The following is a 72089-nucleotide window of genomic DNA, read 5'->3' as shown; positions in this document are numbered from 1 at the left end:
GATCACTGTGTGAGAGGCAAGCTGAATTTGTTCTTACTTCTCTTTCTTGCATGAGAGAGAGAGAGAGAGAGAGAGAGAATAATCCCTGCAAACTGTGATGTTTGCCTTTCCTTGTCTGTGCTGCAAAACAATAAATAGCACCTCCAGGAGAGACAATGGACACCAGAAAGAAGAAACCACGGGCACAGACATGGCAGAGACCATTTCAGTGACTTCCATGCACAGATGTTCTCGCTTGGCTGATTTCAGTAGCCAAAGCTCAGCAGAGAAGCTCCATAGCCCAGAGAGAAACTTGCCATATTGAATGTTATAAAAAGATTTCTGATTTCCTGCTTGTAAATGTAAAATCAAACAATTGTTTCTGATCTGGGGAGCAGCATTTGAATCTCATACATCATACACTGTGTGTGGTATCTCTGCCCTTTTAAGTGTGTGTTGGGGATTGTGGAGGAGCGTGAGCCATCCTGTGGTCCTGTTGCAACAGTCAGTGCTGATCAGCAGCGCTGGGGCCAGGCCTGCACATCCAGCAGCATCACTGAGGGGCACAACTGTATCATAACTACTGAGGGGACAATTGTCTGATGGTGCATAATGAAAATGCTTTACAGAGGTGCTGGTATTATATAGACAACGTATTTCTTTTTAATTTGACAGAATAAGCTTTTGTATGCTGTGGTGACATGGGAAAGGCTGAAAGATTCACTCTCCCAAGGTTAATTGCAATCAGATCTTTGATGCAATTAATTTTAACAGGGGAAGAGAATCACAGGTCAGAAGAGAGAAAGGGCAGGTTAAAAAATACTTAGAAATGTTCTAGTCAGCAGGATCAGGTGAAATCTGTTTGAAGGTTGCCAAAGCAGTTGCTGAACTATTAGTGATTGTCTTCAGACACTTGTGGAGAACCAAGACGTCTCACAGCCCTAGAGAAGCCTCCAGATAGTACCTTTATTTAAAGAAAAAGAAATACAAAGTAACTCATCAGGCAGATAAATTGGATTATCACAGCAAATGTCTAAACAAATAAAGTGAAAGCACAGGTGGATCATAAAGTGGTGGAAATAATTGTGGATTTGTCAAGAGCAAATCATGTTGAATCCTCCTTTATATATTTGGCTTCTTTGCTGATCTGGTAGATGTAGAAAAACAGTAAGATGTTGTATTCTAAATGCTCACATGTCAGATGGGGTATAGCTCTGCTTCATTGCTATAAAGTGCACTGCTTTAAAAAAAACCTGCTAAAAAACATTACCTGTCCTTTGGGGTAAAAAAGAGAGGATGTTTGAAGTTAGAGCTCTGTGAGGTTTATCCTGAACACAATTCTACTCAGTATTCATGTTGTTGTTTTCAATGACATAATGAAAGAGTAAAGAGGACTTCAAGAACTGTGGGAGACAGTATAATGTTTAAAGTTGATTTTTACTGTACGGGAAATTGCCAGATATTGATGACTGAAATGCAATAACAGAAAGGGAAAAGTATTGTACATAAGAAAAAGTGACCAGCTACCCCAGAATATGTGAAAGATGAAAGAGGCTTGGAGGTTTAGGGTTAATGTCAGTGCTAAATTGCAAAAGATTTAAAGATTTTTTTTTTTTGTTTATCAAGATATTTCAGTCTGGGATATACTCATAAAGGACATGGAAGGGAGTTTCTTTTCCATTGTATAGTTGGGGTCTCAGCTGGAATAACGGGCTCTCTTCCAAGCAGTGGATACAGACAAAGTGTAGGGAATCCAAAGGTGAAACAATAAAACTGAAGAACGTCTGGCAAATATGAAAACAGCTGTGAAATAAGCTCCATTTGATCTAGACAAGACTTAGGTAAGGAAGTGTATGATGCAAGTGTGTGATGATGAAGACTAAAGACTCTTAATAATGATCAGAACTGATTATTTCCAATATCTGCTCACGATGTGGCATGAAAAAATAAAAAGTTAATTGTGAAGCCAATGGGATTTGATTTTGATACTGGAAAAAATCTAACAAAAGGGACACTTGAGCTCTAAAACAGATTTTATAGTGAATCAGTGTTATCCATCTATAATTGTTATTATTACTGTCATATTTCTGTGTTCTTCATGGAAGTATTGCCCCATTATTTGCAAAAAATTCTTCTTGTCTTATTTTAAAGGCAAGATAAGCTGAATCAGGTTCCTTACAGGCCCATGTGTCCAGTCCCATGCTGCTATGGCTTCTTTTACTGGCAGAGTACAGTGTGACAATGCTTGACAATAAGTGCGAAGCAGAACTGCACGAAAAAGATTTTGAGCCTTCTCAGCCAGCTGTTTGCTGATCTGGCTGCCTACCTGTGCATGCCTAGCATCAAGGGTGCACAATTATATTGACTTCCAGTAGCTGTGAGGAATTTGTTGATTTTCCTATCCCAGTCCTTTGCAGGTCTCATTTGTAGCTCAGGCTCCTTTGGGCCAGCTTAGCACCAAGGGCAAATCAAATAAGAGGCTGAGCTCCTGTGGCTGGTGTAAAACAGGCCAAAGGCAGCCAGGAGAATATGCCCCACATGAAATCTTGCTATAAGCATGTTAGGCTAACTTCTGCAACGCTAAGATATAAATAGCCATAGGTCTTTAAACTGCAAAAAGACTTACACCCACACACACAGAATATCACTCCAAAATAAGGAAACTAAATGTTGCAGTCCGCAACTTCAGGATCTCGTCCAGGAAGCCGCAGGATTCTGGGGACCAGCATGAAACACTGTCATGGGGTTACTTTACCTTTAAGAAAGTTAAAGTTGCTGGGGACTCCTGGGAGTCTTTTCTCCTGACCAATTATCGGTCATTGCTGAGAATTGACAGCAGTTTTAGCTATTGAAAAGTGGAATCAACTTGTGAACCCCGCCTTAAAGTGTACAACCAGAACTCTGTTGTTCTCTTTGTTGCTTGGCTGTGAAAGGTAGCATACCTCCGGCTGGCCTCCGGTTCCCTGCCCAGGCCATGCGGCCACGGGCGGGGGCCGGGCTGGGCCTGCCGTTCTCCCGGCCGGGAGATGGGGCCTGCGGGAGCTTGCTCCGAGCCAAGCTAGGCCAGGCCGGTTCCTGGCTTGGCTGCAGGTTTTGCTGTGATGGAATTTACCAGAAACTGCCGAGTAAAGAAGGAGAAGAGCTCTAAGCCTGCTGCAAGCAGAGACAGAGACCACGCTCTCCAGAGCAGCTATGAGGAACTTTCCATCGCAAACGGCTCCAGCTCCTGTTCAGCAGAGATCACCGAACCATCTACAAAAGCTTGGGCAAGATTTTAACTCTTTCTTATCCAGATGAGACTTGCAGATTAATCTTTTTATCCAGAGAGAGAAAAGGAGAGTGATCAACATGAAAAGAGACTTTATAAACTACTAGTGGCAAGAAAGAAAAGAAACTTCAAGAAAGGTAGAGAATTAAGAAGATGCTTTAATTAAGCTGAAATATCTTTCTGTTAAAACTATGGGGATGGACAATGAAGTCCTGAAAAGAACTCCTTTAATTCATGATGGAGTATGGGGAGGAATAGAGTGTTCAAAGTGTAAATTTGAGTAAAAAGTAGAGTAATTGTGGTATAGTGAAGTGCTGGGAGATTTGAAGCCTTGAGAGGCAATGAGAAAACTGTTTTCTAGTGAAGCTCACAGAAACAGATGAAGAATACTTTTTACCTTTGAATAACTTATCCTTAAAAATGCTATCCCCAAACTAATGACCCATAACACATTTCAGAGTGATGTGGAATGGGAGGGGTGGGCTTTGATAACAGCAGCTCTGGGCAGCTGATATCAAAGAAACGGAAAACTATAACAAAAATAGTTTTCTTGTGAGAAACTCCATAAATTAACAGAAAGAAACTTCTGTTTCTCTACAGAGACTGATAAAAAGACTATAGAAGGAATTAAGAATTGTTTAAACCATCAAAAATTCTAAAGTTTTTGTCTCTGTTGTCATGTAAACAAAAGAATGGTGGGCAGTAAGAAATGAAAAGGTTTTTCTAAAAGTTTATTCTGGTGTTCTTATTATTGTAGTTTGTCAATAAACTTTCTTTATTCCTTTTAAGTTTTATGCCTGGTTTGCTCTTGTTTTAATCCATATCTCACAACAAGAAATAAATAATTCTTTTTTCCGCTTTTTGTTAATTACTGGTTCAAAACCACGACAAACACCAACAAGGCAGGCTCCCAGTTCATGAAACCATTTATTCAGCATGGGAACAAACTCAAGTCCAGAACAGAGAGCCCCAAACAGAGGCCGAGCAGGGGTTTTTGAGGGACAGAACTCTTGGGGGTTTCCACCCCTGAGGGTGCAGTTCAGGGTCAGGGACCAATAGAGGCACACCAAGGGAGAAACCCCCCAGGGACTCAAACCCAATCAGAACACCTGGGCTGTCCTTCACAAGGGGTTTGGGGTGGGACAATGTTAACTCTTTGTCTCCCCTGAGGCCACTGCCACATCTGCTCCTTTTTTATTTTTATTTTTATTTTTTCCCCAAACTTTAATTAGGAGCTTAAAATATTGCCAAAACATACACCTTAAAATCTCACCTCCTCCACAGAGCACCTGCTTTGCTTTGTGGGGCACTAAAAACTCAATAACAAAACACATTAAGCAAACAAACAAACAAAAAACAAAATTAAAAACAAACACTTAAATCTCGGTAAACAGTGATGGTACTCAATAGAAATATAATGGTTTTTTAGTTCAGTCTCTTCCAGTTTAGGATTTTCTTTCAGGAAGGGTGCAGCTCTTAGACTTCCTCTCATGAGGAGCAGAGTTCTTCGATCTCCAGCTTTGGCCCTGGTCTTGTAGGTGTGGGTGTCGCCCCTTTAGATGATCTCCGTGAAATGCTGGCTTTCAGAGCTCAGGTTACAGTTTCGATCTCCCCAGAGGAGGTGTTGCCCACGATGGCAAAGCACAGCCCCCAGGGGTGGAGCACTGAACAAAGGGGTGGGAGCGAAGCTGGAGCTACTGGGGGAAGGGAAGGTTCGGGACCGGAAAAGAAGGAGCAAGGCGGGAAACAAGGGATCTCAGACCGTGTGGCCAGCGCCATCTTGGGATGGGGGGGAGGCCGGGACGGACTTCCCTGGACCGGGAACGGGGAATATGGAAAGACAGGGGGTGAAGGAGGACACGGAACGGCGGGCAGACGGCAGCAGACCTGCATCACTCTGGATGTTCTCCGTCCCTTGCCTGCCTTCAGGAAAACAGGGGATGGGATGGTGATGCGAAGGTAGAATTAGAAAGAAATTATAAATATGACTATTTAGCCAGAAAAGCTAAGGAAGAAATACAAATGCAAGCACGGTTTAATAATTCAAAGAAACCGGTCTGGTATGCCAGAACACATTCTTTCCCCCGGTAAAACTAAGCTAAGACCCCTCTCCCCAGCCTTATAAGGAAAGGTCTGAAGGACCCTGAGATAACTAAAAATATGCAAAAGCAGCGATTTCTACAGGTTGCGAACAAATGTTATTGTATTAGTATACTTAGAAAGATTGGTTAGTGAAGGAATAGAATATTCAATGCATAGGTTATATAAGTAATTGTAAAAGAGAGTTCTCTCTCTTAGCTCTCTTGACTCTCTTGGCTCTCTTGTTTCTCTTGGTCTTTCTTGTCTCTCTTGCCTTGCTCTTTTTCCTGCTCTTTCCTGCTCTTCTTAATCCTGTTTTCCAGGGTCTCTCACTTCTGTTCTGTTACCCTCTTTCTTAGCAATCTTAAGTCTTGAGCTCGTGTATTCATATTTTACCCCCTTTTGTATTGTTCCCTCCAAGCCTGCTTTGAGCTCTATCTGCTGGCTCATAGCAGGCTCTCTCTCTGTCTCCCACACCCTGAAATAAACTACTAACATCTAACTCGACTATAGAGGTCTCTGCTGTGTCCCGGACCGTCCAGCACCCCAAAAGTGTCTCTTACAGGATGGCAGAGAGACACCGGGGTGACGGGGAGATGGCAGCAGCCCCGAGCCATCTTGGCTTTTTTCACCCTTTGTCCTGCCCTTAGGAACAGAGGAAAGGGGAAGATACAGGGAGGAATACACCAAAAAAAAAAAAAAAAAAAAAAAAGAGGAACTTCACAGAAGACAAAAAACAGTCCACTGGAAGAGTCATACTGTCCATAATCGTCCATAATGTTAATATAATCATCCATAATGTTAATGTCGTCCATAACACGTCTCGTTGGGTGATGTTAGATGTTTGTCCTGGTGTCTGGTCTCGTGGCTCCCCCACCTCTGTAAGCCCTTTTCTTCCCCATGCCCGAGGCACTCTCAACCCAGTCTCCCTGCCAGGTAATCTCGAGTCCTCCTTTCCAAGGCGGGGGTCTCGCCGGCTCTCAAGCCATCAGCCGGGGACTTATGGGGTGTTCATGGAGCCGGTCCTGCTGTTCTCCTGGTGCTTCGCTGGATGCCACGCATTCTCTCACCATTTGTTGCAGTCAGCAACCTCAGGATCTCGTCCAGGGAAGCAGCAGGATTCTGGGGACCAGCATGAAAAACCAACGAGGCAGGCTCCCGTTCATGAAACCATTTATTCAGCACGGGAACAAACTCAGGTCCAGAACAGAGAGCGCGGAACAGAGGCACAGCAGGGGTTTTTGAGGGACAGAACTCTTGAAGGTCTCCACCCTTGAGGGTGGAATTCAGGGTCAGGGACCAGTAGAAGCACACCAAGGGAGAACCCCCCAGGGACTCAAACCCAATCAGAACACCTGGGCTGTCCTTCACAAGGGGTTTGGGGTGGGACAATGTAACTCTTTGTCTCCCCTGAGGCATGTCACCACAACTAAACAGTTATTGTTGGCATTTTAGAATCAAGATTAAGTCCAGGGATTGTTTGCTTCTCAGATATAAAGCTTTGCTTTGGGATCTCCATAATATTTTCTAGACTTTGATCTCTCAACAGAGAGTCTCTAGCAGATACTAGGGTGGAAACAGGCATAAAGTAATTATTATTTTAAGGTTTCTAAGTTATATTTTTGAGAGATATATAATATAATATAATATAATATAATATAATATAATATAATATAATATAATATAATATAATATAATATAATATAATATAATATAATATAATATAATATAATATAATATAATATAATATAATATAATATAATATAATATAATATAATATAATATAATATAATATAATATAAATGTAGAAATATAAGGGTAGTTCTATTGGAATTAGTTATTCAACTTAAATATTTGTTTTCTACAGCAATGTCAAAGAACCCTTGTAAATGTTTCAAGTAGAGCTTCACGACATTTATTTTTGCTGAGGATGATTCCAGCTAGCTTTATCTGATAGTTTTTGGTACTTGTATGGGAAGAGCCATAGTTCAGTTAGTTATAGAAAAGCTGGTCCTTTCCATACTGTGGGTGCTTCTCACAAATTCACAGACCTCTACTGTAACTCACCCCTCTTCCTGCTCTATTCAGGTGTTATTTCCCTGTTCCAGGACTGTATGACCCTATCACTTCTCCTCTGCTGCTGCCCTGCTCCTTTTCCCACACTACCATATATCCTCCTGCTCAGGAAGTAGGTGATGGATGGTGTCAGCTGTTGGACTCAGCCAAAAGAAGAGTCAGAGTTAATACAGGGAATGTTTTTCTTAGAAGGCTCCAGTGGGCTTCCCAGTGTCCACATGGATTGCCCTGTGCTCATCACTATATATTCTCCAAAATGGTCTTCTGGCAGCTGTTGATTAAAACATTGAAAGTAAATTACTAAGTCACTGATTGAAAAAATATCAAGCAAAGTATTTAGCATTTCCCTAAACCTATTGCTTGCATCTCTGATGCAGACAATGTCCTTTACCAACACAGAAACCTTTCCTAGGTTAAACATGGGCCATCTTAAAGTCTAAGCTATGCAGGCTATGACTGAGATCTACTTTTGCCCTGTGGTTCTACAACAGTCCTTCCTGTCTGGTCAAGTGGGAATCCAGGAATCACCCTTACTACTGAAAATTATGATTGTGGTAAGTATATATTTTTATAATATGACTCTGCAATAAAAACATAATTGTTTTTCAGCCTTACATACTTGGAGGAAATATAATTTTTAAAAACTTAAATTCTACAATTTTTTGTCACCCAGTACATGTCTCATGGTTTTCAGTAGTGTGTATTGTAAAACATGTAGATAGTAAAATAGTATCTTGAGCAGATGTGTAAGTGCTTTTTGAAACTAACAGCTAATTCCATTCATATCAGCTTTCTTGGCCTCTGAAAGGGCAGAGAAAAAGTTGCAGACATGCAAAGCAAGTGACCTTTTATAGTCTGGTCATCACAGAGCAGAAAAACTCAGTATTTATCTGATTTCCTATATGTAAAAGAAGATACAGAAAAAAAAGTAAGCTTCTGTTTCTAGGTGAAGATCAAAAAGTGTTTTATAGACCATAAAAATTGAGGTTCTCAGCATCCCTGTGAATTAGGTAATGATCTAATTTTCCATGTGGGAGAAACTAAGGCACAAAGTAATCATCAGATTTATCAACCATATCATTGCAATCCTGTGATAAAAATCAGAATTAAATCTGAAAATCTTCAGCATAGTCCTTTGCTTTAATTAAAACTGTTTTCTAAAATAAGTGGTTCTTAGCAATTTTAGTAGAGGTACAGGTTGAAATTCTGCTAATATAACTCATTGAAATGTATATTGAATATTTTAAAGCTTGGAAATTAGGTTCTTGTCTTCTGAGGATGGGTATGAACAGCCTACAGCAGAGCTCATAAAAAGAAAGTTAATTTTTGTTTGGCAGAACACTCTTCTCCTTGTACTTTACCATAAACTATAGGTCACTAGCATAATCCCCCTCTTTTTATGTGCCTTTGAAGTAAATCAAATTACATACTATAAGAGAGAGATTGTTAAGGAAAGATGAAAAAATACCCCTCTGAATTGCTTTGTATATGAAATCTCATGCTTATACCCATGAAAGAAGAGAGACTTTATTCTTTAAAATTATTTGTAATTAAAAGATTATTTTTACGGTGCATTACTGAATCATTGAAAATCAAAAGGGGAGAAATCAAACTAGCTGGTAGAGAAGTGGCAGGTGGCTGCTGTTATTGGCAGATGTGTATCTTGGAACTGAACTCTTTGCAAATGTCATGTGAAATAACTGAATTTATTAGAAGTAGGAATTGCACACACAGAAGCTGATGACCCTGAGAAAATATGCAGGCAGCTGTGGGACTGCAGGCTAGAAACTACCCTTCCTATCTGTATTCAAAGCCTGTGAAAACGCTCTAATAGATTTAGCTGCAGCAATTTCAAATGCTGCTTCTCCTGCCTGCCCTATTTTTACAACAGAGCCTGTCTCTGCTGAGCAGAAGAGGCAATATGGGACAGGTTGTGCCCACTCCTGGCCACACCTTGACTATTGACACAGTTCTCTCTTCACAGTGGATGGGGTTAAAACTCTGAAATGGGGTGTCTGAAGTGAAACATGAATCCAGTTCTTACTGCCAGAATAAAGACAGCAGTTTCTGCCAGAGGGGGGAAGTGCTTGCCTAGCAATGTCCTTACCAGCAGGAGACAACAAATCCCTGCTCCTGCCCATTTCACAGGCTACCTGCCACGCTGCTTTTGCAGTGACAGGCATGCCTGTGCTGCACTGCCCTGAATTGCAGAGGAGGTTGGATGACTTCTGGAGGTCACCTGGCCCAAGGTCTTGCTCAAAGCATGGCTAACTTCACACATGGCATGTGTGCTGGCAGATGTTAATATTTAATCTGTAAATTAATTTCATGGAGGTTTCCTTTTTCATGTGGTCTTCAGGACTAGTTCACTTTTAAAGAGTAGGAACACGGGGCACAAAAAGGGGCACAAAAAGGTGACTTTTTTTAAAGTGAGAAATGAATGGTCATAAATGAAAGCTGATGTATAGGTGCTTTTCGTTTGTTTTACTCACAAGTTTTCACAAAGTATTAAATTTCTGTTTTGCTTTTTTTTCACAAACATAACAAATAAACATTATTTACTTCAGGTGAGACTTTTGCTCTATCAGAAGAGCTATTAGAGGTGTAGTCGACTGATACTCATTTTGTCCAAGAGTAGAGAGTTTGCATATTATTACAAAAAAAATGTAGGGTGGATGAGACAAAAAGTAATCATGATCATGATCATGATCATGATGCCCTAAACTAAGACAATGATGTACATAAACAAAGAAGTAGTTCACATGTCTAGTTTCATGTTGGTATTACACAGAAATTATCAGCTCTACATTTAATGTTAGGATTTTTTGCTCATATTCTTTTATGTCTCATATTTGTTATTCTTGGATCTCAGCTTTCCAGGTGAGGCAGGTTGAATTTTGTATATTCTCTATAAGCAGAGGTAAAACAAGATGCCAACCTCTCCTGAAGATTATGTGTGGTCCTGGAGCTCCACTGCAAGCTAGAATTCTCTGGTTGTCATCCAATATGGAAAGAAATAAAAATTCCCCAAAGAAAATCAAACCATTAAGTACATAAAGGATGAATGATTCTAGAGGGTGGATCAGTAAGATACAAAAATGATGACCAATGTGACAATCAATATTTTGAAATTTTTAAATTTACATTCCTCATCCGCTCCCTTCAACTGTGAAATGAAGCAGAATGTGGTGAGCAAACTTCAGTAGAGGATGTGCTAATTATTTGAACCATATTTGTGTTCTTGCTCCAACATCCCCTTTCATTTTTGATAATGACAATGTTTCACATTCTTATTCTTTGGACAAGAAAAACAGGTAAGTATATTTTGGAGTGTCACCAAACCTCTGAGAATTGCAAGGTGAAGAATGAGAGAAAGAATGAAATTTCACAAGTATCAAGATCAAAACTAAGTTCCAGTTGGCCAGAGAACTGACAGGCCCTTGCAAAACTAGCTTTTTTTGTTTGTTTGTTTAAAACCAAATCCAACACAAGGAAAAAAATTCAGGAGCACAACAATTAGTATGAGACATAATTTATAGAAGACATTATAGGTAAAATTAAAATGAATTTCTCAATTCTTTGTTCATCTTGTGAAAGAGCATCTGTGAGGCAGAGCTGCCAGTAAGATGAAGATCTGAGAAAGGAAGCTACTGGGAATGTCCAGAGAGCTGAGTTATCAAGGAACTCGTTACCCATGTAGTTCAGAGAGCTTGGGAAGCTGCTGAGCTAGGATGTTTGGTGTTGTCTGTGGCATGTGGAGCCAGTTGGCTGCAGGATAAGGCAGCAGCTCCGGAGAGTTCATCTTTGTTGTATAATCTTGATTTCCAGCTGTCCAGGGAATTGCTAAACCTTACCAGCTCCTTTATGAGCTTGGATGGCGGCTGAGAGCTCTGCCAACCACACTGCTTATAAAAACCCCACAGAGCTCAAGAGGACAAGCAGCCAGGAGCTGGCTGGAAAAAGCAATTTAGCAGCCAAGAACCCAGGAGTAGGGCAGTGGGCAGAGTGACCACAAATGAGTAGATTTTCCTCAAGGGTTGCAACTGAATTGGCATATCCCTGCAGAGGATCAAATCAATTATTTTCTGGTGACTGTGGGCAAATTTCTGAAAAGTTCCAAATCTAAAAAAAATACCAAGTAAAAATCTTCACATATATGTTCTAATTTTTCACATAATGTAATGATGAGGAGTATAGGTAAAAATCTTTTTTGGTTGACTGAAAATGCAGACCTTCAGCTTTTATACACTCTCCCATTTAAATGGTAGGTAAAATTAATTTGTGCTGGGCTGTGAAGAGTTTTGTGTATATCTGAGTACTTGTTGTGGTGCCACAAGTCTATTCTAAAATGGTCCTTACAGCCAGGAAATGCACATTTTTTCCTACTTTGCACTGAAATAGATTAACTCTGAAAATTTTCCTGAGCTTGACAGTGGCCATAATGGTTATCTCAAAATGCAAGTGAATTCAGACTAAAGGCCTGCAACTAAATAATTTCATTACTCAACTTTAGATTTTGGTCTGAATGTTCAAAATGATAATTTTAATTTTAATTTAATTTAAATTTTATTTTAATGAAATGGTGCAAAATGTTGCAAAAGTCCATATAAAACCAACCAAATTTTCAGCTTCTTTCCTTAACAGATCAGGAGCCCCATGGAGACATTTCTCTTTTTTTTTTTTTAATGCTTACTATGACTACTTAATCTGCTTTAAACCATACATATCTACATTTTAAGATAGTCACATACTTTTTTCTCTGGAGTTTTTCAATTAAACTTTTCTTTCCACATCTAAAGGTAAAGAAAGTTTGATCACTCCCCTTTTTCCTAGTCTAGTGGTTTTCTGGACACCAAGTTAGTGACTGCTGTCCCTAAACAATAAATAAATATAATAGAAATATTTTCAGAAGGTTTTGATTGCATACAAATTCTTTGAAAGAAAATTGGGATATATTATAGGGTTTTTGATTGCTTTGCAGGCATAATTTGATTTTTGTTTCACAACCTGCATTTGAAGATAGTTCTCAATATTGCCACACTTTCATGTGCTAAAAGTATTACTTGCATTTAAGTGTAGAGACTGTGCTTATTTTGAACCAGCATCCCCTTAAAAGGCGGTGCTCACTTATATTGCTGTAAAATGCAATGTAACATATGACATTGTGTTTTCCAAACTTGCATTTAAATAGGCTATTTAAATACCACTGAAGGTATATCGTGAATTGTTTATTATATGGAGATGTAAAAATAAAATCACTGAAGAATTAGCCATTTTATACATTTAAAAATTAATCCTGAATAATGCTGGTTTTGTTATCTAGTTTGATTTGTTCTATGCATGTATATGGCAGCATGAATTGTGACACTAAGTATGATTCCTGTAGTTTGCTTTTTTACATACATAAGAATATTTATATAAAAATACTAAATTCATATTATGTAACCATGTAACAAAACAATATAATATTAAAGTGGTAAAATGGCCCTCGTGTAACATTTCTGCTCAGAATACTTTGTGTGACAGATAAGTGCCAGAATACCAATTTTGTCCAGAGAAATAAGACAGAAACAAGGTGATATAGAGACAGTAAACAGGAAGTCTATAGAAAATACAATATTTGATTCCACATCTTCAGAACCAGGTTAGCATTAGGACTTTTATTCCTTCCCCATACTCACAGATATTTAGTATCTCATGCTAGAAATGACATGGTTTTTGTAGCTGTTCCCTTCTGGTTCATGCTACCGTATGTGTCTGTGAGGCAGTGAGTAATGCTATCATTAAAAGTATTTATTTTGATTTATTGCATTTCTGTTTTCTGTGTTTCTATTTAATCATATTCTTCTTCATTGATTATAAAATAACAGTTTTTTTGTGTAAAGACATATTTTGTAAATCACTGTTCATTTACTAGTCCAAATGACACTTTTTTGATATTGTCTTTCACGTTTGGTCCTTAGAACCCTTTTCTGTGCTGTCTTATTGGAAAGGAGTAAAACTGTGGAGAAAATCTAGATAAAATAAGAAGCCCATCATGAGTGACATTCTAAATTTATGATGAAAGAGAAGGGAAAGGCATCTCCACACAATCCCCAGCTGAACTCCTTGGATCTTCACTGTCTCTGCTATTCCAGGAGGCTGGCTGCCCTCCTCAGTTCTCCATAGGCACTTCAGCATCTGTTAGAGAAAAACCCATGCAACAGGAACAGAACAGGAGAAAGGAGTGACTCATGCAGAGAAACAAAAGCCTCATATTTCAGGGAGGTCTTATCAGTTTTATAAGCTTATTTTCTGTTCACTGCAATGTGCTCTGTACCATCCACCCCAGAACATGGTGCTATTCAGGACATTTAACATGTTCAACTATTAACCTAAGGAGGTTTTAGTGTTCCCACCACCTTTGTGGGTCTGACCCTGTGTGCACAGCACATGCAAGCCACCCAGCACATCCAATCCTTGGGGCAGAGCAGGGATGGGCAGCTGGGCAGCAGGAGGCAGGAAGGCATTGTCTGGTTCCTGACTGCCTCAGCAGAACCTCGAGGGAGGGATGGGGCTGTCTGGTCCCCACCCTGGGCTTGCTGGGGTCGTAAGGGACCATCAGTGCTTGGGATGAGGGAGGGGAGAAAACCTTCACAAAACCTGCCAGTGACTGCCCTTTCCAAGCCTTTGTCCTTGACGGGTTAAGCTGTCTCTCTTGATGGGCTGCCCTGGCCCATGAGTTTATAAACTGCCTTAGTATTGCCAGGGTTTTGTCAGTGTGAATTACTGTGGACTGAAATCTGCTTGAAAATGCAGAAAGGAGAGGGAAGAGGAGGAGGTATGGAAATACTCTTCCCTACCATGGGAAGGCAAATTGCCTGCTTGAAAAGACACCTAAGTTTTATTCAGCCAAGTCGCTCCTCTGGGAAATAGTGAGGATCAAAGGGTTTTTTTCTTTCTTGAATACAGTAATTAATTTGTCACCCTGCAAAGCTTTTCAGAGCTGATCTTAGAACTTCCTGCTCTCATGTGGGGTGATGTAACAGAGTTCAGCTGTTCCTGCTCTGAGAAGACAACAACAGGGCTGTCAGTAGCAGCAAGATAAAACTGTGATTTTTTTCACCAGTGAGAGTAATGGTGCTCACATCAGGCAGTGAATTTGAGCAGGAGCTTTTAGGATTTTTATCCTGAAATTCTGTGCAAATAATGAATAATCTTCCCAAATGTACAGACAGCTCTGTTAGGTCTCTGTTTTGTCAAGCAAGTCAAAACAGTAAGATTTATTCAGTTTTACTGTTGCTCTGAAGAACCTCAGAGTACAGCAAAAATAGTCAAGAGCTTTATAATCTTCAGGCATGCTTTGCTGCTACTGCCTTAGGGAAACTGGAGCAACGAAAACATCCAGTGGCCTTTTTTCCTTTTTTTTTTTGAGCAGTGGTAGACCTAATGGACTAGTGCAAAACAGAATTCAGTAATTTGAATTCAAACTCTGAATAACAAATAAGCCACATTTATGTGCAGTCAATCACTTCCCTGTGAAACTAAGGAATTCCTTTTTTCATGAACAAGATTAACTAGCTGGCAGATCTCCACTTGAGTAAAATTATTTTAACTAGTTTAGATATCCAGCATGAGCTGCTGCTTAGCTCAATGGAAGATTGCACAGAAATGTTGATCAGATTTCACTGAAAAAGAATACTGCACAAATAAAGTCTGGCATATATATGATGGTGCTTGTCTTCTGTTATATTATACACATAATATCTCCATGGATCAGCCTCTTCTGACAGGAAAACCTTTTTCAAAAACCATATTTTAATTGACCATTTACAGAAGTCTCTTCTGGAACGGAATAAATCCAGCCATGAAACTCCCACTTTGTATACTTACATATACACATAAATGCCATGTATCAGAGTGGACATCAAAAAAATAACTGTAGACTAGAACTTAAAACACAGTGATACAAATGTGTTAGTCATTGTGCTGCTGTGCTGGAGATGGGTGGTGCTGTCACTAGCTACAGCCATGAGAAGATGCACAGCAGTCTTCAGGGAGAGTTTGGACTCAGGGCTGAGAGCTGGCACAGGGCATTCTCTCTCCTGTCTCAGTAAATTAGCATGTGCGACTGTGTTTCGTGCTGTTACATGTGGCTAGTATCTCCTGCTGGCTATCTGCAGGCAATTCCTGGCAGAGTGGGATTTCTGAGCAGCCCTTTGGAAGTGCCTTAAAGACTCCAAATCTGTGGAGTCCTGGTCCTTGATGGGATTTTAGATTCTGTGGTGGTGACAACGCGTTACATTTAGTTTCCAGTTCTGGTAAGTTGAAGTGATGTTACCCATGTCCTTTTTTTGTGTCTCAATCCTTAGATAAGGATTTCACAGTGAGGCCAAAGTATTTTTAGATTGTCTATTTAATTTGAATACAAATGAACATACTTTATCTACTGTGTCTTTTTTTCCCTTTACAGTTGCGATGAAATAGGAATTAAAAAGCCTGAGGGGAAAAAGAAAGAAATGATAGTAAGTGTTTAATTATGAATACTGCCTGTTTAAATTACTATGAAAAAATACCCATTCATTACTTTATGCTTGTATAATTTATGTTTAACCGTTAATGTGTGCTATTTCAGGGAAGATTATGATATGATAATAATATCAATTTACCTGAGATTCATTATGCAAAATTTTGGATACAAAGATAATGTTACTCTGTCCTAACTTTCCTTTGTCCTTACTGTGCAAGTATTTAAAAATCAGTGGACTGGCAATAAATATTTCCAGGAATTAAGAGTAATTATTACTCCCTTACATTCTTTGCTGTAGAGTGTAAAAGTAGAAGTTCAGGCAGTGTAAACTGTAGATAACATTTAGTGATTAATCACAGCATCATGACATTGTTGAGATTGGAGGCGACCTCTGGAAGTCATCCAGTCCCCTTTGGAATCCTTTCCTCCAAACCCCTACTCACTGAGGGGACAACTAAAGCAGGTTGCTCAGTGCCCTGTCCATTTAGGTTCTAAATTTATTGAATGGATGCAGACCCTGCAATCTGCCTGGACAATCAGCCAATGTTTGGCCACTCTCACTGAAAAAAGGGTTGTACTTTCTTATCTGATCTTGCATGATTTTCATCCCAGCTGAAACTGATGCCAGATAAGTAAGATTTTCTCATTTTTTTGCTTATGTGGAGTCAGAGACTGACCAAATCACATAGGTGTTAAGTTAGCTTATTTGGATTTAAACTGCTACAGAGGATAAGCAGCATTCAAAATTAGAATGTAAGTACTATAGGTCATAAACCTAAATCTATATGACTTCATCACACAGAATAATAGCCCCTTCTCCGAACTGTTTATTTTCCAAGCAGGTAAGTTTTAGTTGTGCGTAATTCATCCAGTATGGATTACAGGGAGCTTTTAAGACAGTATTGATACAGACAACGCAATGTTAAACTACATATCCTTTAATAGTTATTTTTGGCACTTTGACCTAGCACACGTACACTTGCATTGTGACATCTCTGCTGTATTTATCATCATAATAGCTTGTTACAGCCAGGGACATAACAGACAATATGGAATGCTGGCACTACAGAAGTCACATTTATATCCTCCAAATATAACCTAAGTGGTTCAAGTGGCTTATGTTGGAATTTAAGCAAACCAAATGGTGGACTATTTTGAGATTGTGGGAAGCCCTGAGTACTGTGTTCACATGCAGAGTAAATCTGTTTCATACGTCATGGAATTAACTAGGTTGGAAAAGACCTTTGAGATCATCAAGCCCAACCTATGTACAATGGCTCTAATCTGTTCTTTTTTCTGTCTTCTCCCTCTAAAGAGAAGGCAGAGTCCCAGTGACTGGATATGGATTTTCCCCTCTCACTGAATATATGATTTTCAGTCTAGTGTTGCTGTGTAGTGTGGCCTCGCTCAGTGTGACATAGATTGTGCCACATACAGAGCTCCTTTGGGCAGGCTTAGCCTGTCAGAGGTTGCCATTATTATTCTGAACAGGAACTTTTCATTCTCCCATATGGCACTGAAGGCAAGCTATGTTATGGATTCATAACTGTTGAAAGGGAAAGGCTTTTGATAAATTTATACATTTTGAATTATAACTGGATTTTGATTCGGAATAGAGATTTACAGTAGTTACTTTCTTCCTCTGTCATTGCTTTGATAAAAAATTACAGTGAAAATGAACTGGGCTAGACTGCTGGCTTTACTGAAACTATGCCATTCTCACTGAGAACAAACAAATAAATAAAGTTAACATTAAAGTTAATAAGTGAAGTTAATTCCACCCAATTTCTTGTATAAATGAGAAATATAAATCTCAGAACTTATGTTATTGCTTTGATACCTACTTGATATAAATTACTAAACTATACATTTGCAAAATGCCAAAATAACACCTATTTAAATTAGCATTTTAATTACTGTGAATAAAAAAACAACAGTAACTTATATTATCACACCTGAATTATAAAAGCTATTTTAATGAAACAAATATTTGGGTCTAATTTGAACATTTCTCTTTGTACAGCTGTTTGTGCTGTGCCTCATAAGAGTGCTTTGGGAATAGGGAGGATTAAAAAAATATCAGTTTGGAAGTAGCACAATATATTTCATTCTTTTCTCTCTGTTGAGTTGTGTTTAGAGCCAAATTCTGTTTGCTCATGGAAATGGACTGAAAAGCAGGAAGACCAGATCTAAGTGATTATGGAGTGGATGACTTAATTACTTGAGAACACCAGTTCTTGGGCTGAGGTGGTCACTCCAGGTGTGTCTGTATGTCATGATACAACCTTGGTGTTTATTATCTCCCCTCCTTGTATTTTCTCTTCCAGTGAAGTGGTACAGTAACATGGTCAGAAAGAGACCTCTAGGCAATAGATATAATACACAGTGCCATAGTCTGTTTGCCTCTGGCTGCATCTTTATCAGTACATTAAACTGTCTCCCAAGATATATTGGGATACCAGAACTCAATTATCTCTATTGTGACATGCCTTTGGCTTGTACCAAATCATACCCCAGTTCCTAGTCTAGACATCAGGATGGACCAGACATCATTCTTAATGGGCATGAACTTTATTTTGAGAACTAACTGAGCTAAGTATTATGGATTAGAAGATGATGCTGTGTGATTTTGGGACTGGGGAATAGGTATTGTCACTGTCTCATTCAGTACTGTAAATGTAGCAATTTCTGTGTGGATATTTTGAAGGACCAGGATTTTGTTGTAAATTGTCTTCTAATATTTTTCTACTTTAAGAGCTTTGCTGTACTCCACAAATATCCTTTGAAACTAGAAAAAGGGTAGCTATAATGGAAATTAAAGGACTAAAATGTAAACCTAGATTACACCATTGCCAACCAATTAACGCATACCCCATGTAGAATTGTAGAATTGTAACAGCACTCAGTGTGCACCTTCATACTGTATGGAACAGGGCCAAGGCATGGTCCTAAGGACTGGCAAGGGCTGGAATGAAATCTCCAATCTGTTAGTGCAGTCCCTGACACACTTCTGGTGAATGTCTGTTGGCTCCCTTTCAAACAAAGTCCTTATTTGAGATTCACAGTTCCAATGGGGACAATTGAATATCCTCTGGAGAGTGTTTAGGTATGAATATGAGCACAGAGTACTGTGCTTTGTGGCATCCTGTCCCTGGTTATTTGTACAGATACACGAGTGAGGTTGACTCCAGGCTAAAGACAGTGTGGGTGTTGAAAGAGAGAACATAGATTTTTATGTCCAACAAATTCCTTGCCTTATATATCTGCTGATAGAATCTCACCAGTATAGAACTCTGTCTCACTGATTATTCACATTTTTTCTCATCTAACACTTGCAGTTTTTGCATTTAAGGACAGATTTTATGCTGGAGAGAGGATTATGCTTTCCTACCTTTCCTGTTACACTAGCAGCCTATCTTTGTTTCTTCTGGGTCCTCATCAATAAATACAAATTTATTTGAATGAATAGATTGAAGTTACATAGAAGTTTGCAATCACTGCAGTATCATTAATTATACCAGGGCTTTATATTGCATAAATTAAAGCAAAATGGTGCCTGCAATGTCTTTTTAGTAGGTGAGGAAAGCAGGTTTTAGAGTTACTTGATTATCACTATGAATATTTGACTGCTTTTTTTTTCTGATTTGAACTCCTCTGTGGGAAATCCTTTTTAATTCCAAGCCTCAATTTTTCACTTCTTGGCTTAGCAGATAGTGGAAAAGCTGTGGTGGCAGCTTATTTTCTCAGGGGAGAGAGTGTATCAGGCCACTTGACAGTGACTTCTCTGGTTGATTAAATTGTGTAAGCCACTTCCAAACAGAAAAGTCTTTTGGACAAATTATGAAAAAATATGACATAGGTTTTTGGTGATAGAAGACATGAAACAGTGAAAGCCTTGGAATTCCTCAAGTATGACAGATTTTCCAAAATACTGACAAGTAACATATTGCATTGAACAAAGATAGTATTTGACAGTGGGACTAGTGTTTATATTTAAGGAATGCTTCTGAAAAGAAAATATTTTAAACATCTTGCATCAGCTAATGATGTATGATTTAGTTTTTTTGCAGATTAAATCAATAATTCACAGTACTATCTGTGGGCCTTCCAGATGGCAATTTATCTGTAATAAGTCATATAATATCAAGTAAATATGTTAGAAATCAGACTGTTTCTTTGGTTTTAAGTTTTTTGCTCTAACGTATACAAACTTCCGAAGGTCTAGGTTCAGTGAAACTCTGGTTATCCAGGTGGGATTTGGAATGTTCAATTTCTTGGTTTAGATAACATGAATTAAAGTTAAATTAGTATGGTATGACAGTAGGTTTAATTTTTACAAGGTATTCTTAAGGAAGGAAATAAGTTGAGAGTGCAAATATACTGCAATGCATTGTTATATTATGTTAGTGAAATTAAAAAACAAACAACACTGTATAATATTTAGAAAATTTATATAATGCAGTGTTTAAACATCATAGCATGAAAAGACCCTTAATCCAAGGGTAATTTAGAAAAAATCTCATAATCATAAAGCACCACAGTTTTCCAGAACAGCAGAGTGTTATGAATAGACAATTTGAAAAATTAATTCTGTGAACTGAAAATGAAACCTAATTTCCTATAAATTTCTGTCTGATATTATGCAGTGTTTTTATATATTATGATATTATTCTAATGATAAAACAGAATAATAATTCATATTTATCTTCCACATATCTTTTGTCACCCTCTCTGGGGGTACAAAGGGGTGTATTATGACTATGGCCCTTAACAGCAAGCCCCTTACTCAAATAATGGCTATAAAATTCAAGCAAAGCCACCTTCTTTGGAGTTGTGATGCTTCCCATGCAGCAAGACAGTAACAGGTCAACTGTGAAAGAATGAGGCAGTTTTGAAGAAGAATATAATAATATATTGTTTTGCTATCCTTCATGTTACGACTTCTTTAATGGAGAAACTATTATTTAAAGAGATAAGCATTCAAAATGATATAACCAGGGAAAGGACTATTAGTAGAAGTTTATAAAAGTTGTTTATCTAATATATAATTTGATTTCAGTTTAGCTCCTAAGAATTCAAGCCATTGTTGTGACAATTGTACATTTAGGTACAAATTGTACATTTAGGTAATTCTAGCAAGTTATAAATATAGAGAGATCAAAAATTTCATATTTTGCAGTGTCATTCTATAATTAATGTGGTTTTTATTACCTATCCTATTACCTCCACCTGAAAACTTGTCTATTATGTGGAGGAAGACCAAATATATTCTCATAATTAACTCCCAAAATTTGTATGATCTTATCTGAAACTCTAGTGATGAGATAGTTGAAATAATCATGATAAATTCTATAGAAAGGTTTGTGCACTAAAGCAAGTAATGTTTAAATTGTACACAGAAATAAATACAAAGCTGAGGTAATTCTCTGAGTGCAGATGTGAAATTTTGCCATGAGGCAAATGTTGAAAGATTTAAATTTTCTGTAATCAAGCAATCACACATTGTTAAATCAATCACACAGTGTTAAAATCAAGAGGCAATTAAAATATATAAGTTGAAGAATATGTCTGACATATGATGAGAATTGCTTCTTCAAGGAAAGGAAATGTGTTTATTAAATCATTCTTGACCACTGTATATCTACCACTGGCAAATTAAACAACAGAAGATAAAGAAAATAATTTAGGTCTTTTAGTTAATTCCTGTAGCTGCCATGTCTTACACTGTGCAGTACACTTTCCTGGTTACTCCGGATTTATGTATTTCAGGGGATGATGTTTCTAAATCAACCCTCAGATCATCCTGCATGTTTGAACTTTTACATTAATTGTAAGTTCTTTTTAAAGATATTTCTTTCTTAAACATGAATAACAAAAATTGTGTCATTTCATAATGTGTTTGAGGAAAAAAACTGCTAGAAATGAAGCACATCTCTCCCTTCTCTGCCAAACTGACTGCATTTCATGTCCACGATCCCCAGGTTTTATCTGACTTCACTCCAGTACCACTAGATCACTAGATGGCTCCAAAAGTCTTCTGAATGCAGCTTTATTGCTTCAAGATGTTTTAATGTGGCATGCAGACATAAATATTTGCTCTTGGCTGGAACCTGACACACTGTAGTAGAAGTGCTAGGACTTGCCCCTGGCAGCTTTATTTATTTATTGAAAAAAAACCCCACCACCCAAAAAAAAAAAAAAAAAAAAAAGAAAAAAGAAAAGGAAAAAAGAACACATGTTCCTGGAAAATGTTTTTCTTCCCATAGTATTCTTACCTACCCAGAAAGATATATTTAATACATTTTCTTGGTCTCAGAATAACAAAGTATGTTATAAGATTCCACAATAAAAAAAAGAAAGAAAAGGCAGGGAGAGAGCTGCTCCATATAAAGCATTTAGATCCCAATAGTATAGAAAATTGGTAAATTATTAATTAATTTTTATGACATTAAATTATGCTAGATTCTGTATGTTACACAGCAGATGCTTCAGCTTTCTTTTTAGACAATTTATTAGAAGTTACTCTTTCATGGAAGAAGACAGAAGGTTACTTTCTAAAGCATTTTAGAGCAGGTTTGCAGCACTGACAGGGTGAAATGGCTGATTTAAGCCTGGATTACAAAATGCCTTTTAAAAATAGGTATTTTTCAGCTGTAAATTTATAAATGCTTTCTGTTCAATCCCTTCTGACAAGACAAGGCAATCTGCTTGCAAAATGCTGGACTTGTAGAAGAGCAATTAGTTTTTACATATGTTCTCAGTCTGATCAGGTTCTAAATTTCATCTTTGTTCTGGGTGAGAGGCTAGATATGCAACTGGAGTCTTGATAACAATTATGAATAGTATAAAGTAGATGATAAACTTTCATTTATAGATGTTCCTTCATATATATGTTCAAAATAGAAAAGTTTATTAGGAAATTATTTATTCTTAAGTGAAACTATAAGGAATTCTCAGTTGACCTTCAATATCAAAAAAAAGATTTAATGAATGAAAATTAATGAAAAATGACTGAAAATTTGGTATTAAAATTAGTGCCATTAGTGATGTAGAAGAAGGAAGGAAGGAAATATTTTAATGTTTGAATGGGTTGTGAATCATGGATAATCTTCAGAAGGTCCAAAAGAAGCTTACACTTGTGGGAAGAAGTTTCAAGGAAGTAATAGGAAGTAATAGGAAGAGGAGTTTCAAGGAAAATGGATATGTAATGCTAGGAGCTGAGGAAGGTGACATCATAATTATTTATTTTTTTTAATTAGAAAACACAGCCTTTGGAAAGGAGATTGTAGTATCACAGAATGTAGACACAGAATATAAAAATATATCCAAGTACTTTTCTATTGATTTAATCTGTATTTGGGAGAACAGTGTATGTTGAAAGGGAAAAAAAGAAGAGAATGAATGAGTTTTGAGAATCTGTCATTGATACAAAAGCACATAGAATCATATTTGTTAAAAATGAAGGGCACTTATGGGGGTTATCCAGACTCCTATTCACAGACAGGTCAACTGGAGCAGATTTCCCAGCACCCTACCCAGTCAGATTCTAAATATCTCCAAGCATGGAGATGTTGCAATCTCTCTGATTAACCAGTACCAGAGTTTGACCAACCTCACTGTAAAAAAGCTTTTTTCTTATGCTTGAGTGAAATTTCCCACCTTTCAGTTTGTACCCATTGTCCTGTAGCCAGATCCTACTGCAAAGAGTTTATTTACTTCAGTCACTCCGTCAGGAATTTATACACATTGCTGAGATCCCCCTGAGCCTCCACATCTCCACCCGTAGCAGTTATTGTGGCTTCTCCTCAGAATCCAATATATGCTCCAAGGCCTTCCTTCTCTGTGGCCTGGCTTCAGTAATCCCACACCTCTCTTGGGCTGAGGAGACCAGAACTGGACACAACATCTAATATGGACTGCAGCTATTGTCTTGCTAAGTGTTTTGATGAGCTTACCTTGCTTCTGCTAGGAGTCATGGCAACTTTGCTGAATAACACAAAGAGAATGCAGCTGAAGTCTGGAGAAGAATGTATTTCACTATTGACCCATCTGTTACATCAGACAGGCATTAAGGATATGATCCCACATTTTTTTGGTGAGTTTTAAAATTTGATTAAATACATTAGGATTTAAAATGAACTATTGAAATTTAAAATTATATTTGAATAGATAAATGATTTAAATTCAGCCAGCTTTCTCTTTGAATCAATTGTTATTCCTTGTTATTGTTTGGTTTTGATCTTGTTCAATATTGCTTTTTTCATGTTGAATTTTGGTCATGGTGGGAAGAAAACAAAAGTATCAATATTTTAATGCATATTTCAGGACTGTTTAAATTACATTGGACAGAAATATCCCTTTTTTCTTTTAGCCTACCTTATTTTTCAGCTTACTTTTAACTTTTATACTTCACACACAGTTCCTCAGTTATTATTTTTAATGACTAATTAACCAAAAGTGCATGACTTCTGATTGCTCATTTAAATTAACTAATGAGCATGAAAGACTTCATGTAGCTTTGACACAGGAAAAGATGTTTTCAGTTGCTATGTTCTTATCAAATTTCCTCTCAGTCATATGCAAGTGACAAATTTAAGGTTCAGAAGAAGAGATGTTAGGGTGTGCTGCTTTGTAATGTGTGCAGTTTTGCAATGTGATGAAATAAGCACAGGTACAAGTGACAGAACAAGAACAATAGTACAAGTTCTGTGCAAGTGACAGAGTGATTTATATTTACTTTTTTTTCCTACAGTCTGTAATTGAAACTCGCTAGTTGACACGGACAGCAAAAGAGTATACATGTTACAAAATTTATTTTGATGTTTAAATTTATCTTAAAACAGATATTCATGGGAATTACAATAAACACCAATTTTTTTCTGTTGGAATTGTCTCAGAGTAGTTCACTGTATATATTTGGAAATATTTAGGGTATTTCTGATCATCAGCATGAATCTTTTTTTCTTTATTATCTTAGTAATGGTTTATACTTTGGAAATTGTTTGAGATATCACTGTGGCACCATATTACAGTCTAGTTTTAGACTTCATTAGTTTAATGTTAAGCTTTTCTTTAAAATTTTTGTATAGTATTAGAACTCACAAAATAACAAAATAATAAAGTTATTGGGTTCTGATATTGTATTTAGGAGTAATATGCATGTATTTTATTCATTGATGAAGGCCCTGGTTATTTCCTCAGAGGGAAATTATGTAATCAATTCTGTAAGCATATCTCCTGCTTAAAACATCAGTTAAATGATAAATTAAGGTAATTATAATAAGAAATATACATGCAGAGTGAATCATATTTTTAAGCTCTTAATTTAATGATGGGTAATTTCAATACCACCAAACAAGAAAGTTCCCACATTCATATGTTTGGTAATTTAGGAGATGGAATTGTCTCAGCATCTTGTAGGCCTAACATTTAGACTCTGTCTAATCTGAAAAAAATGTGCTGATAAGCTCATGGATCTGAGTGTAATTTTGGATTTAAATGTAGCAGATAAATGGATAATCTGCTTTCTGTTGTTTTTGAAATTCTATTAGCAGTTCTTGGAGTTGCTTGATTTTTATACAAATAATCTAATTGGGTAGCAGTAATGTTAAATTTATGTGAACTATGTGAAACTATGTGAAAGTTCTTATCAATTTGAATTGTCTGGGGCTGAATTGCCATGCATCACAGAATAAGGAATCACAGATGTAATATGTTTAACAAAAGATAAGCTGGTATGTTCTGTTCTAGGCAGGGTTTCTGAATGACTGTGGTAAAACTACTGTTTAGGTATTTTAGTGATCTGGCCAGATACATGGATAATTGTTTAAATACTAGTTTTTTAATGAAAATACTCAATATCTTGTCCAGTTGAAGATAAAGTATATTTCTGTCCACAACTACACAAATATTACTTTCTTTAGAATCCTAAGTTTGGAAACAATTCTGAAAACTTGTAATCAGAGGCATTTGTTAGGGTGAAGCCATAGTGAAGCAACTTACCCTTGCCAAAATGCCTATTTTTCTCACCCATATTAAATCTAGTTTCAGCCACATATTTTTTCAGTATGGTACCATGAGTGGAGAGAAATAATTACATGCTATTCCAATAAAACTTCCCTTCAGTTCTGCAAATTTCAGTGTTATACACCATCATGTTTAAGAGTTTTCTATAGTGGCTTCCTTATAGGCTTTCTGTATATTGAGCAGAAACATCTATTGAGCAAAACTTTTTTATTCCTCCAAAATGTGTGAACCTGCTGATACTCTTTAGTAAGATGAAGCATGGATGTAGGCCAGCTAGGTTTCTTTCTAAAGGACATGAGATTATTGTAGTGGTTCAAACCACTACATCTGAAACTTAGATTTTCTTGAACTAAGCATATGAAAGTCTTAAGTCATGATGTGTTTTTCCCAAAGCAGAAGCACTTATGAAAATGCTGTTGGAAGAAACATTGCACTGTATTGGCTTTTCATATTTACTATTAAAAATATTTTATTAACAACATAATTATTTAAGTCTCAAAGTACATAATTCTTTGAGTTCCTTCTCCGTGTTTAACAAGACTTTCAAGAATAGAATTAACATCTGAGTAGGAGCAAGTGGGAAGACATTCAGCTGCTGACTGATGTTGATAAGTGTTACCAGTTCTCTTCTGGTAACATATAAATGGCCATATAAAACCACGAGATAAGAACCCTTTTTGTGCAATAATCAAGCTCCATTTTAAGAGTAATTTTAAGAAATTGCTTTTGCTCTCTCCTTTGATTCCAGATTTTTATTAATTTTAATGTTTAATAACATGATTTTCAGCCTACATTTTATCATGGATATGCTGGTATACAATTGTTTTGGTGATACTTCTATATTTTAGTTTTAACATTATTTCTCCTTGTTATTTCATGGTTTAGCTCTTTATTTCTTACTTTATTACAATTTTTAATAAAAATTTGTAATGGATCAATTGGTCATACTTAATATTTCTGGAATATGAATGGTCAAACTGGAATATGAATCCTTCAAAATATGCCAAATATTTTTAAAAATTGATTTTGTAACTACTGAGATCACTTTTTGGAGTTATTAGGCACTTTTAAGTTCCTGGACATAATTTAAAGCAATCCTCCACAGTTTGCAGTGTCTTGCTGTGCACCCAATTAATGCATTTTGTTTGCAGCAGTAGTAAGATGGAGAACCAAATCCTAGGTCTTCTGTAAAGAGGCAACCTTTGACTTTGTTCTGAAGGACAAGATAGGTATTATGTATGTGATACAAGTTCACTTATATCTTTTGATTCAACTGCTGTATCAATTTAATAATTCACTGATAGAAATTGATACATGATTTCCATCTGAAAAAAAAAATGATCTGCTATTGTTGATTCCTTAGTCAAATATTGTTAGGGTGAATATTTGTCATAAAGTGGGTAATGAAATAACTTTTTTGTTGTTATATTAATAAGAAACAGGATTTTCACAAATCCTATTGTTCCCATTTGGGTTCATGAGGTAAAGTCAAGGGCATATGATTAATCCAGTGCTCTCTAAGAACTGGTAAGCAAATAGATCCTGTCTTGTTCTGATTATTTTTTCTGAGGACTTGAGAAAATAGCTCAGTTTATTATGATACTATGATTTGAGGGGTGGATATCATGATGTGCGACACCAGATTGCAACAATGGGGTTTGCTCAGCCTTAAAAAAATGAAAGCTTAGGGGTGACACCACTGCTTTACAATTACCAAATAAAGGAGAAGATGGATCCTGGTTGTTAAAAGAGACACCTGATTAAAGGAGAAGAGACTATAGACAAAATAGCAATATTAGCAATTCTTATAAAATTTTAGGAACTTTTTTTTCACCATCATAGAAGGGCCAAAAGTTGCACCAGAAGAGGTTCACTTGGGAATATGTTTTTTCGTTAACATGATCATGCTAGGTTAACAATTGAACTAGATGACCTTAGACATCTTTTCCAGACTAAATGCTTACATTCTCAGTTACAAAATAACAGAAGATGATAAAGAATGTTCTATTTTCGTTTCAACGTTTAGAGAATCCAACATTCATGTTGAATCCAACATCCTAGAGAATCCATGCATTCTAAAGTGAATAGCAGAGATTCTCTTGCAAGAATGTCGTTTAAGTGAAGAGGCCCCTTAGCACCTCATCAGGATCTATCTGTGGTGGATTTCTCAAGAGTTTTTGAGAATGTGAAGGCAGAGGTCCAATACTGGTGATTGCACTGGCAGAGCATTTACCTTTTATAGGTGTTGGGGTGGAAGTGGTCCTGGAACAGGCACACTCAACCAGTGGAACCTCTGAAATCTTGTTAATGTGAGATGAGAGAAGGCAGAGCTATTTACACTTGATGTAACATTTTCCTGATTCGAGGTGCAAATTTCAAAACACTAGATTTTTTTTTTCCCCTACAACACAGAAGAGTACTGTGTACTTTTAGGGTACACAGAAGAGTTCAGGTTATTCAGAAATGGTTTGTATCTCATAGATGGGAGGCAGAGAAGAACCCAATTACTTGTTTATATGAACCAGGATTTACAAACAACCTTAACTAGCTGCAGCAGCTAACAATTAGACACCACTTCCACTCTTCCTCTGAGAGGAGCCAAACAAACACTGGCTATTACAAAATTTGCATCTAGGAGTTAGCATGAGAATAGGTGAGCTGAAATTTTTGTTAGACTGGCTTGAGTTTAAAACACAGCCCAAAGGAACAGAGAGACACCCACTTCTGTCTGTCCTTGCTGTCATATCGCATACCCATACTGGATATCTGCACTTACACTCATGATGGGAGCTAAAACAGATTTGGAGACAGACTGAAGGATCCATTTTCACAAACTGTGCATTGGAGTGCCAACAGTCATAGATCCAGTCTGGGAGTCCAAATGAAGAAAAATATGAGATACCAGTCAAACAGGAATGAATCTAATAGACATCAGATTTCTTGAATCAGACAGGGCTGCACCTAATTGTGGTTTTGGTAGGTCATTACAGAGAAGCTTTCAAACTGGGCTATCTAGTTGTTTTTCAAAAGCATTTAGTTTGGATATTGTATTTACTATTGATATAGTCTATTATAATAGTTTCTGCAAAGATTAAGACTTGTGATTATGATATATTGATGAACTCACATTGACTTACAAATAGCTTTCTGTTTGAAAGCTTTTTTCAAGCAGTATTTTTATTTTATGAAGAGCAGCATGCTTTTACCTTTTGCAGTATTATTTGTATTACCTGCATGAGTTGTCATTGCTTCTAGAGTGTGATTTGGCACAATATTGTAACTGCTTTCACAGTTACTGGGAGCAGATATCTTTGTGGGTTGGCATATGCTTACTTTTACAGTTTGACTGCATTTTTAATTTGATGAGGTTGGCATTTTTGCTCAGTCTACTAAATTTTCCATTTGTGAGTAATAATTCTTTTTAGCTCTCCTAATATTTTTTCTTTGGAAAGTCAAGTTTGTTTTTACAGTACTCTTTTATCTATATTGTAATTGGCCATAATGCAAATAATGAATCATCTAACAAATAAATTTCTAAATTTGTGAACTGTTTGAATTCATTGAAAAAGGACAAACTAGGTGTTCCTTCATCTATGAATCTTCTCAGTCTTTCTTAATGTACTTCATGTACTTCATCAGCAATTCATGATACAGACACAATATCATATGTTCTTCCTAGAACAGCTTCCAAAAAAATTAGTTTCATAGAATATATGAGAACTAAAAAAAAATAAACACAGATACCTGTGGTATAAAAAATGGACTGCACAAACATAATTATCTGCTTGTTAGTGCTTACTTGAATAACTAAAAACCATTGTGATTTAAATTGCTTAGAGTTAGATTTAAAACAGCTTATAAGACAATTGTATTCTTCTGGGTTTAGAACAAATGCATAAATAACCTGATATTTATTATAATAATATTTTATTAGGCTGTGTTAAGTATAATTTGAGTGTATTTTAAAACTGATGTCTAGTTGATGAGTTCATGAAATGAATTCACGTAATTATTGAATATTGGTAACTCAAAGCAGTTAGCTCTGTAGCACTTAAGCCTCTTGCTTGTACGTAAGGAATGTGAACTTGGACAAGACTTATGGTAGACAGAAATGGCTACCACTTGGAAGTCTTTCAGGGTTCTAAATCAAGTGGCTTGATGGTTTCACACCATTTGCCACTGTCTAAATACTTTTATGAAAATGTTTCACAGCAGTGTCTAGATACTTCAGAAAACACCCTGCTGATTTAATTGAAATTTCTACGATTTCTTCAAAATTTGACTGTAAAAGGTAACAGTTTCATCATGATGACATATATTATATTGCCACTACTTGAGTAAAATTATGCTGGTTGTTTTGTGGGAGAACCATTACTTAAAAATATAGTATGTGGAAAAAATGGGACAAAATGTGTACAGCTGGCTATAGTAACTGCATGAACTTTTTAATACTCAAGTATAATACAGAAGTAAATGAATAGGATTCAAGGTTCTAATTGGAGGTATGTTTTTTTTACTTTATAAACCAATCACTTAGAAGTTATTTAGTATATGCCATTTGCAGGAGGCAATAGCTCCTATAGAAGGGAAATCATTAAAGTGCATCAAAAATTTAAGTTCCATGTTAATATAATACTTTATGATGATAAATATTTTCACCTGGTTGAATCTTTCCAGTGGGTGGAAGGAAGACTTTATTAACATTGTTGCTTTTATTTGAAATTAGTAAAAAAAAGAATGGACCTTCATTGTAACACTTTTCATTCAAAATTATCAAATTAGAATCACAGAATCATAGAACGGCTTTTGTTGGAAGGGACCCTAAGTATCATCTGGTTCCAAGGACCTGATATGGGCAGGGACATCTTCCACTAGATCAGGTTGTTCAGAGCCCCATCCAGTCTGACCTTGACCACTTTCAGGGACGGAGAGTTCACAGCCTTTCTTGGCAACCTTTTCCAGTGCCTCATTACCCCCCCAGTAAAGAATTTCTTCCTCATATCTAATCTAAATCTACCCTCCTTCAGTTAAAGGCCATTCCATTGTTCTATCACTACAGACCCCTGTGAAAAGCTCCTGTCCATCTCTCTTGTAGTCTCTTTAGGTATTGGAAGGTGATCTAAATTTTCCTCAAAGCTTTCTCCTGTCTAGGCTGAGCAGCCCCAGTTGTCTCAGTCTGTCTTATGAGAGGTGCTCCAGCCCTGTGATCAACTGTCTCTCCTCTGGACTTGCTCCAACAGGTCTGTGTCTGTCTTGTTCTGGGTTCCTCAGAGCTGGATGCAGGGTTCCAGGTGAGGTGTCACCAGAGCAGAGCAGAGGGGCAGAATCCCCTCCCTCATCCTGCTGCCATGCCAAGGACATGTAAGGAAATTTCTGGGCTTTGCATAATGGGACTTACAACCCCTGACACACAGAATGTTTCATAAACCAGCTAGACAATGTTAATAAAAGGAGTATAATATATGGAAATATTGTCACTTTCTTAGAGTAAGGTGTTGACATGAAATCTTGAAATAGTCACCTCTGAGAAATGGAGATTCATGGTGTAATACTTTCTTCAGAGTCTGTGTCCCATTACCATTTGGGTACAGGCAGCTGGACCACTCTCCTATTTTAGAAAACACAAGGAAAGGGCTCAGAGAGAAGAGAGAAATATTTTCATGAACTATTGTCTGAGGCCTTAACTGGCAAATGGGAGTTCTGAGTTCTAATCTTTTCTTAGCTTAACTGGTTTCAAACCTACAACGTGCGCTTCAGTGAAGAGTGATGAGGCCATAGAGTACCTGAACCTGAGATCCATCCTTCTCTCACCTGGGGACAGCTGGGTAATCATGGAAGGAGCTCAGTAGTACTTATAAAGGAATTTTTCCTTTAAGGTTGTCAGTCAAAGTTTGATTTCTATGCTGGATTTATTTAATAAATTTTTTAGTTAATAAGTTAATGTAGCTGTGCATAAATGTAATTGTTCCTTAAATGTTACTGAGATATTAGTTTTTTAAACAGTAAGAACTACATGGAAAGTATCTGTCATGTAATAAAAGTTACATTTATTTCTATCTGTGTTGGAATTTTATTGGTTATTCTGCTGTTCCTGAATTAAGCTGAATGCCATCTGTGGTTCACTTAATATTTTATAAACTTTTATTACAGTCCTTCTTTTATCTTTTGTATCATACCTAAATTCATAACTACATTCTCTAAAATTTCTCTTCATGTGAAAGATCACATTATAAAAATAAAGACATATTTTCATGATGAAAATCAGTTTATATTTTGCCTTCAATGGGATTTTTATATCAACCTTTTCTGTTATTATGTAGTTGGCTTTTCCTCTTTTTTTTTTCCTCTTGTTTTCTGCTAGTATATATGAGAGTTCCATATGCATTAATCATAATATTAGAAATATCACTGCACTGATATTACATAAGCTTTGACTACTTCTAATCCACTGGGACATTAAATCTAAATCTTGGCCTGATGCAATTCTTGCATTGCTAAGAACTAACCAGTCTACATCTAGTCACAGCAAGCCTTGCAGTATCACAGACTCAGAGTCAATCAGGTTGGAAAAGGCCTTTGAGATCATTGAGTCTGACCTAACACCACCTTGTCAACCAGACCATGGCACTGAGCAACATATCCAGTCTTTCCTTAAAGTAAAAGGAAGTCGCAGGGAATCTGGATTGTTTACAAACCTGGTGTATACTATTTAGTTCTGATGTTTACTATTGTGTGAGGACTGAAATAATTTCAGAAATGGGAACTGGAAGCTGGAAGGGGAATAACCCCACACTGGTGAGGTAAGTACGGCCACACTGAGAATTTGGGAACATACTGGCTATGTTGTCCTTCCAACTCAATTGCATGTAAAAATACTATGTGGTCTGTAGGTTACCTGCATTTTGAAAGGAGCGATAACAAGTAGTTAATGGCTTCCTCTTTGAAATGGAAATAAAAATCTGTAGTTTTGTATGAAATTATTTAATTTTTCTTAAATGTACCAAAAAGAGTTTAACATTTCTTAAAGGGATCTATGCATGCTACCTGTAGTTAGTGATTTCACACCATGACTGAAATATGAGAATATAGGCACAAGAGCTGCACTACTTTCTCACTTTTGCAAGGCCAAAATAACTTTGGAAATCAAAGTAAAAAAGATTATGGGTATAATAAATCAGAACATTGGTACTGGTTACACTAAATACTATTGGAAACAAATTATTTTGGCATAATTATCAATACATCAAAACTGTTTAGCCTCTATTTTGACATTTTCTGTTTATGTTTCATTAGTCAGCAATTTGTACCAGGAACCTTCCAGTAGACCTCAAGGAATGTCCATTAAAAATACAAAACTAGCAGTTGAAAAATGAAAACCAGACTTTTATGGAAAAAGGTAACCCCAGATAACATATAGGTGATGATTTAAGGCAACATAAATAAATTCTGAGATGAGCAGTGATCTGTAGTGTCGCTGTTGGACACAAAGTAGAAGTGTGGATTCTATGCAGCAGCATGCACCAGAATGAGATGCTGAGGAAAAGCTTTATTATCCAAACTTTTCAGCTTTTTATAGTGTATTACACTACAGGTTTAACGTGATTGGTAAAGGGAACACTACCTCTCTGTCCCATTGGTGGGACAAGAGAAAACACACCACAGCTGTACAGAACTGCTTTGAGAAAATGAGATTATTTACAATAATAGTCCTTGAGTGAGAGCTGCTCTCAAGAGACTTTCCCTTGGGAACAGATCAGCCACTGACAGGCTGGAACCCTCTTAGACTCGGAAAAATCAGGTCCTCACTGGAGAATTAATATTATTTAGTCTCCTGCTTGTCTGAACTCTCTCTGTCTTATACAAATACCCAACCATATGTGAGGACAGAATAAAGTAGAACTGTGAATTTTTTTTAGGACAATGTTAACTGCAATTTAATGAACCTGTACAAGAAATAGTGTTTAAATATATGGGTAATCTCTTCTAATGTTCAGCTTTTAATATAGGATAATAATAATAATAATAATAATCATCATCATCATCATCATCTTTTTTCTGTATATGCTTCACAACTGATCCAGAAATTATAAATATATAACCTCTGTTCTGCAGATATACATTCATGAAAAGCATATACCTAATACCACCTAGTGCCACTGTACAGCACAACTCAACTTCAAAAGAAGTATCTGATGCTATTAGAAGGTAAAGAACATAAACTTTGTGTTTCACAAATACATTTAAAAATAGTTTTGTCATTCTCAATTTTCCCAAATTTCTCTTTATCTTGAAGTACTTATTTTCCTCCTTCCAAGGTTTAATGTGTTTCTAGAATGTAAAGGAAAAGCATTATATTTACAATAGTCTCTTCACTACTGTCTGTAAAGGTTGAAAGGTATGATGGACTGCTAAAGTCTGCTGAAACTGTTCGATGCTGGGGCAGGGAAATACTGGTATGAAAATTTAACAGAAGTCACTGGGCTGATTAACACCAGGGCATCAGCTAACTACATACTGGTGGAGATGATAAGGTACTCAACCTACATTGGAAAGTTGCTGGGACAGACAGTGTGAATTTGCTCCTCCCTGGGGAAAAATCAGACCAATTTCTTGGATTGTCTTTGCTCAAGCAGCCAGCTAGGCTAGTTGGATAATGTGGATGAATATGCTGAGTCTCTCCCAGAGGGATTTATATTTCCACTACTCCTTTAAACTCTTAATAAAATAATGGAATCAAACCATTAATGGAATAATGGAATCAAGCCACTCACCCATGAACTCATGCAACTTTTTGTTTGATTGATTTGGTTTTTGAATGTTAATGTCATGGTAGAGAAAAATCATAATTGTATGTACCAGACTGCTCAAAACGGAACCTGACAGAATACTCAGGTTTTCTTTTGCTTCCTTTCTGGCAGGGTTGGAATGTGTTGTGCTGAATTTTTGTGTCATGCTGAATGGATGTATATACATTTTTAAGAGAAACTTGAGCCCTGTCAGTAAAAAAAAGCTGATCTGATTCTAGGTATCCTGGCAAATCAGAAATTATATTAGTAATCATTAAAAGCATATAATTTTCCTCAATAAAAACTTTAATAAACAGGAACATGCATAGTTTAAAAAATCAAGAGAGAAGGCCACATATGAAAAATTATTGCATGTGTTGTTAGCTCATGATCATTATGTTGTCATTAAATCATTAATTCATTAAATTGATTTATTGTATTAATTTTTTCTTATATTTAGTTTAATTAATAGGACTTTTATATGCATACATATTTTAACATCTTAGGCATTTTTATAATAGTTACAATAAACAAACAGCTATTTTATAATTTTATAGCACTGTACCTGTGTTGTTTAAAAGATAAAAAAAATAGCTATTTTATTTTATGTTAAAGATGTCCTTAGTGTTACTATTTCAGATAAGCTGCCCAAACATATAAGTCAGAGTAGTAGATACTTTAAAAATAGGGGGAAACAATGGGAAATGTATAAATCAGGATACAGTAGTATTTTGTCTTTATTTGGGTTTGGAAAGGACCGAGACAAAAGATTACTTTTTTTTTTTTTTTTTTTTTTTTTTTTTTTTTTTTTTTTTTACAAAAGCATCTAATTAAATATGCTACTGTCTTTCAGTTTCAGCCCAGATAAGAGAGATTGCTGAAGGGCAATGAACTGTCTTCATCTCTGAATTCTCTCACTCAATTCATCTGTCAGGTCAAACCTGTTTTGACAGTGAAATCTTTATTTTTGTATTTTAAAGGGGACTCAAAGCTTGTGAAAGATGCCAGCTGACAGTACAGAAAGGTGAAGTCATCAGTTTGTTCATGGCAGAGATGCTGCTCATCAAGTAACATCAGGACCAGAAAGTTCACACAAGCTTTAGCATTAAAGTACAGTTGCTTCATAATTGATTTTTCAGGTCATAATTTTAAAAACCACAGCAAAGTCCAGAAGATAGTTACCTACTGTAACTAAACACAGCACCAGGTTTATCAGCTTTTATAGCTTTGTTTCCCACTTTTAGTCTTTTGTGTGCATGAAGCTCTTTTCAACCTGTTTACATTTGACTACCCATTGTGTAAGGTCAATTGAGATTATGTGCTGCCATTTTATATCCATCTGGTTTGCCACCAGTTCTTTTTGAAATGATCTTTACCACAGTAACCACTGCAAGATAACGGCAAACCTGGACAGCAGCATATTACACTTGATGGTAAAGCAGCAAAAGATGGAATGTAAAAGGAGAGGAAGAATAAGAAAGAAGGAAAGTATAGCAAGCTTATAATTCAGTAAATTATAGATAGGCAGATGCAGAATATAGAAATGGAAACAGAGCTGGAGAATTCAGAAATGGAAACAAAGACACTAGACCAAAAAAAGAATAGAAACACATAAAATAAAGAATAAAGAATGCTGAGTATGAATATGAGGGCACAGTAAATATTTGTGTAAAATTGTGCTCATTTTTGGAGTATGCTTGTTAGACACAGTTATGATGCTCATTTTTTTTATTACAGCCATGGGGCTATATCAGTATTTTCCTTTGCTTAGAGAACCAATACGCATAAGACCAAAAATTGTTTTGCGTTGCTAGAATGTTATATCTTAACTTTTAATGATATTTTTCTTGGAAGGTATAAATGTACGGAGTAGTTTTCAAACATGTACTTTATTAATTTAATTAATGAAATTCTTGTACTTTTTTCTACGTATAGCAGCATTTTTCTCAAACAAAGCCTTCTAGTTTTTATTTCTTTGCCTCTTATCCCTTTTTACTCAATGTGTTTGGATGAACGTTTGTGTGTAAACCCTTTTTATCAAATCCAACATATTTGCATTTGACTTTGAAAAGTAAAACTTCTGTATTTTCATAGATAAGGGTTTATTACTCTATTCAAAGGGAATTTAAGCATTTGGACAGTGGATCAAAGACTACTGCTTATTGTACTCTGTTAGTCAAAATGCAGTTTCAGTGCTTGCCTGTTAAAGAAGATGAACTGAATGTGGCCCAGCATATTTAGCCTATGTGACAGGGGCAGAGCAAGAAAGAACTACTGATTTTGTTAAAAGCCTAAAAAAGAGCTAAAAATGTGTTCTTTGTGTTTTCTTTGGTAAAGATGCTTGTTTAAATTCATTTAAATTTTTAAAAAGATTGAAAATTACATTACAATGCTTTGCTTCTTTAAGTATTTTCTCAATAATCTTAAAAGATAAATGTTAGTCTTTAGTGGGATAAGGTTATAATGGTTTTACTATTGTAATTGTGATACTTTTGTTCCCTACATTTGTTCTAATTCATTTTCATACACCAACAGTAATTTTGATTTTACTAAATTATTTATAAGAGCTGAATGTCTTTGCGAATATGAAATTAGCATAATTCATTATTTTACTACTTTAAGCCAGACCCTCCAGCTCTTATTTAAGTAAAAACCTTGCTGAAGTGTATACCTATGCCTGAAGCAGTTTTGACTTGAATAAGGCCGTCAGATCAAATCTTTTGTTTAATAATACATATGTAAATAATATTTTGTACATATTTTGATTCCTAAGTTAAAGAATTATTATTTAATTCTTTGCATATTACCACTGAATATAATTTAAAATTAAGGGAAAAAACCGAAGACTAATTTAATGATACAAGTTAGAATGAAACTAGGGTGAGGAAAGTTTTAATGACTAGTATATAAATTCAGCAAGGAAGAGCTAAATTGGTTTTTATGTATGTAGGTTCCACCTGAGAATGTGCAAGTAGAAATAACAGCACATACCAGCAGTACTGTGACTGATGTTAGATTTCCTTGTTTTTAAAATGTGTTTGCCTATTTTAAATGCAAGCTGGATTTTTCATGCAGAATGTGAAGCATTTTGGATTTGATTCTGAACATGAAACCGTTTAATGTAGGTTTTGATTAAGGGGTGGAATGGTGAGGTTTTTTGCTTAGTTCTGATGTGGTTGAAATTTCAATGAAGCATTTACTTAGGATATTGACATGATTAAATGATGATGGGAGTCCTGTAGGATTCAGTAATCAAATTTTTGTCATTATTATAGGAGTAACTCATGAAATGCCAACATCATTAAATCAGTTTCAACTGAAAATTTAAATCCATTTGACTTAACTACTGTATACAAATAACACTCCTTTTCCCTTTTGCAACCAAAAATGAAAATGCAATGCAAGCACACAGATTTTTGTGAACATTTATGGAAACAATTGAAATAAGTCTGTTTATGTATGTCTTTTTATCAGAATATATTTATTTTCATTCTGCCTTAAATAGTAATTTGTCTTTTACAAGCTTGACTTAGAATCGACTCATTCTTTAACAGTGTAGCAAGAGAAAAAGCACCTCTCAGGAGTCATGCAATGAATTCCCTGGCAGAAAATTTTGCTTCACCAGTAATAGCGTGTGCTTTATGACTGACTTTAGCAAGTTTAATAAAATTGTACCACATATATGTTTTATGAGATAAAGATTAATCTGAAAAGCACAGCTGCTATGTCAGAATTTCTTTGTCACTAATCATTTGTCTGTGTGTTAATTATGCTCAAAACAATGCCTACACTGATTCTACCTATGTATGCTTAAATCAATGAATTGAGAAAAAGAAGCAGGTCTAATTTTAAAGACAGCACTGTCACTGTTTTGACTATGTGAATGTGAATATACTCACAAGAAGGGAATGTTGAGACTGAAGCCTGGGAAGGGCTATGCCACTTGATGCTGAGGCAATTTAATAGCTTATTCAATGATTCGAAAAAATTAGTCAGGATTCACAAAGAAGATTTATGTTCATAATTATAGCATGTATTTTCTAAGCATGGTGTTATTCAGTCACATTTGTAATCTCAGCATGGTCACTTAAGCTTCCTGTAGAATGCATGTGGAAAATAGGGAATCTTAGACTGTGATCCACAAAAGCCTGAATTCCAGGTGTGCGTTATCTGAACTGACAAGGGCAAGATGGATGTTACAAGTCCTAGCCCTTAGTATGAATGGATTTAAAGTCAGGCTTCATTACATTATCTTAAGACACTGAGCTGTGGGAGTTGGTCATGAGTGTCTTCCATTTGCTTTTAACTGAAATGATGTTCTCATTGTATGATTAAATAAATGTCCACTGTAGCAGGAAATAGAACATAATGGTCCCTCAGGCTGGGAACTGACTACTAGACACTAAGACAGGGTCCTACTTGATGTTTCTTTCGCTGCAGACCACCATGCACCAGCTATTGCTACAAGCTAAACTTGCTGGGATTGCATTTTCTGTCATGAGAAAAGGCAAAGCTATTTATGCTATCTCCTTGTACTTAGAAGATAGATTCCAGCAAAACTTGAGTCTTGATCTCAAACTTGAATCCAAAGATAGAATTTGGCACTCTTTTTTTTTGGTATTTGTGTGGTATAAGTGTGTATATTCATGCACAAATGCAGATTGTGCCATACATATTTATAACAAAAATTTCAGATATGATTCAGCATATCCAGACGTACATTATTGGCACTTCAGTTGGTGTATTTCTGTAACTCTTAGAAAAAGTGGTAGGAATGGCATAGAAATACTTAAAACCCTTTAAAAAATGTATGAGTTACTTGAAAGAATTTGCGATTGCAGTAGTTGCAGATGTGAAAGTAAATATTATTTATTCATGCATTTTCAATGGGTAAAATTCCAAGTGAAACCAATGTTGAAAATGCTGATAATGGGATTTCAATTAAATATTCAGTGGATTAACTGCTATACACTTTTTGGCATAGGTTGAAGGGGATACTCTGTCTCTGAGGGTGTTCAGGAAAAGTTTTAATTAAAAACACAGTTTTCTGAACAGAAGAATTCTGGGTAGCAGGCTAAAAGAAGTACTGCAAATTTTGGGTAAGTAAATGCATATTTAAATGTAAGCCTAAATTAATCTAGAAAAAAGTAGTACAGAAAGTGCTATTCCATATGAAGCATAAGTAAACCTGGACTATAATATATGTATATTATAATATATGTATACAAGCATACACTTAGTAAGTAATGCCTTTGGGATACAGGTCTTACTTTGTAGGCTGTGTATGGGGCTACTGACATATTTGGAATTTTAAAGTTCCCAACCTGTGCATCAGTAGGAAAGCCTGCAAGAAATGCACCTATAAAGATTTTGAAAATTGTATATGGTGATAAATACGTCATACTTATGAACATGCAGAGCAATAAGTAAGTAAAATAAGTAATAATAAGTAAGGTTTAATGGTAATATTTTATGTGAAAAATGGAGAAAATGTATGAGAAAATGTAATGTGACTAAAAACCACACTTTTCTAGTGGAGAGAGTGAGTTTCAGTTGAACATCTTTCTTTTTCAGTCAGGAATTGGGTCATTTTGGATTCAAACCTTTTTATACTCCTATGAATTTTTCCAATAATTTAATTTTCCTTTTTCAGTCAGAACATAAATTAAATTAAAAATATTGAACTTAGTATTGAGACAAAAATCCTTTTACTGGTTATATCTAGAAATCAGAAGCTAAAATAATGGTATGTTAATGAATGTATAATAATGATATATGTTGTATTTTTAGAACAACTTGGAAAATGTGGTATCCTTTAATTCTGTTTTTACCATCACTGTCTGAACTCAGGGATGGATTTCCTCGTTTTACCTTGTATGAGGTTGATAATGTTGATGGGAAGAGGCCCTTAGTGGGAGCTTCTGTTGATGATTTATGAGCAATAACCAAATGTGGGCCATTTTTATAGTTGTACTATCTCTGCATTACCAATTAACAAGAAGATATAATATATTCTCACTTTTAGCAGGTAATAAGCAAACATGACCTGGTAAATATAGGGAACTATATTGATGGAGACTGTGGTTGGTCAGCTTTGCTAGTATACGTCAGACCCATTTCCAACAAGGCCCTCTCTGTTTTTTAGTGAAAGGTCAAGGAGCACACCATTCCTTGTGGGAACCTCCACTCCCCATGTCAGGAAGTTGCCATCAGTGCATTCCAGGATGCTCCTGTGCTGTTTGTGCTTCACGGTGTTTCTTCTCCAGCAATGTGAGGGTGCTTGAAGTCCCCCACAAGAGCCAGAGCCTGTGACTGTGAGGGTGCTCTGAGCTGCCTGTAAAAGGCCTCATCCACTCCCTCCTCCTGACCAGGAGCCTGTAGCAAACACCCACAACAGTGTCACCCTTGCTACTCTGCCCTTTTATCCTACCCTGTCCTTTTGTTCTCCTCTGCCCTTTTATCCTAACTCATGACTCTCAATTTGCTCATCATCCACCCCAAGACAGAGCCTGATACATTTCAAGAGTTGTTTCACATAGAGGGCAGCTCCACCACTGTGCTTTCCCAGTCTGTCTTTCCCAAACAGCTTGCAGCTGCTCATGGCAACGTTCCTGTCACATGAGCTGTCCCACAATGTCTCTGTGATCACAACGAGATCAAAGCCCTGTGACTGCACATAGATCTCTAGTTCCTCCTGTTTGTTCTCCACACTGTGTGCATTCGTGTACATGGACTTTAAAGAAGTATTTGTTTGTGTCAATATCCCAGTGAGGGTACAAAAGGATGCCCCACAATCCATTCTTGTTGTTATGCCTCTGGGTACTTGTGCTCGCTGGAGGTGTCCCTTCTTTAAGTCTCATTTTGCCACTTTTGGGTGGTTGCAATAGTTTTCTCCTTCCCATACCTCATGTTAAGCCTGGCTATGTCCCTCACCCTCTTCAAATCTAGTTAATACTCTCTCAATGAGCCCTGTTAAGTCCAGAGCTGGGATCTTTTCTTCCCTTTGAGATGCATGCACCCTGCGTGTTACCATTAGGCTCGGAGCCATACATCTAGCCATAATCAAACCCCCATTTCTGCTAATAACACCAGTCTCAAAGCCAGGTATTATTCTGCATGATTTTCCTGTTTCTCTCCCCATTGTTCCCTAAAACTGGCAGGACAGAAGAGAACACATTTTGTGCTCCATATCCCAAGGTCCTGAGGTCCCTCTTGATTGTCTGCAGCCTTCTTAGGACTTCATGAGTACTCCGTGGGAAAAACAATAGCAGGTGATAATGACTGGACCGTACCAGGCTGGGACATTTCTTTATATTCAGGGAAGGCAGGTGCCACATGAGGAAATTTCATTACAGCCTGTGATCTTTTAGGAACAGGATCAATGTTACCAAAGGACCACACACTGCTGACCAGACACCAGGTTTGATTTTTCAGAACATTTAAATGCAAATTGTTTTTGTTGTGATCTTTAATTGCAAAGTGAATGGTCAGCACCTGCTTATCATCCAGGGACCAAAAGTTAACCTTAGCTGTTTGGCATATAACACTTGCTCCATCTGCTCAAGTGATTTTAACTCTTTGTTTTCCAAGTAATACACTCAGATTCACATCATCTTGCTGCAATAATATTGGACATTGTCCTCCCTTACTTATTAAAATGTTATTAATTGTTATTAAAAAGAAGTTAAAAAAAGTTAAAGTTAAAAGTTAGAAGTTAAAAGTTATAAATTGTTATTAAAGAGAACCAACTGAGAGCTGAATATATGGGCCATTATTATGTATGCATTGATAGGATTCCACTTGCTGGACTTCAGTCTTGCCTGGCTTGTGGCCATAATGCTCTTGTACATCAGCTGCCTGAATCAGATCAAATGGGATCAATTTTTGTTTGTGATTCCCTGCTCCACCTCAAGGTTTTATAGTGGATCTGGCATCGTGTGCCAGGGAATGAGAAAGAAATAAGGACTAGTTTTCCCCTTTTATCACAAGGGTCACCTCCTCTATTTCTATCCAGTTCTTCAAGGAATATGATTAGTTTTCTAGTCTGTTCAATGCTTTGTGGATTGGTAGCTCTCTCAAGGGTCCTTTCTACCTTTTCTTCCCTTTACAAGTATAGTGAAAGATGCAGCTTAGTATAGAGTGAACCCGTGGAAGGCTGTGCAAAATAAAACACTCATGGTTAGTAAGAAAGCCACATAAATATTCTGAAGAAACACTTTAAACTCTATCAAAGTAAAAAAATCTAAAATGTTTTGGATAAAACGCTGCAGACATGTACTATCAAGAGGTTGGACTACGTTTTTCTCTTACCTTCAGTGAGGTAATTTGCTTTCTGTTAATAACTTGCACCCCTGCAAACATTTTCATCTTCATTCATTGCATGTACAATATCACTTGGGCAGAACTTGTCTCATGACCATGTTGCTCAACTATCAGAATTCATTTTAAGACAAACCAAGCAAATGAAGTGCACCTGCTTGGTGCTCTGACTAGTGAACAGATTGTAAACTGTATCTGAGAAAGGCGTGTTAACAAACCACCACCTGCTGAAACATCGCCGTAAGATAAACTACCTTGGGTAATTCAGTTCAATTATAAATCTGATTAATTTCATCCACACAGGTGCACTCAGTCTGAATCAATACACAAAGAACACAGTTTACACTTTGGTGAACACTGGCCCCTTCAAAACTAAAGTGAAACTGGCCCCTTCTACTTTCTGGTATGGCATCTAAAGTTTGGTCAACTTTAAATAAGCTGAATGACTGAGAAACATATTTTATGTATACTTCTTGAGCCACGCCTTTTTTTTTGTAAAATATTGTCAAAACAAAAAAGTTAATTTAATACAACAAAAAAATCAAAATGTATCTGTATATATAAATTAATTTCTAGTTGACTTTAATAGAAGGATAGAAGTTCAGTAAAACCTTTAATAAATTCTTATTTTGTTTCTATTAATATCATGGGTTATGGGACTTTGAAAGACCTTTGAAGAGGTCAAAAATCATTCTAGTGTAATCAGTACATGTCCTTTATGTCTGTTGAAATACCTTCTTGGGGGGTTTGCTGCTTAACTGTCCCAGGTGTTTAGGGTGAACAGCCTGTAGCTCCTTGAGTCCTCCTGATGCCCTTTTTGAAGTATAGATGTAGCTCAAGACTCTGGTTCAGGCTGTTACATATTAATGCAATTAGTCAAAGTTGCAGCACTGCAATTTTAATTATTTTCATGTAAGGAAGTAACACAATGGGTGGTATAACTTGCAGACTGATTAAATGATAGAGAGAAAGAAAAGTGTTTTAGGTTCTACTTCTTCAGTTTATAGCTCCTGTCATAGAGAAATTTATAGCACCATATGTTCAATTTAAGTTCTGGTATAGAAGTAGTAGATTTCATTCACATCCATTCAAAACATAAAGAATACATTGGGAATTTTGTACATGAGTACTCCTACCAGTCATTATTTTTTGTACAATAATAGTAAGTGCAGACAGGTCAACAGGGCCCTTTATTCCTCTTTCATTTGAAGATGAGTATTTTTAAAAATGTATCCAATATTCAGCTCTAAGACAACAGGTAGCAGGTTGATAATTCAAAGTATTAAGGGTTTTAAAATTAATGGCTTGAAACAAGTTTGTATTGTCTGTTCTAGGGAGGGCTGGATAGTACATTTCTTGGTCACAATATTTGTATTAGACACAGTGCTAACTGTAGCAAGGCTTATACAAACAGAAGTCTATGGCACTTTTTTTTTCAGAAGCAATTCATACTGATTTCACAGATTTAGCTAATAGCAATACAGGGTATTTTGCTGATTTAAATTAGTTCCATTAAAACTCTTTTCAGTATTAAAAAATAACTAGAAGTCACATTTTCATATGATTTTTCAGACTGTGAAAAAGTCTCATTTAAATCCCAGCAAAAAATGTGATTTGTTTTGAATGCCCTTTCAGATTTAATATAGGTTATTTTCCTAATTGTTGATAATTATTTAAGTAAGTCAGATAGGTATTTGGATGCAACAGATATTGAAAAAATAGCTAAGTGATCAGTGAAGCTCATGAAAGGTCTGATTACACTGACATTTCCTTTGACTTTTTTGTATTTTGAAAGTTTGAGTTAGCGCTGATGTTATTTAAATACTGTCTAATTTTACAGCCACTTCTGTGGTGCAGAAAAAAACCCAACTGAAGTAAAAGGAATGGTGTTCTTCCTTTTTTCTTCTTTCTTCTTGTTACATGACTGAAATGTACTGCACTTCTGCTTTCTTTGTCACTTATTTCTGGATAGTGTAAGTTAGTTTGATAACAGGAATGTACATTTGCCATGGTGCAATGTAGCTATGAAGTGTGCTGGGTGCAAAATAAACAGTTTTAGTCTTTCTAAGAGGTTCTGTTGTGCAGAGAGAACAACAGAAGCCTGGGATACCAAGACTGATTAATAATTCCAAGTCCATATTAAAGAATTGGGCAACTTTTTGTAAGACATAATTAATGAAGTATTAATCTTACTCAGAATATGGACTTTGTCTACAGGAGTTTATAAGACCAGAATCAGACACAGTGTTGCTTTTCCCAGCGTCAAAGTCCTTTAAACGTGTTCTGTTTTCTTTTTCAAACATAAAAATCACTAGTGAAAGGTTTACTGTTGTCCAGAAAATTTATTTTTTGCATGGTGTACATATTATTTTCATAACAGAAGCCGTATTTCTGTTGTGAACATCTTGGTAAAAGACAAAAGGAGATAAATCTCTGATGGGATTGATTCAGTCTGGCAAACTTCCATGTATCTCCTCTGTGTATAGAAGGAGCTGGGCCCAGTAGCTCAGTCTAAGTTTCATAATGCCCAGTTTAGGCACCAGTGTTAGTATTTCTTCATTTCTGAAGGGTGAAATCAGAAAAGAATTTGAGCATGGAGCATTAGTTCTTTCATAATTGTTTATTACACACATTTGGTATATAATGTAGAACAGCTCCATATTTCCATTTTAAGACATGGGCTGTGACAGCTACATACAGAATCACTTTTAATTTTGGATACGTGCAGCAGATTATATGAATTATCTTTCATAGATAATGTGACAGAACTTAATGCTTTTTATTTCATAATTTGTGGGATCTGAATGCCCTTTACTTGTTGAAAGATTTTGGATTGCTTTTTTTACAATGCTTTAAAAAATTTTAATCTATAGATCCTGAAGCTTTTATGTTTTTTATCTGCAGGATGTAGCTTCTCAACATTTCCATTGGGTATAATCCAGTTTTATCACTTTAACCAGTACTAGTGATAATTGAAACCCTTGTATAACAGTGCAAGACTTGTGTTTGTGGTGCTGGAGTTGAAATAAATATATTTGAAGTGAATTGCTGAATCATAGCCTGATTTATATAGATTTCCAAGTACCTACAGCCACATCACATTACATTTAGATCAGACTTTAAATATTTTGCATATATTCTTTTAATTCATACTGTAGCAGTGGACACTGATAGTTCTTTTCTTATAGGTGCAAATTTATAATATATTTTGATATTTTCTTAATAAAAATGCTAAGGAAGCAGTGAAAGGAGGTACAAAATAAGGATTGATAGGGAAAATGTTCTTAATTTTATTGCATTTTTGTAAATACAATGTAAATTTTTGGTGAAAATTTCTCTTGCTATTTGAAATGCTTAACTAAATCTCAAATTTATTTACACCATGTGTAAGTACACAGATTCTGTATACAGGTGTTTTATGCAGGTAGACCTGTAAAAAGAAATCTTGTTTTGTCTTAAAACTGTTCCACAACTTTTAACGATAGACAAGTCTAGACTGATTTTATGTCATATATTTTTACACTGGAAACTATAACTTGTAACATTTAATGATTTTTATAACATTTATACATTTATTTATAGAGTCATAAGCTCAAAATTATCTTCATAGGTGGTAAAAATATTATTTTATTTCTTTTGAGAAATAACTTGCTGATTTTTTTTTTTATTTAGCAATCCCTTCTGTGTGATTTTTCCAATATTGGGATTAACTTTATTGATATTATCGAACTAGTGGGAGATGGCCTTATACTGCTTTACTCCTTTACTCATTCTTGGGAATTACTATTTTTATTACTTTCGGGGCTTTTAAGAACTTTGCCAAGGAAAACTTAAGGTAATATCTATTTATGAGGAAATGGAGACATATGATACATATGTAAACATGTATTTACTACAGTGGGGTTAATGGATAGATCTCATGGAAACAGGTTATATGTATGAGTAAAATATGTATAAGATGCATGTTTGCTGCTGTTGATAAAAATCTTACCCCTTCTCCATCACACACTTTCAGGCTCATTCCACATTATTCCCCATGAAGTTCTCCTTTATTAAGTCTCCAGGGTTCAATGAATATATTGTGTATCTTTGCAAAAAAGCTGTTACTATTTCTGAGTTGGTTTTTCAATAATTTTTCTGTAGTTCTCAATAGTATTTTTAGATACTTGACATCGCTCCTTTGTAGATCTCATTTAAGTATTGGCAGCCTCTGATGGAGACTTCTATTGTCACTGCACTGTCCCTTTTCCATCATCTCCTACAGAGTCTGATCAGGCCCTCAGTTCAACAGCACATGTACATTCTTGATTTCCGTCATTATTAGTGACCACTTAAAATATTTTAATGTAACCTCGCATCATGAGCTGTTTCTGAGTATATTATTGCCTTTACTTCTGTGTTGTATCTGCCAGTTATGTGATTTTATCTGGAACAACTGAATCATGGCTGTGATGAACCTCAAGATGCCTGAAGGCATCTCAGTTTACATAGGTTGAAATGAATATTGTTCTGAAAGACAAACTTCTAGGAATCTGACATTTCCATATATAATCTAAATGAACTCTTTAGTGTCTTGTAGATGGCTTTTGGTTTGCTCTCTCTTAACAGGGACTTTGAATATACTGATGGACTTTTCTAAGTTATAAACTGTTTCCATGAGCAAAACAATTTCTGCCTCTAAGTGACATAATGACTGGAGACACTGAACTTCAGGCCTGACTCCTGCAAAAGTTTTTGTGCCTGTTTTTGAGTAGCCTTACAGAAATGAATAGATCTGTATATATATGTGCATGTATTTACAGGATCAGGTTACGATTTTCTAAAGAATTGCTTGGGACTTGGTTTTTCTGGGACTGTCACATGGGATGTAAGGATAGTAATTAATATTTTATTACTGTCTTTTAATTTTTCCATTTTAGGATTTTAGTGTTGCAGATTAAGGCATAATTTGCAATAAAATATGTATTTATACTACAAGGGGCTGTCTTCTACGTAATCTATTAAAATAGTGCTTTGTAAAGAAACAAGCAATAAATTACCCATCTGTCTTGCACAATTCAAAATGGAAACCCCTAATGGGTGGTTATATGATCTTTATTCTTTACTGGCACATGTATACATGCCTCCTATTAAGCTTTGGTGGATTTGGAAAGGAGGGATTTAATTATTTATTGGCTGCTGAATATTGTATTTTTATTTTACATGTTGGTGATGATTAATTCTTTTTGTAATTTTCTGATGAATTATTTCTGTTTCTGCCTAATCAGCAGACATACTGTGAAATATAATTGCACTTGAAGGAAAATTACAGTCTCATGAGATGAATAAGTTTGATGATTAAATTACATAGAATAAAGCAATAACATTCACATATCCAACCAAGATGACATACTCATCCTTTGTTGTGCTTTGATGACCTCAATAAAAACAAAAAGTATTTTTAGAAAAAATTCAATATATTTCAAGTCAGACTATATGAAATAAAATTTGAAAAATGCTAAATAATATATAGTCTTACAGTAAATACAAAAAAATTCACCTTTTATGATTAAAAAAGATTGGTCCTGATCTAGGTTCAACAGAATGTATATCGCTGAGGTTGGAAAAAGCTCTTAAAATAGATCAAACTCCATAGTTACTACTAAAGTTAATTACCGGCCTTGATCACAAATAGGTTTACAGGCTGCTGTTCATATCAGCAGGAGGCAGACTTGGTTGGAAGAGACCTTAAAGAGTTCCACCTGTGCCCTCACCACAGACAGAGACGTTGTAATATTTAGAAAATCCCCACATTTTTAAGACAAGTTAAGACTTTGCTTTATAAGTAATAGATTTTTGAGTATAAGTAGAGCAAACGGCTGTCTAGGTACATATTATAAAATACCATTATTAAAAAATGTAAAATTAAGTTTTACTGGATTTTGTGGAGCTCATTTTGAAAGGTAAACTTCAGCTTTCATGAGAATGACACCTTAAATTGATTTTGCACGTTTTCCGATGAATCTGAGCTCTTCAGAGTGCTAATTCTGAGTTACAGCTTTTATTTGATGACTTGCACTAGAGTGCAAACTCATGCAAATTGAGCCACAAATTAAAAAAAAAAAAAAAAAAAAGAAAAAAGAAAAAAGATAAGAACTTTATCCCTTGGCATGCATGCCTAACATTTCATGAGAAATTTCTCAAAAAGTGCTTATAGTAAAGATTGTCACCAAGATTGAAGTGCATGGTGGCAAATCCCTCTGGTCGGGGTAGTCATTTTTACCTCAGTGCAGTGATTGCTGGAATCTTGGTAGAAGACATTTCAGAGAAAAACTTGTCTTTCTAAAATAAATAATCTACTAGAACAACTCCCTGTAATTTTCAAAATGGAATTTGGAGTTGGAACTTTCTAGGACTGGTGATCTTTGATGCTGAGTCTCAGAAGAGGTTTTGTATATTTCTGAGGAATGCTGGGGGCTGTGAAGGGAAAAAAGCCCTCAATAAATGGACAGAATTAAAATGCTAAGCGCAGTGCAGTTTTCTTAAAAGAATGATTCAGTAGTCAAATTTTAATACAGAATCAAATGGGGACTGCAAGAGGTTTAGCCAGTGCCAAATGGTACATGGAATATAGAGGCCTTTTTGTGAATATAGACACTGCTTGGGTTACTTCTCCAGCATGAAATATTTAGAACTTCTGACACAAAGTGCCAAAGAACTGTAAATTGATTTTTCTAAAGTATTTGAATGTTTCATAAATTATTTAATTCAAAACACTTTAATCTGGTATTTCTGTTTTGGTTTGTTTTATGTTTGCTTGTTTTTATTTTTTAAGTCCTTGGGCCTCATCTTGCTAAAGCTAGTAACAAGGATTGTCCTGCAATTTCATGTTTACTGAATGAAAGAAGATTCTGGGGAAATAAACACAGTTAGACAGTGGTGCTGAGGGAAATGGCATGTAGGGTTTGAAAAATATCCTTTATACTATAATGAATACGCAAAAAGAACTTTGAAAGAACCTTGACCATAGTAAAAGACATGAACCATGGAAAGCAGACTAAGTCTTAAAAGGCAGCAGAAAGACACAAGAAGCTTTCTGTGTGTGTCCAGAACATGAATACAGCTGAAGTCATATTTCTTCAAAGAACTTTCTTAATAGAAGAAGAACAATAATTTTGCAGGAGTTGAGTCTGTTTCTATTCATACCTATTAATATCCAGATGAATGAAATCCAAATCTAGTGTGTGCTTGGGGTTATCAGTACTTGAAAGCTCTCTTTTGGTATTCTTGGAATGAAATGGAATCTCCCTCAAGCAGAAATTCTAGTGGTAAATGGGCTTGTTTTGTTAGTAAGAAGGCAGAAATATTTGCAACAGGGATTCTGATTTTGGTAGGCTCCTGGAGAGTGAGCATGCTGGTGACATCTGAGTTGGGATTCCTCTCATCTACTAATAAACTTCTCCATCTAAGACAGTAGAAATAAAGTAATGGTAAATAAAACTAAATCACTTGATCACTTGATAGGTGTAACTAAACATGAAGACTGCATGGAGCCAGAACAGCAAAGAATGATAATATAATTTGTTGATTAATCAATTACCATCTTATTGGTAGTTGATTAAATCATCTAGCATCATCTAATCTGTGATTAAGATACTTGGGAAGTTGCTTCGGATGTTGCTTGGGAAGACAGTAAGATAGACTCATGCCAGTAAGACTGACAACTGCTGAAGATATTGTAAGGGAAGTTATTATGTTCTTTATTGAAGCATATACTTCCATAGTTAAAAAAAAAAAAAAAGGTAAAGTGCTTATTTAATAACTAAATTTTTTCTTATTTTCATAAATTCTAGCAGTTTCTATGGAAAGGATTATTCATCATCTTGGGGGTGGCATTTATTTTTCTCAGTTTTTTAAGTTTGCTGATTTTTTTCTAGAGATTTTTAATTAAGAATGGCTCTGGTCTGGCCCTTGTGCTATGATTGATCAGCTGGCAGGAAGATGAAAGAAGAGTATTTCTAAGAATAGAATTAGACTGACTTTTCTGTGTGATGTCTTGAATCTTGTTAATCTTGTTAATCATAGGGCATTTTAGATTTTGTCTCATTAGACTTCACAAATTCGTATTTTTATCCACAGTGTGTGTAAATCTAACTTTAGCATTAACTTTGACGTGAATAGGTGTCAAACTCATTACTTTCTCTGGATTGCTCTTGTAAGATAAGTTTCGTTTAAGACCAGAAATCTCAGCCCTATCATCACAGCTTAATTCAAAGATCAAATCAATAGGTAATTACTTTGCATTTTGCATTCAGTATTAGAGGAAATTATTCCTTGAGTATGTATTCAAGTAGAGAAAGATAGTGACCTTGACTGTAGTGGGCATTCTTCATTCCCAGAACCATCAATTTTCTGCATTTCAATGTTGCAACGACGAGGTCTTTCTTTAGAAGTAAATATTAGCAAAAAAACCTGATTTTGTATTTCAGGAATATGAATGTTTCTGATGGTTTCCTATGCTTTCCTAAGCTTCCAATGCTTTCTTAATGTTTATAGTTTTAAATCTGAATCTTTGGACTGTAATTAAGGCAATGGTTTTTAATGTAGCCTCATCTTTCTCCATTTTATTAATTGTATTTGAAATGCTGGCATGTGGTTATTATTGAAGTTAAGAATGGGTTAGAACAGAGCCAAAAGTTTCACTTTGGAAGCTCAGTGCATTGTAGTGACTAGACATGAGAGATGTGTTGGGTTGATTGAAATCATTAATAGGAAACTATCAGTCTTCAGGGGCTGGAGATATTTTGAAACAGAAAATTGACAGAAATTATTAGAGGCAATTGTCTTTATTCTCACAAAATTCAGTGAGAAAGTTTCTCATTTAAAAGCTTGCCAATGACACAAAACATATTGGACAGCAATTTCATATGAACTTGGAGACCTATTAAGAAAAGGTAGGGAGAGAAAGCTGGCACATTTTTTACATTACAAGTGATAAATGGATGTATTCCTCAGAGCCTCAAGAAGGTCAGATTTTAATAAGATTAATTCAGTGAAGGGAGACAATAAGCATACAAGTCCCCAATTGCCTACTTAAAGAGAAGCTATTGGTATACAGAAAAAAAAAAGGAAAACCAGAGATATTTTCATTTTCTACACTGAATGCAATAAATGGTCAAATAATCTCAAGAATGGCAAAACCAGTATAGTGTAACATAAAAGAGGTCTTGCTCAGTGATGTGCATTTTGTTTCAACTCAGTTCAAATATGGCCTACTTTGTGACTGATAACCCTGTCAGTTTGAGATTAGGGACAGATATATCATCATACTGTTATAACAAGGTGTCTTGCTCAGTCATAGGCAAAACAAACAGTATAGATTAGGGCTGACCAAAATGCTGCTGAAGAAAAAAAGACAAAACCGCAACAACTGCCAAACCTGTCAAAGTCTTGAACAATTTTTTTTGTTATTCTGGAAAATCATAAAGTGTGAGAGTAACCAGTTTATTGTCAATTTTTAGTTGAACCTCCAAGAAAGACTTTTTGCCTGACCTGCACTCCACTGAATGCATACAGTAGTATCAATCCTTCCACCTCACTCATATCTATAAGGGTAAATTCAGACTTCTGGATCATCAATCCCAAGTTTTATTCATACAACATGAGATATTAGCACTGAAATTTGATACAGAGGATCAGTGTTGAAATATCAAAAATATACAGCTTTCTGTCATGGAAAAGACAGTAACAAGAAAGCACTGATGAATATGTTTGGCTAAATTACTTTAACACCTGGTCTACCATTTTTCACTACTTTGCACAAACAAAAACACCCTTTGTTTAAAGCTCTTTTACAATATTCTTTTAGCAAGAATACAGAAGAGAATTTTTGATTTTGATTTTTGTCATGGGTTGCAATGCAAGATGTAACCAAAAGTATGTATTCTATTAGCACCTGTTGAAACCAGGTGGGCTAGTGGTCTTTATCTCTTGCATGACCCATCCCTCATAACTCCAGGGGGATATCTTCTGTTAATGGGACAGTTTTTAGAACCAGGTGTGGCAGTGTTCTTTATCTCTTCCATAACCCATCCTCCCTCCAGGGGGATATCTTCTGTGAATGGGCCACTGAGTCTCACTGCAGGACTGATAAAATGACATCATCCCATTGGGAGATGCTTCACCCAGGGGGAGGAGCCAAGCATTCCTGGATATAATTGGAGAATTGAAACGCCACAGGCAGCTCTTCTGTGCTGGATTCCCAGAGGAAGGACTGGACCCATCTCCACCACTGGACCTTCAGAGGAAAACTACGCCCTTCTACAGGATCATTGCTTCAACAGAACCACATCTGTCGCTCCACATGTAGCCATGACTTAAATGGACTGCTACTACCACCCTGACCAACAGGGTGTCAGGTTGTATTCTGACTCTCAGTGGGTTTTTTTTTTTTGTTTTTTTGTACTACTGCATTTTTTATTTTAATTTTCCTAGTAAAGAACTGTTATTCTTATTCCTATTACATCTTTGCCTGAGGGCCCCTTGATTTCAAGATTATAATAATTTGGAGGAGGGTGTAGTTCATATTTTTCCATTTCAAGGGAGATTTCTGCTTTCCATAGCAGACACCTCTTTTCAAACCAAGACCATTCTATTGCCTGCTACTTTGGCTAGCTGTAGATACATCTTCACTTAACTTTTTGGGGACCATTATTTCTGTGGGTAGTTATATGTTCAAGTTTAGGTTTCACCCCATTTGCTTTTGAAAGATATGTATGATTTCAGGAAAGAGAACTCTTTATCCATTATCATAATAGTGTTGATATTTATAATTTATGTTAATCTACCCTCAAAAGTAATGACCTGTTAGGTAATCTACATGCCTGTTTGCTTTCCCTTTAAATATGGGAACTTTTGGAAATCAATCCATTCTGAAAACTAAGAGCTCTTCCAGCTTAAAAGAAATGTAAACTTTTTTTATTAGGCTGATCTTCATATGTTTAGTTTTATTTTGTGTGGCAAAATGAAAAGAGATTATTAACCAGGCTGCCAAAACAGATGTTATAGGATGAACTGAATTACAGAAAAGTAATGTCAGATTATACCTGTCTTGAAATTTTTTAATGTTCTTGCCCTGTAAAGTTTACTATCCTATTAAATCTGTAGGTTAGTCTTTATTAGGAGGCTTTTGTAAGGTTTCCTAAATGGATGGCTGGTGGAAAAATTTATCACATGAAACAATGCAACTCAGAAATTCATGGTTATAATTTAGTTTGTAGGGGCAGGGAATCATGAGACATATTTCTTACTTCTAAATTCAAATTAATAGACATGCCTTCCTAAATTATGTTTTTCAATTGCAAAAGCAAAATCAATATATTATATTAAATATATTTTATCCCTTGCACAGTGGCTCAGGCACTCTTCTATTTTAAACACCCCGTCAGTAAATCATGCTGGGCAAATAGAGAGTGATGTACATTAAATAATAATGATGGAAATATATACACCAGGAAAATGTAATTAGGTACACAAAAAAACCCAAACCAATTTCATAATTATTATGATTGTTAGCTTCATTTTCTATGGAAACAAAATGTATGGGATTGTACTGTTTCCACATCTGTTCCTTTGCCTCTGCTTCCTTACTCAATGGCTAATTTCAAGCGAATGACATGTGTGGTTCAGAGACAATAAATTTCTACAAATTCTGGTGGTCAGAGAAAACCAGAGAAAAGAGTCTGTTAGACTCTTAATACTGACTGAAAGAATGCAGCAAGATCTTGGATTTATTTAGCATCATAGAGAAATATTGCAAATCCCATAGTGGGAAAGCTTCAGTTGGACTTTAATTATATGTCAACATATCCATTAAATTTTGTCTTTGATATAAATACTTATATTATAAGTTCATGTGTTGGATTTTGTGTACTTCCACTGAAAAGCTAGTTGGTAATGAGGCAGAGCTCATTGCAGACCAGAGCTCAGGAGGTTCAGTGCTTGCAGCAAATGTTTTTCTGTCATACAAAGCTATGGTATAAAACAGTACAACCTCACTGTAGTAGTTACTTTGTGGGTAGACCTTAACGTGGAATGAAGGTCCAGCCTTTTTAGGTTCTTGTTGACACTCATAGGGATTGTCCTCTTTTTGTACTCCCATGAGAGTGATCACAGAGCTGGAACACCCCTTGTCTGAGGAAGAGCTGGGAATAGGGGTTATTCAGACTGGACAAGAGGAGGCTTTGGGGAAACTTCTGTTCCAGTACCTAAAGGAGACCTCTAAGAGAAAAGGGGTCAGAATTTTTTGCATGGTCTTGTGAAAAACGAAATTCACTTAATAAATTATAAAAAAATAAATAAATAATATAAACAAAAAGACAATTAGGAGACAAAAGAAATAAAGCAAAGGGTTAAAACGGCTGGGTGTCCTGGTCCCTTGCCAGGAACACACCCTTTTTATCCCATCCTGCTGTGAGGGTTTAATGCATATTTAAACTTTTTCAAGAAGTATTTAGCATGTCCCCTCCCTGGTTCTGCCTATTTAGAACATGCTCTGTATGGTTTTTATTTTTGCTGATCATCATTATTTTTGCTGATCATCATTATTTTTGAGTTTGGTTTCCTTTCTTCTGCAAATGGTCAGTGTTGATAAAAGTCCGGGCCCCTCACCCTTCCGCTGAGGGCAGCTGGGCTTCATATCTTTCTGCAGCCAATGGCCTGGTCCTGGCTGCTGATAACAGCTTGGTCTCCATGTCCTGCTGCTGCTAACAGTCTGGTTTCCACTGTCCTTCCGCTGAAAACAGCTTGGTCCTCCCATTGTCTTGCCTGTTGGAGTTATCTTGCCTTGTCCAGATGAAACAAGAAGTATTTCCAGATTAAATATCCCTACCGTTCAGAATTCCTTTCTAAGCCTATAACTTGCTAAGAGAGAGAAGAATATAGCAAAAAGCATATAGCATATAACATTTATCATAATACTTGCGAAAAGCCAATATTTACAATATGAATTCACAACAGTCTGTTGTGACAGGACAAGGGATAATAGTTTAAATTGAAGGATGGTCAGTTTAGATTAGATATAAGGTAGAAGTTTTTTGCATGAGGGTGATGAGATGCTGGCACAGGGGGCCCAGAGAGGTGGTAGATGCCCCATCCCTGGAAACATTCCAGATGAGGTTTAACAGGGCTCTAAGCCAACAAATTTGATTGAAGATGTCCCTGACAATTGCAGGCACCTTGAACTAGATGGCCTTTAAAGGCTCCTTCCAACCCAAGCTGTTCTAGGATTCTATGGTTTGTGCTTTCCCCCTCATTAGGGTATTTAATGCCAAGATATAGGGGCTTCTGTCTCTAATCCTGGGCTTGCCGTGCACTGCAGTAGTCTGGCAGGAGCATTAATTGAAACAAAGCTTTTGAACTGTGTTGAACAACCTTGGTGGTTTCAGTAAAAGTAGTCACCACAGCAAATAGCAGAGTCACAAGGCTTTCAATTGAACCTTAGGTCTCTGAAGAATACTTGAGAATTAACTACCTTCTCTATGCCTCAATTTATTTACTAATTCAAGGGACCATCCCAGCTTCCTTCCTCTTGTGGCATATACTTATGCTGCATTTATATATTTGATATTGTTTAAACAATAAAGACTTTCTTTTTACCACGAGAAACACCAGGATCCTGGGCACTGATCACACAAAATGTTGCATCAAACAAACTGTTGTTATTCTTTATTAGGTAATTTCAGCTGTATACTCAAAAACCAAAAGACATTGCCATCATAATTTTAATTGTGATTTTATTTATATCTTTTGACTGCCTGGAAGCCTCCATCAGCATCAGTATGTCATTATGCTGTGTGAAAAACAAAACAAAGACACAGCCCTTATTCCAGAGAGCTAATGATTTGCAAAACTGCAGAATATCAGGACATTTTTATGTGTGCTTACATCTGAATTAATATTATCTAACCCCTAATATTTCTTTTTTCCACTTTATGGGTTGTATCATCCATTGCTATTTTAGCAGTGTATAGAACATTGATGTGATACATTTGCCATTATTGAGATAAAGAATGAAATTATTGGAAGCACTTTTGCAATCAATAATTTTATTTTGTCAAAACTTGACAGGCAATGCTTCTTTTCTTTTTCTCTCTGATGACTGGATGTGATGACTAAAGCTACTATAATCCATAGGTAAACAGAGGGGAAGAAATTATAAAAATGGTATATTTGTGACTGGAGAGCTTAAAAAGAGTAGCCATAAACAAAGTCATTAATTCGCTTTACAAGAAAATATGTCATTCTGTTAGGAAAGATACTTTTATTGCTCTCACAGAGGTAATAAATCTTGGCAAAAAACTGTTATGAAAATACAGTCCTGCACAGCGGAAAAAGAAAATCATTGCTATGGCTGACGACTACAGAGAGAAAAACATGTTGGCATTGTCCAGAATTCTTCTTGGGTGCTGAGGAAGAACTGGAAGAACTCTGACTTCCAGAGACATCTAGGTGTGCTCTAAATTGTTAGTCAAACTATGTCTTTCAAAATGTCAAGTAAGAGATTCTGATATCTGTGATTCAGACTTTTGGGCTGGCAAAGACTTTCTGCCTCAAGCTCAGCTGGACTTATAACCAGAAAAGTGTTTCTGTTAAAGCCTCCACTCTAAATTCCCAAGCCATCATGTGGCTGTCACCATGCTAATGAACAAAGATCATGTCTCTTTCTCTTCCTCACTGACCAGAGGTGTCCAGTATCTCTGTGCATATACAAATGCATGCTAAGACTTAATTTTCTATGTTTTGTCTCTGGTATTCACATACAAATATTTTTAAATATTTGTATGTGAATACCAGACATTTCCCTTTTAAACATTTCCCTTAAGCAACTCTTAATTCTATAAAATAGGCAAAGTAGGACTAGCAAAAAGAGAAGAAATATGTGTGAATAAAGAATTAACGAAAGAATTAGTATTATCTAGTAAATCTATGCTGTGTAGTTTCTTTCAGTGAAAAGATCTAGTCTCAGCTCTTGTTTCTGCTCCCTTTCTGTTGTGACATTCAAATTCCCACAGTAATACTTATCAAGTGGCTTGGGTAGCTACATGTGAGCTGACACAATGTCCATCTGACACTAAGAATGCCAAAGTCACCGCTACTTAGGAGAATCTTGCCCTTAGGCTCTCTGCCTCCTTGTAAGACATAAAGATGGTGAAGTGGTCACTTCGATATGTGTCTTTCAGGTGTGAATTACTGACAGTTCAAGGAGGTTGCTCATTTCTGAATGATCAATCAAGAACTTGCTTGAACCTGCTGAGGTTGTCTCTCTGACAACAGCGAAAAGAAAATATGCTTTTTCTTGCTGGCAGATGGACAATGAAGAGTGAGATTTTATGTTTCTGTTCCTTGCTATTTGACCAGTGTATTTGGCTGGAGGCGTGATGGAATAAATTCTCAGATAAGGAAGGAGATGAGAATGTATTGTCTGTGCAGGTGATCATAGCCTGTACTTGGACGGTTCCTGCTGATGCTGCTCACCCTTGACAGTTAACAGATGACTCTCCCAAGTGGTTCTCCCCACTTCTTAATAGAAGTTGTTAGAATAGAATAGAATAGCTGTTGTTATTGTTGTGGTTGAGGACTAAGCAACATGTGCCTCCCAGCACTGCTATCCCCAGATACCATCCTTTAATTTGTGCTCTGAACAAGCTTTTGTTAACAATCTGTTTCATTTAGCTGTAGAGCTGGATAGTAAGTGAAAGAGTGAGTTTTGACTTCTAGCTGAAGTTAAAGCTGCCACCATAGGTTGGCATCCTCATTTTGTTCCCTGGCCTCTGCTTGGAGTGAAGCAGTATTCTATTTCCCTTCCATCAGGAAAGATCCCCAAACTACATTTAGTTCCTACCATCATAGAAATTTATAGGAAGACTGCATCAACTTAAAGAGAAGGAAACACAAAGTAAAAACTTTACAAAATTTTTACATTGAACTGGCACTTAAAAATGAAATGTCAATTTGCATCATGTCTTGATAAAACTTAGTTGTAAAACTGTTGATTTTTGTGTTAATTTAAATAAAACCCTACAAATACTTTAGCATTTTAAAATAATGCTTCTAAATACTTAAAAGAATGTGTATTAAATTATGGCATGGAGAAGAATTTTTCTCATGGCAGAAAGCTCTATTCCTTCACAAAGAGTAATTATACCCAAATCATTTTGTGGTGATCTGAATTATCACTGATGAATTTCTCTGGTGCAAATGGAGCATTTTTCACAACACCAGTATTGTATACACTCACGGTCTCATTTGAAGGCAGTATTTTTAGGTATTTTTAGCAGTAGCACACAGTCAAATTATGAAGGTAATTAGGTACCCCTTGTGTTTAGTCACAATCATTTTGTATAAGCATCATATCTTAAACTCCATAACCATGTCTTCTTACATTTTTTCAATTAGTAGTTTTCCTTTTTTTATCTGAAATCCCCAAAGTTGTGCACTGAGAGGCATTGATAATATGTGAAAAGAAACAATCTATTTTTTGCACATCCATATATACAATATTTACATTATACAGTGATAATTTCCCTCCCTCTGTGTGTGAAATAACATTTCTCAGACATGATGCTAAGGGTGTAAATCAAAACAGAGTCAGTCTAAAAAGTGTGCTTTTCATCCTCAAATACATAAAATATGCATATTAAATTAAAAAGCTTTGGAATTCATGAATTACTGTAGCCTGGGGTTAGTAATAATTTATATCTTATGAAATATGGTAGTTATTCATGGAAGTAGCTCAACAGTAAAGGATACATACCACTGTACCATTGCAATACATCCCATATTACTTAAAAAGGAAAAGCATTTTTTAGCTGATGTAAATCAATCCAGATGTCTTTTTTACCCCCCAGTAAAGATCAATCTGAGGTTTTCAGTCAGTGTCTAGGATGCATTTGGAATACAATATCTAATAACAAAAGCTAAATATGTAGGGGGAGCTTGGTGTGCATGATGGGCTCGTTGATTCCTTACAAATATAAGGATTCAAATCAGTCATTTATTTGCACTTGTTTACCACTGTGTTATTTCCTCCTTTCAGCTTCTGAAGATGTACTGCCTGTTTTATCCAGGAAGTAAAATTCAGGCAGGACAGTGAAAGCAAAGGTGCAACGAAGATTTTATTTTCCCTTCAGTAATTTAACTACATCAATCATTAAGAAATTTGCACTGCTGACTGCAGTTGAAACAGGTTTACACAGGAAAGCTTGGGTGGGGCTGTAGAGGAGAGAGTAATGATAATATGTAATGAGTAATGAGAATAATGATAATAAGTAATGATAAATGTGATTCTGCAGTCACAGTCTGGGATGGTCTGCAATGACAGTAACCCTCATTGTCATTGAAGCAGTGACAATCACTCTCAGTGTTACTGTCATGGCACAGGGATACATAATCTTGGAGGCTGCTGTAGAAGTACTGCACTGAGTGTTGTTCACTAACAGAAAGATACATTAAATCCTGGTGAACCCAAAATGTCTGGAAAATGAGAACATGTGTGAAATTGTGAAGGAAGTATGTACTTTTCTAGAGGACATTTTGAATCAATAATAATTTTCTTATGCCTTTTGGGGAAAATCTTTATGTTAATGCCTGTGAAATTCTCAGCATTAAGATTTTACTTGCCTTGCAAAAGTGAAAACTTAGAGTAGCATTCCACTATCTAAAAGGAGGCTACAAGAGGTCTGGAGAGGGACTTTTCACAAGGGTATATAGGGATAGGACAAGATGGAATGGCTTTCAAAGGAGAGTGGGTTTAGATTAGATATTAGGAAGAAATTCTTTATCATGAGGTTGGTGAGGCACTGGGACAGGATGTCCAGAGAAGCTGTGAATGCCCCATCCCTGAAGTTATTCAAGACCAGGGTGGATGGAGCTCTGAGCAACCTGGTCAAGTGGAAGGGGTCCTGGACAATGGCAGGGGAGGGTGAAAACTAGGTGGTTCCTTCCAACTCAAGCCATTCTGTGATTCTATGAATTTGGAGTTAAAAGACAAAAATTCAGGGAAAGACATGCCATCCTTATCAAGTGATGTCACATTCTTGGGTAACTCAGTAAAATAATGTGCAGAAATGCCATGACTGTGGAGAGACAAAGAACAATTTAGAACTTAGGCCATTTAAACAAGTCTCTGAAAGCCTCAATTTTAATTTCAAATTTTGTAAATAGAACTTCAATGGCTGACTTGCCATGTTATGCTTCTCATTTGTCTGCCTGATATTAGGAGACAGCACCCACACCAAAGAGTGATTTTTTGTTTATTCTTCAGAAACTACACTGAAGCTGTTTTACATCATAACCTGTCATATTGTTGACTGGAATTATTGTATTAGCTTCTGGGTTTTAGATGTATGTTAGAACTGTAGTAAGAGTATAGAAAGTAAGGTATAGAAGCATTATAGTATGAGAGTAAGCATAGCATTGTAGTATTTAAACACAACTTTTCAAAATAATTTTAAAAGTTTCAAATATTTTATACAATTTATTTTTCATTCACCTGTATGGAAGGAAGTATATTGAACATGATATTTTGAGGTTAGTTTGTGGAAACCTGTCTTTCAGCCTGTCTACTTTGCCAGCTGAAGGGCCAATTCTGAATGAGTTTCAAGGTGCAAAAAGTCTCATTGAAAGGAATGTGTCCCTTTGGCTAGACTGGCTTGATTACACCACTTCCATTCTGCCAATACACTCTCAAGATGTAGAATTACTGAATTTTTTAGGTTCCTGCCCTACTCTTCAGTAGCTGGGATAAAATACAACGGGTTGATTCATTTTACAAAGCTTTGCCTTTTTGAGAGACAGGTGTCAAATTATTTCTTTGAGTGGGGGTTCGAGGAGAGGGCTTTCTGAATCTCCTTATAACCCAAATAATTGTATAACTTTCTGCTTTGTGAAATGGATTTCAAGAAGACATTGTAAGCTGGAATCATTTACACCAGTACTGAAAGATGGAATTTCGAATGTTAATAAGTAGTTATGAATTGCCACAGTCAGGGCATGTGCACAAGAAGACGTGGCAGGGTCATTACTGTACTTCAAATGTTCAGCAACCATTTTTAATTTTGATATAGAATGATTCAGTGGTCTAGAAAATGAACTAAAATACAAATAATCACACAAGTTAGACTTTTTAAACAGCTTGGAAGCAAGTTTATGAAGTTGTTTATATGATATATGCATAGACTTCTAAACTTCTTCAAAAATATTCTTGAAAATTGAATGCAGTATTAATTTTGAATTGGCCTTTTAGAATTAGCAAACGGAATTTTCCTTACTTTAGAAATTATTTCCTTTGATTTCTTAAAACTCAGGTTAAGAAAGAAAATGATAGTTACAGAATTTGCAATGACAATTATTTTTCAAGGATTGGTATTATTCCAACTTTCTTTCTGTGAAAATATTTTGCTTTAAGAATTTCATAAACAAAAGAATTATGTAGCTCAAAGAAAGTTAAGGGAGTTTAATTTTTATTTCATTATTATTGATACCAGTTACAGATATCTTTCATCTATCTGAATCCATTACTTTGATTTGGTAAAATGCCCCCAAATTTTTTTGACATGTATCTGAGCCTAATCTGAGAAAAATATCCCTGACACAGGACTGAAAAACAGCCAAATACAACAAAAATATCTTTGATGCAGGATATTTTCAAATGTTTTTAGACTCTGAAAAACGACCTGAGCCCTTTTCCTGTTGTGGAAGTCATTTAGCACCTTGCAACACTGAGATTTTAGTCAGGATTTCGACAGTGTTTGACTTAATATTCCATGCCAGGATATTCTACTTATTATGCACTTTGAATCTCAAATTAAATAAATAACCAGGGAAGAACAAATCCCTGAAGAAATGCTCAGAAGAGGATAAGGATCAATTATTCCCATTAGCAAATGAAAGTTGAAGAAGAATTGTTTCCAAACTACAGAGGAAATATGTAGGATAAATATTATGTAAGACAGTGATAGAAATTAAATCTAACAAGCAATTTAATGAGGATGGAGGAGATGGGCAAGGTTAGGAATCTTTTTGGAATGGTTAGTTTAATTATCACTGACAATATGGAGGAAATGAGCATATTAATGATCAACCAAAGGTTTATTGTATACCAAATTATTCTAGAAATTTTATTGTGGATTTACAAAGTGTGTAAAGGCCTCTCTCTCTTGAGATCGAAGTAAAGTCAGTGATGAGTAATCTTTTCATTTCTGAAGAAGCTTTTAGGGGCAGGAAAGTTATGAGCAAGAGGTTGTGTGCATTTTTTCCCCAAGATTTAACCTGGATGAACAGCATGAGTCTGTGAAGAGCAGCAGTCTGCCTTCTAGTCCTCAAAACTAATATAAATAATGGGATTTATATTTAAATGGAATGGGATTCCATTTGGTCTTTTCAATGCTCTGTAACTATACATTACCCTTACAAATTTCACCTGCTGTCATAGATCCAGACCTGCATTTCGTGTGGCTTTTGATATCCACTCATATTTTCTTCCACAGAGTGTGCTGAATGTGCTTCCTACCTAACTTCCATCACAACACAGAAGGAGACTTCTGTGTTGCACGTGCAATTGCCCCTGTTTAACCAGAGAACTGGTTAATGGTGTCTAAAAATGACTGGATTACTGCTTCCATTAATTTGCAATACATACCTTAGAAAGCAGTCTGTCTGTTAGAAAGCAGAAGACAAACAAAAGGCCTAAGCAGAATTTATCTTTATGCATACTTGTTTAATGAGAAAATAACCACGCCTTTCTGGACCTAAGGCTTAGATTATGCAACAGAAAGACAGATTGGGCCATTCTGCATTGTTTTTTGCATTGCCACACAGTTTGAAGAATATGAAGAAAAATATATGGGACAACATCTGTGTGAAGCAGAGCCTCAAAATTGCATTTTTCATCCAGATTATGTTCAGGATTCTACTGTGCCCCACTGTGTGAATTTATTTATATCTCACTGCCATTTATTACACTAGAGTTTGCAAATGCATAATCAGCTTTCCTTTTGCTGAGTAAGGAAACAAGGATTAGCAGCTCTTGACGAAGTTGGTTCCTAACTTCCATAATTATGAAGCAAGTCTTCAAAGTGATAGCTGAGCATGATTATGAAATCACACATTCAGCTTTGGGTATGCACCTAAGTATATTGTAAGTACTGCTTCAGATAATGAAGATGGCTCTAAATCAGTCCATATTGTTCACAAAAACCTAAGGTGAGTCATTTAGCCTCTGAGGAGAGATATTGTCTGAAGCATGTGAAGTCTGTTTTTTGTCAGTATGAAAGAAGTCTGGATTTTGTATGAAACCTGTGAGATCTGAGCACATATTGTGCTTGATGTTGTAAGGAATATTTTGGGAATAAGCTCCTGATTTAGTTATTAAAGAAAAGTGACTAATCAAAGTGAGTTTTGCAGCATATTTTCCATGGATATCCACAAATTATGTTTGCCCACATATTCATATATATGGCTACAGCAGATAATAGGCAAAAAACCCTATCATAAGAAAGTCTTGTGAATTACTTGGCAAATTTAATTTTCTTCACAGATCTCATGTCCAAACCCAGATATATTACCAGTGCTGATCCATTATGACACCTTACAGAAACAGATTTAGATGTATATAGAGGTGGATAATGTTATTTGGATGATCTCTCAGAAATTGGCCACCTAATGTATATTTCAGTGGGAGGTCTTGTAAACTGTCTTTTAGTCACTTGCTAATTTTCTTAGTGTTATAATAATAAAAATAATAATTATTTAGTACACAGCACATTTCATTTCCAAAGTGCTTTTGCAGTACTAATTAATCCTCACTGTGAGGTTTAATGGTGCATACCAGAGAATTATATCCTGGCTTCATGCCAATTGCCAATCAACTGACAAGATTCTAATTTCAGAAGATCTCCTAAGAGGAAAAAGGCATAATTTAAATTAGCCTGGACAGCAGTGGCAGATTTTATGGAGAGAATTCATAGGTCTTCGGAGTGCTGTGAATGTCGAGATGCTTGGTTTGAGGGTGAAATTACAAAATTCCAAAGAGATAACAACTTCAATTTTAAAAACAGTTATACAAAGAACAGCTAAAGCTACTTCAAAAATATCTTAAAAATATGTGTTTAGATTTAGATTCTTGATTATTTAGGGATCATTAAAACTCAGATTCATCATTAGCTGAGATCATATAATACTAGGTTGGGAGGGACCTCCAGGACTTTCTGGTCCAGTCTTTCCTGGATTCTTCTTGTGTTCATATGGATTCTCCCCAGGATTAGCTTGTACCAATTACCCCTTACCTTACCTTTTCTATGTGGTCCTTTGTGAAAAATTTAGTCTGTGACTTCTTTGTAGCTACTCTTTTAATATTGGATAATTCACTGTATGTCACTTGTAGGAGAACATGGGTACAAAGACTAAATTATATGGTCCAAACCACTGTTGTAGTAGGACAATTTGTTTCACATAATATTTTCTTTTCTGGCAAAAGTAGCACAGGTATTTTCTACTGTCTGCTAGTGCCTGCATAGCAGACTGGCTCATTATAATAATCTGGGTCTGTAAAAACACCATCGCAAATTATCTTTCCTTCCCCTCCCCGATATTTAAAACTGTGAAAGAAATTAAAATTTTAAGTTCTGTCTGCTGTTCTACTAAATTAACAGCAGCTGAGAGTGAATAATGAGGATGGTAAAGATGTTGTGAATAATTTTCCTGCTTGAGAAAAGAACATGGATGCATATCCTAAGCACAAGTTTATAGACTGAAGATACGAGAATTTCTGACTTCTGGGCCTGTGTTGAATGCTCTTTTATTTTTAAGGGATAGAGTGTATTCGGCTTCCTCAGATATTCCTTCTTGTGCAGACTGTTGGTATGTTGTCAGTGAAAAGGGGAGACTGACTCAAACCCTTAGTGTTTGATTTGTCTGTCAGGAAAGCTGAGACTCTTGTGCCCAACTTGGCTCTTGGTGTCGTTTTGGGACACTTTGTGCCTTCAGTAAGCAGTCCTGCTGGATCAGAGGACAGTTTCATTGTTTCATTCAGGGTCACATGCAAAAAAGAGAAATTCCCTCCTGGGTCTCACACTTGCTGCCAGGGAATGATAACCGCTCATTGGTTATCATTCCCTGGAAGGACTCACATTAACACTTTACAGAAAAACACTCTTCATTAGTAAAATTGTGAATTTTTTTTGAGGATTGCCAGTGATAGTATCTGGCTGCAAGAGTATGTTCAAAGCAGTATACTAGTTCAAAACACTATACTATACTATTCCCCAATGAGAGCAAGCCTGGGACAATCATCCAGCACATAGAGAACACAGTTCTTACCAAATGATGTTCCTACAATGGAGACAGGTTCAGCTGTTTCCAGAAGCTATGATGGAGTCTTCTGTCAACTTCTCCCCATTCTTAACTAACTTTTGTTACCATTTCTTTATGTTTTAGGTGGAGCTTGTGTGGCTTTACAAGTACATCTAATTCAGTGAGGGTGCTTGTACTCTGGGGGCAGATATCTCTATATAGTACCTGAGATGACTTTGGGATGGTGATGTGTGTCAGTCCAAGGAGAGTGATTTTGTCATGGTTGCTAGTTCAACAGTAGGACATCTTCCTTTATCTCCTGTGGATTTCAGCTGCTGTGTGGCTTATCAGCTGGAAAGTACCACTGAGTTCCTTCTTCTGAAGGGTTTTGACAGAGCTTGGCTGGGACATCTCCATTCCACCCTCCATTTAGCACTTTAGATTGTATTGTGTGGGGGAGGTTGGATATACTGACGGTATATCCAACTGCTACTCCAGAGAGTAGCAGCTGTATTTTTCCCCTCTAAGTTCTGTGCCATTATCTTCTTGTTCCCAATCATGTTCTGATGCATGTCAAAGCTTTTCATTTTGTGTCACATTGTGACAAAGGAGGATTTTTTGTGTGTTGTGTTTGGCTCTTGTAGGGAGAGTAAGAACATTGTAAGGAGAGAGCTGAGCAGATACCTGCCCCATAAGTGATTTTTTTCTACACTATTTCATTTTATTCAGCTCATTTCAGTGCAGAAAGAAATCAGACTTTGCAAGTTGTGAGAGTGGTTGTTTTCTAGGCAGCCCTAATACTTTATATTGAGAAATACCTGCAGAAATCTTCCTCAAGAGGTTGAAAAAACTTGTTTAATTTCCACTGACATTTTTACAAGTGTTTACATAATGTACAGTAGTATCATTTGTTTAATGCAGCCAAGAAGCTGGAGAGGCAATTTTTCTAACATGATGTAATCAGGACTGCCACTGCTTTTTTCCTTGGGGAAAAAGAAATCCTACCAAATGTATGTACCATATTAGAGACTTCAGAAGCATGAATTGCTTGACAGATTGTTAGTCTCTAGCCTGTAAACACATTTAGAGTATTTTTTAAAGACATATTAGCTACCTGATAGAATGTAATAACTTCAAAGGGTTTTACTTCAGTGTGTCATATAGATACAGCCAGGGTCCTTAAAATACAACAGAAAATAATACATCCTTTAGCCAAAGGGAAAGCAGCAGTTGCCTCAGAGGTGTTGCAGTTTGTTTTATTCATCCTTGTAAATCAACATTTGTCTTCTTTAGAGCTGCAACCAGGAATGTGTCAACAATGAAATTTTCACTGTAACAGTTTAAAGTGTCTCTTTGGTAGCAGAGGTAGGATTTATTTGAGTAAATTGTGTAATGGTATTCTTCCCTGTGAGGGTAGTGAGGCTCTGGAACAGGTTTCCTGAAGAAGTGGATGCCTCATTCTGGAAGTGTTCAAGGCCGGGTCGAATGGGGTCCTGGGCAACCTGGTGTACTGGATGGTGCTCCCACCCATGGCAGGTATGTGGGTACTAGATGATTTTAAAGGTCCCTTCCAACACAAACCATTCTATGACTCTATAACTCCGTTGTTTTCATTAGAGCTAGTTGTCTTATAGTCTACTGAAGAAAAGGTGTGGTTCTTCTAGTCTTGTATCTGTGATAGATTAAGATGTGTTATATCCTAGAATGTCTGTTTCTCTCTGCTGATGGTAACCAGGATTACTATCACAAGTAGCTCCACAACTTTACATAAATGTTATGGTGAAGTGCACACCAGGTAAGCTCATGTCTCATGCATCCTTTCCAATGCCTGCAGAATGTAACTGGAATAGTAAGTGTGTAAGGCTACATGAATGGGAGGCAGAATGGCTAACTGCCTGGAGACAAAAGCTTGCCTTCAGAGAATTAGTGCAACATCAATGTTTGTTAAATTATGCTTTAATCTGGAGTTTTACCTTCACAGAATGTGCTGAATTGTAAGGGACCCACAATGATCATTGAAGTCCAAATCATGGCCCTTCCCAGCACCATCTGCAAGGGTCACACCATGTGCCTGAGAGCATTGAAAAGCTTCTTGAGCTCTGTCAGGCTCGTACTGTGGCCACCTCCCTGGGGATCCTGGTCCAGTGTCCATCCACCCTCTGGGTGAATAACCATTTTCAAATGACCAACCATCCTCATTCTTATGCAGGATTATCTTGAATGCAGGAGTGAAGAGGTGGTGTTACTTACTGCTTAAAGCTGGAAATTTGTTGACGAGAGTCTTCAATTATAGGTTTAAAAATCAACAGAGGTGGTTTAACTGAAAATTTTCAACTAATTGGGGATGGAATGGAGCTCACACATTTATCAGGAAACAATTTTAGACTCCTAATTAGACTTTCAAACTTGATGCAGTATCACCTTTAATTATAACCCTCTTTATAATGGTTTGTTATTCATTTATGTATATAGAATTGCTTCCTTATTGCCTGATTGAGAAACTTCAGTTGGTAATTATTCTCAATTATTTGATGTATGACTCAAGTTTGAATCAATTGACCAAATATAGATAAATGGTGTCATTTAATATGCATGGTCTCAAGCTTCCAAAATGGAAATCCTATCTGGCCTCCAATTGCTGTCCCAGGAAGACGTGTCATATCTGCTGGATCCATGTGGATATATTAAAAACAATAATCTGTTTCAAATGGCGTTGGATGTCTATTTTTGGAATCTGAATGGGGTCCTTACAATATACAGGGATACTTTCAGATAAATGCAATTACAACTACAAATATTTTTAATTAGGGGTTGTTTTTCTGCCAAGGCTTGCATATTTGACTTTGTAATAAAAAAAAATATAAAAAATAAAAAGCTGTATGATGTTGTAATAGATATTATTTCCTGAACGTGATCTTCTTAATAGTATTTCCTTTTATATTCTAAGTAAACTTCCAACATATTTCCTCTCCATATCTACTTCACATTTACTCTGTATTTTATACACTGTAATAGTCTAATTTTTTTATTAACACCAAGTTATGACAAGTTAATACTGTTTATTTTATAAATGTTACTCTGTGATGCCTTCTTTGATAATATCCTTTCAAGTGATTATATTCAATTCTATTTGAAAAGAGGAAAGAAAAAATTAAATTCAGAAATAATGAAGTGTAATGGTGCTCACTACACTGCAGTTGGCAAGTGCTGATTTTAAATATTTTGAGAAGTCAGACCATGCTTCATGAAGTCAGAGCCTGCTTCAATCAGTCCTCAGCACTCTGAGTTGTTAAGGTCACTGGACGAAGCACTTGGAAGGACTGCAAGTTGCTGATAGTAGGAATGCAATTCTTTGCTAAATTCTCTGAGTTCAGTCACCTGAATTCATTTGGTGAAGTATGGAAAAGCTACATCTAAGCTTGGAATTGAAATTTAAAAGCATTTTGAAAGACATTTTCATACCATTTTCTTTTCCTTCCAGTGCTTTAATGTCTTGGGGTTTAAAATTGCTCTTTTAACCAGGTAAAAAAAAGGACAGTTGTCCAGGGAACAGAAAAAAAATTACCTGCAAAACTTGATAAAAGAACACTAGAGGAATAGAAACTTGGCATCAGTCTGTTCTCCTGGTTATAAGAAAATGGGAAATAATCTGTTTTGGAAATCACATGGTACCTGTAATGGAGCTGTTGTGTGTACATAATAAGAACAAACTTGACATATTCGTTGATTGGAGAAATTATTTCAGAATTTAGTTAGAGTATTTATGTTAAGCTTTAACTTCCAGGCTTAAATTTCTGTAAGTAGATTTTAAGATATCTGAGAATCACGTATCTATCCATCTCTTTGTTATTTCTCTCTCTCTGTATTTGTAGTCTGTTTATTTAAGTAGAAATTCTTATACCTTCACATAAAATCTGAATTTAAAAAAATGAAGAAAACAATGAATGCTTAATTTTATCCCACACTGATGTTTGCTTAATCTTATTAAAATTCTTCAGAAAGAATAACAAGAGTCAAAGACGGGTTTGCCAGTTTTGATAAAGTTTTCCCACTTTAAAGGTGGGGCGAGGAAATTGATCTGATAAAAATGGGAACAAAAGGTGTCTCAGGCAGTTCAAAACTGTACCAAAAAAAGACTTCTCTTTTATATTTATTAAATATATACAAATTGATAGTTACAAACCAAATTGTTTTGGTTTTTGTCTCTACTTTTTTACATATAAACTATGTATACCCTTTTTTATATATAATCCCAGAGAAGTGGTCATTATTAGGTGTCCCTCTACATTCTTCAAATTATATCACATCCTCTCTAAAACCCTATGTTTGTAGTTTGTGTTGTAAGAATTTAAACTGTGCCAAGCAGGTTTTAGAATATTGTTACCTGTTGGGACAGAATTTAAGCTTTAGCTTTAGCATGGATCTGTGAAATAATTTACTGTTTTATAACACTGATTTCTTGGAATATCCCAACTTCTACAAAGATCTCTGTTAAATTCTGCTGTATCCAAAGGAATTAGATGATCAGAACTGAGAGCATTTTCCCAGATGATGAAGGATAATCACTTCATATAACAGCATTAAAATATTTAATTTCCTTCTCTGTTTATGAGGGATTGTAAAAAGCTCCTTCAGTGAATTCTGCTGTGTGTTAGTGTGATTGTTAAACATGTGAAAAATTGTAGAAGACTTTTTCTATGTTATATAAAGCAATGTTTTATAGGAATCCAGGCATTTGGAAAGTCATCATAAGGTGACTTTCCACCTTATGATGCAGAATCCATCAGAAGATAAAACTGGATTGTGATCAAATCTGTTTCGTTTCCAGTCTGGGGTAGATTTAAAATGGTGAAGTCTTTTCTCAGGCAAGAATGCTTGCACTGTTGTAATTTCATGAGAATTTATATATTATAGTGCTATGCCTCAATATGATGTTATTTCATGACATAATTTATCTATCATTCCTGAATGTTTTGAAAAATCCCTCATTCCAGCTGTCTCAGTCTGACAGCCTGGCAAGCTTGGTTCTGCCAAAAAATGCAATTTGTCAAAGAGGACTTCAGCTTTCATAAGCAAGTTCTAAGACCTCACTGAACAGAGCATCTGGGTAGCAGAAAAACTGAGCAGAGATAAAGCAATATTTTTTCTAAGAAAAATTAGCAAGAAATGAAGATTACTTACTATTAGCTCTAGGAGTGGTACACTGTAGTGGGCTATGCAACCAAGCCATATGAAAACCAAGAGATTAAAATGACTGTAGTCTGTGTAATCTGTGCTATTTCCAGGTCTCTTGTTTGTGCACACATAATTAATTTCCTTTGACTTCTTCTGCTGGATCCAGGTTTAAATTTCCAGGTTTCTGCATGTTTTCCCAAAATAGATACCAAATTCATATCCACGCTTTGAGCTTAATGGAATTTTCTCCGAGGTCTGAATGGGAAACTAAAACGAGGTGTTTCTACAAAGTGGTGGTTTAAAGATAAATTTTTTTTTGGTTTGTTTTTATATTTGGCAACCGACTGGGAGCTGTTAAATGCTGTGAGCAGGTGTTTTCGGGGATGCCCGCAGAATTGTCCCGTGTGGCCGCTCGGGGCCGCTGTTCCTCCGCAGAGATGCTCGGGCAGGCAGGGGCGGAGTGCCCGGCTCCCGTCAGTAAAGGGCTCCCGGCTCACGGCAGAAAGGCTAAGCAGGCTAACTTCTCCCCTTCAGAAGCAGCAGC

The 72089-nt window shown here is 36.1% G+C and overlaps 1 long non-coding RNA gene across 2 annotated transcripts; it reads left to right on the top strand.

Annotated features, from left to right (window-relative positions):
- Window positions 1–15500: 15500 nt before the first annotated feature.
- LOC131577586 (uncharacterized) lies at window positions 15501–43506 on the top strand. 2 transcript variants are annotated; one of them, XR_009277246.1, is made up of 6 exons: window positions 15501–15702; window positions 15855–15906; window positions 18039–18171; window positions 23881–24006; window positions 39708–39822; window positions 43346–43506. It is a non-coding gene; the product is annotated as an uncharacterized LOC131577586 (long non-coding RNA). The 2 variants fall into 2 exon arrangements; XR_009277247.1 differs by lacking the exon at window positions 18039–18171.
- Window positions 43507–72089: the final 28583 nt, after the last annotated feature.

The sequence above is a fragment of the Poecile atricapillus genome, chromosome 3 (assembly GCF_030490865.1).
Source record: "Poecile atricapillus isolate bPoeAtr1 chromosome 3, bPoeAtr1.hap1, whole genome shotgun sequence".
Taxonomy (NCBI): domain Eukaryota; kingdom Metazoa; phylum Chordata; class Aves; order Passeriformes; family Paridae; genus Poecile; species Poecile atricapillus.
The sequence above is the reverse complement of the archived record's forward strand: the minus strand, read 5'-3'. Positions and strand labels throughout refer to the sequence as shown.